Source organism: Pangasianodon hypophthalmus, chromosome 13 (assembly GCF_027358585.1).
Source record: "Pangasianodon hypophthalmus isolate fPanHyp1 chromosome 13, fPanHyp1.pri, whole genome shotgun sequence".
Taxonomy (NCBI): Eukaryota; Metazoa; Chordata; class Actinopteri; order Siluriformes; family Pangasiidae; genus Pangasianodon; species Pangasianodon hypophthalmus.
Window position 1 is genome coordinate 22,036,795 of NC_069722.1, and position 72,089 is coordinate 22,108,883.

The 72,089-nt window shown below is 38.3% G+C and overlaps 2 protein-coding genes and 1 gene segment (V, D, J or C); all 3 read left to right on the forward strand.

The window, feature by feature from the left end:
- The first annotated feature begins 10,089 nt into the window (after positions 1-10,089).
- Positions 10,090-28,899, forward strand: LOC117598816 (uncharacterized). Its single transcript, XM_053239080.1, has 17 exons — positions 10,090-10,219; positions 12,266-12,571; positions 14,570-14,875; positions 15,306-15,614; positions 15,871-16,254; positions 18,156-18,292; positions 21,100-21,424; positions 21,507-21,797; positions 22,095-22,400; positions 23,352-23,639; positions 23,737-24,024; positions 24,321-24,626; positions 25,317-25,604; positions 25,722-26,048; positions 27,026-27,343; positions 28,056-28,343; positions 28,634-28,899. Exons 1-17 carry the CDS (start codon positions 10,108-10,110, stop codon positions 28,786-28,788), a joined length of 4,734 nt encoding a protein of 1,577 aa, XP_053095055.1. The 5' UTR covers positions 10,090-10,107; the 3' UTR covers positions 28,789-28,899.
- Positions 28,900-42,220: 13,321 nt separating this feature from the next.
- LOC113546926 (immunoglobulin heavy variable 1-46-like) lies at positions 42,221-42,973 on the forward strand. The segment is given in 2 exon segments: positions 42,221-42,372; positions 42,492-42,973. Coding segments are annotated over 2 exon segments (495 nt in total).
- A 23,917-nt stretch (positions 42,974-66,890) lies between these two features.
- LOC117598814 (uncharacterized) overlaps positions 66,891-72,089 on the forward strand; it is a 19,018-nt gene continuing 13,819 nt past the window's right edge. Inside the window, exons 1-4 of the mRNA XM_053239081.1 lie at positions 66,891-67,018; positions 69,003-69,308; positions 71,338-71,643; positions 72,074-72,089. The exon at positions 72,074-72,089 is cut by the window's right edge and continues 293 nt beyond it. Coding sequence (XP_053095056.1) covers positions 66,907-67,018; positions 69,003-69,308; positions 71,338-71,643; positions 72,074-72,089 — 740 coding nt within the window. The 5' untranslated portion in view covers positions 66,891-66,906. The remainder of the gene's footprint in view (positions 67,019-69,002; positions 69,309-71,337; positions 71,644-72,073) is intronic.

Consider the following 72,089-nt stretch of genomic DNA (forward strand, 5'->3'; position numbering starts at 1 on the left):
CTAATAATTTTGACAGTGACTGTAAGACATTTGCTCAGTCAACATATGGGAGTTGTTTTTGTCACGGAGTGCATCACTGTGGTGGGTAGCAGCTGGGTGGCACAGTGGTTTATGCCATTACAAAAACCTGAAACTGAAGGCCTTTGAATATCAAACAGTGAATCAACTTTGAACTCTTATGTTTGGTAGTTGAGAATTGCCTGTGATATTTCAGCAAGCCAGATATAGTTTGAGTTCACACCGTATTTTTAATATTTAAAAAAATAAGATTATGTAGTTCATGTTGAACTAATACAGAGGGTGTCTTGCTGCTGAAAGAATGAAATGTCTTAAGGCAGGTTACCAATAATAACTTTATGCAATAGTAAATTATTTTATACAGTTTATTGATAATCCTGTCACAGAAGCTTTAATTTGAATACCATCAACAGATTCTAAACACATTCATAGAAAGGAGACAGAAAGAAGCCAGAAAAGCACAAAAATAAATGTTGTTCCTTCATTCTTCATTCCTTTATTCATTTATTCATTCATGATTGATCCTGGTCCACTTTGCGGAGAATCCGGAGCCTATTCCAGGAATACCGGACGCAAGGCAGGAGTATTCCTGGAATACACCCTAGACAGGCCGCCAGTCCATTTCAGGGCATGACACATATACACAAATTCACAGCTGGGGATCATTTGGAGTCCCAACTTTACCTGTTGTAAGTAGTTGTACCAAATGTTCATGCTTTCAGGAAGAAAACCATGTGACGAGCCTTCAAAATTCTGCACAGACAGTAACTCGAGCTCAGTTAAAGCTTTTTTACTACAGCTTTTTTTTTTTTTTCCCAGAATCAGCTGTCAAGTATTACGTGCACTTTTTTCCAGATACAATTAAGAAAATTAGGGAAGTGAGCCTCTTATTATTCTGCTAGAGGAGGCCCCTGCTAAGGTAGCCAGCAATTGCTCAAAATAAAGGTTAAGATAGGATATAGTAAAGATAGTAGGTTTAAGATACTAAACTTTGAAGTTTGTAGTTTTTTTCTTCTAGTAATCTTTGGTAATGTTTCATAGGAAAACTTCAGCTGCTCATAAATTCTTAAAATACATCTAGCTTTTCACATCACCTACTAACATTTATTGGTTTTATTTTTGCATACAATAATATAATTGCTGATGCTGTATATTTTGCTTCTAGAATTTCTACTGTTTTTAGGGGGGAAAAAATTCAACTAAAGTTTAAAGTAGAATTTGAAGTAGTTACAGTGGTGTTAACTATGAGTTATTCATGTAATACTAAGGAGTGTGCCGGAAATGGAGACACTGCCCTTCATGATGCAGGTGTTTCCTGACGAAGCCTGTGAGCCACTTACACTGAGCACCAACTGGAGCACCAAGGACTATATGTTATACAGAAACAGTGCAGGCCAAATTATTAGCACCCTTACTTTATTGTCATGATGCCAAGCATATTTCCTATGCTGAGACAAGGAAAGACACAAATAACATCTATCACAATTACCAGGACCCCTAGAATGACAGGTACCTTCATTTTATGGTTATGAGGCTAATAATTATTATTTCTCTCACTGTTAGGGTTAAAAAGACATATATGCCTTAGCCATGCTTAAAGAAAGCACAAAGGTGGTAAAGACTGTGTACCTAGTACACAGGGCCTGGATATTGTTTAGGACAGGGGCCTGCAATAAAGAGATAGAAAGTGAGAAACAACACATGAAATGGGGTTGCAGAATGAGAGAAGACCATGGCCATTTTCAGACAGGGTAATGTTCACATCAACCATCAGAATGGGGAAAGAATGTGATTTTGACCGTGGCATGATTTTTGGTGCCACTAAGGGTGGTTTGAGTATTTCCCTAGCTGCTGATCTCCTGGGATTTTCATGCACTACTGTCTCTAACGTTTACTCAAAATGGTGCAATAAAGAAAAAACATCTGGTGGGCAGTAGTTCTGCAGACGGAAACCCCTTGCTGATGAGAGGTCAATGGATAATGGCCAGACTGGTTTGAGTTGACAGGCTACAGAAACTCAGATAATCACTCTGTACAATTGTGGTGAGCAGAAAAGCATCTCAGAATGCACAACACGTCGAACCTTGAGGCAGATGTGCTACAACATCAGAAGACCATGTCAGGTTCCACTTTGGTCAGCCAAGAACAGAAAGCTGAGGGTGCAATGGGCACAGGCTCACCAAAACTAGACAGTTGAAGACTGGAAAAATTTCTGCTGTGGCACACAGATGGTAGAGTCAGTATTTGGCACCAACAGCATGAATCCATGGACCCAACCTGCCTCGTATCAACAGTCAAGGCTGGTGGAGGTGGAATAATGGTGTGGGGATTGTTTTCTTGGGCCCATTTTGGGCCCATTAATACCAATCATAGCTTGCAGGCCACAGCCTATTTGAGTACTGTTGCTGACAATGTGTAATCCCACAATTTACCCATCTTCTAATGCCTACTTCCAGAATGATATTGCACCATGTCACAAAGCAAAATTAATCTCAAACTGGTTTCATGAACAAGACAATGAATTCTGCGTTCTTCAGTGGTCTTCCCAGTCACCGGATCTGAATTCAGTAGAACACCATAGGAATGTGGTAGAAAGAGAGATTTGCAGCATGAAAGTGCACCTGAAAAATCTGTAGGAATTGCGTGTTGCAATCATGTCAACACAGACCAGAATTGCAATGGAATATTTCTAACATCTTGTGGAATCCATGCTACAAAGAATTCTCGTTACAATGGCACCTGTTAAGGGGTGGGATATATTAGGCAGCATGTGAACAGTCAGTTCTCGAAGTTGATGTGCTGGAAGCAGGAAAAATGGGCAAGCATAAAGATCTGAGTGACTTTGACAAGGGCCAAATTGTGATTGCTAGAAGACTGGGTCAGAGCATCACCAAAACAGCAGGTCTGGTGGGGTGTTCCTGGTATGCAGTGGTTAGTACCTACCAAAAACAGGTATAAGGAAGGATAACCGGTGAACCGGAAACAGGGTCATGGGCACCCAAAGCTCATTGATGCGAGTGGAGAGCGAAGGCTAGCCTGTCTGGTCCAATCCCACAGAAGAGCTACTGTAGCACAAATTACTGAAAGGTAATGCTGGCTATGTTAGACAGGTGTCAGAACAAACAGTGCATTGCCTCTTTCTGCATATGGGGCTGCATAGTCGCAGATCGGTCAGAGTTCCCATGCTGACCCCTGTCCACTGCCGAGTGTGCCTATAATCGACCAAAACTGGACCATGGAGCAATGGAAGAAGGTGGCCTGGTTTGATGAATCACATTTTCATTTATATCATGTGGATGGCCGGGTGGGTGTTCGTCGCTTACCTGGGGAAGAGATGGTGCCAGGATGCACTATGGGAAGATGTGATGTTCTGGGTAATGTTCTGCTGGGAAACCTTGGGTTCTGGAATTTATATGGATGTTACTTTGACACATACCACCTACCCAAACATTGTTGCAGACCAAGTACAGACCATCATGTCAACGATATTCTATAATGGCAGTGGCCCCTTTCAGCAGGATAATGCACCCTGTCACACTGCAAAAATTGTACAGGAATGGTTTGAGGAACATGACAAAGAGTTTAAAAAAAAAAGGTGTTGACTTGGCCTCCAAATTCCCCAGATCTCAATCGGGTCGAGCATATGTGGGATGTGCTGGACAAACAAGTGTGATCCATGGAGGCCCCACCTCGCAACTTACAGGACTTAAAGGATCTGTTGCTAACGTCTTGGTGCCAGATACCACGGCATACCTTCAGAGATCTTGTGGAGTACATGCCTTGATGGGTCAGGCAGAATTCATTTTTTGGTGGCACATAGGGGGCCTACACAATATTAGGCATGTAGTTTTAATGTTACACCCCAATTAGTCATTGTGTGTGTGTGTGTAATATATATATATGCACACACACATGCTGTCACTCTCTCCACTGAGTCTCTCTAGGTTGTGGGTATAGGTGTGTATAAAAAAATCTTTCTATCATTGACAGAGCTAAAACTAATGGAAAACCAAAAAAAAAAAACCTTTTATAGACTTATTTGTTTGTTTCAACACTATGCAAATAAATGGACAGTAAAACTGTCCATATGTTTGCATGTGTATATTTGCATGTGAACTGTGTGTACTGCTAAATTTTGTTTCTGGTAACTGTTTACTCATGTTAGGTAAGCAGCTAGCCATAGACGTTGCTTTGTTGTTAGCTAAATGGCACAATAGATAAATATTGCAGGGTCAGCAAAGAAGCAGCATGACCAAGTAGCACAGTTAAAACAATGCAATTGCTCTTCTAATTGCAATGAGCATTTACAGAATAGCAATATGCCTGGCAGCTAGCCACAGAAGTGGCAAACATAGATACCACAGAGGAAAACAGGTATGTAAATGAGTGTTCAGGATGGAAGTGCTGCAACAATACATAGACCCCACTTCTCAAGGGTCAGGTGTCCCAGCAATTGCAACACAAGACAACTAGTCCTATTACGATACAAGGTGAGCCGATCCTCATATACCACTACAGTACTCATCCCTGTTCAACACCTCAGTGAGCCTGCTAATCACTACACAAAGCCCCTCTTAGTCACTCTGAAGTTTGGAGCAGCATCCCTTGTGTTGCTGTGGGGTAAATAGCTACACTCGTTTCCCAAAACACACATGTGGCTCCCCTTGGCACTGAGTGTCATAAGCCTGATATTGGTGGCTGCTTGCCCCTGCTGCTGTCTTGAAATGGAATGTACAGTCTCCATCTAGGCATCTAAGTTTTGTACATAATCCAACAGCATGGGCCATGTGCAGGGTGAACACGGGGACATGGATGAGAAGGTCTTCTAAATACACCATGCAGTAGTCCTTCGGCAGGTTGGACAGAACTCGTTCCATCGGCCTCTTAGAGTACACCATTCACTGTCTTTTCTTTCCCACATTCCAAGATGGCACCGCTAAGGAAGGCTGCCTACATTACTGCTCCCAACCCACACTGCAACTTTTGTGTATTTTGCCTTGTTTTTTATCTTGTTTTTCACACTATTATTGAGCTAACCCATGGACACATGACATACGACCAACAAACTTTAATCAACATTGGAATAGACTTTACTCACCACTATAATTCCTGTTTTCATCCTGTCCCTCCACTGGCCTCTGGAGATCACTCTGAGCCAGGTAAACAATGGACTTACTCTCCTGAGGAGGCAGCGACTATGATGAGGAAAAAGAGCAGACATGAGGAACCGGGTACGAGCCAGTGCATACTCCACACCAATACCCAGCATACTGTTAGCTAATGTCCAGTCCATCGACAACAAACTCGATGACCTTAGAGCCTGAATACAGTTCCAGCGAGACTTCAGGGACTACAACACTCTCTGCCTCACCAAGACATGGCTCACGCCAACCATTCTGGACCACTCTGTACAGCTGCCTGGGTTCTCCCTTCACCTGATGAACAGGATGGAGAACTCTGGAAAAATCCGGGGTGGTGGAGTGTGTGTTATGATCAACGACAAATGGTGCAGATTAGGGAGCACCCACCATCTTATGGAATTATGCACACCGGACGTGGAATACCTCGCGGTCAAATGCCGTTCCTTTTATTTAGCCTGGGAATTCACCTCCGTCATGATCGTGATTGTTTATATTCCACCTCAGGCACACACAGACACTGCTTTACAGATATCGCACAGGGACATTGGACTACTTCAAACACTGCACCCGGACGCAGCGCTGGTGATTACCGGTGACTTTAACAAGGCTAACTTGACAAAGGTCATGCCGGATTTGTACCAGCACATAACCTGCTGTACACGGGGAGAAAGGATGCTCGATCGCCCTTACACACAACACAGGGACTGCTATAAGGCAATAAAAACACTGCCACTCGGTAAGTCAGACAACGCCTCCATTTTACTACTCCCAAAATATAAACAAAGGCTGCGGAGGGAAGATCTGGTGACGCAGGAGGTGCGGTGCTGGTCTGACCAATCGCAAGCCACGCTACAAGATGCGCTGCAGGACGCAGACTGGGACATGTTCTGGCGCAGCTCTGATGATGTCAGCAAGTTTACAGCAGTGGTGCTCGGTTATACAGAGTTTCTGATAGGAGAGATTATTCCCACACGCTCTGTAAAGGTTTTTCCCAATCAGAAGCCATCGGTAGATCGATCCGTGCGGAAGGCTTGGAACGTGCGCACAGCTGCCTACAATGCAGGGCTGCAGACTGGCAACATGTATGAATACAAAGCGGCTTCCTACAACCTGAGGAAAACAGTGAGAGAAGCCAAAAGGCAATACAGAGAGGCAGGCAGATTCCAGGCATCTGTGGCAGAGCCTGCAAACTTTTACAGACTACAAACCCAAGCTCCCCAGAATTAACAATGTCAATGCCTCTCTAGCCAACATCTTCTACTCACGGTTCGAGGTTACCAGCACAGACCAGGAAAACCGTGAATATGAACCATCAGGTCTAGCTGGAGAGGAGGAAAGACTGGTCATTTCAGAAATGGATGTGAGGAAGGTGCAAAACAAAGTTAACACCAGGAAAGCATGCAGTCCGGACAACATCCCTGGACATGTGCTAAAAGTCTAGCACCAGTCTTTACCACCATCAGGTGGTCAGGATGGGAAACAACACCTCCTCCATGCTCACCCTCAGCACTGGGGCTCCTCAGAGCTGCGTCCTCAGCCCCCTGCTGTACTCCCTCTACACCAGTGACTGCACGGCCACACACAGCTCCAACAGGCTGGTGAAGTTCGCCGACGACACAGTGGTTGTAGGCCTCATCACCAACAATGACGAGAGGGCCTACTTAGAGGAAGTGAATATCCTCTCCACATGGAGTCGGAGTAACAATCTCTTCCTGAATGTCACCAAGACTAAGAAGATGATTATTGACTACGGGAAGAAGCAGGTGAGGACCTACAGCCCTCTGTTGATCAATGGGGCCACGGTCGAGAGGGTGAGCAGCTTCAAATACCTTGGGGTCCATCTCTCAGTAGACATTTCATGAACTACACACACACACAGCTCGGCGACAAGAGCGCACCAGTGTCTCTACCATCTCCGACGTCTGGCCAGGTTCAGGATTTCTCACAGGATGCTGAAGGCTTTCTACACTGGGGCTCTGGAGAGTCTTCTCATCGGAAATATCACCACCTGTTTTGGAGGGACCACGGCCAAGGACCAGAATGTACAGTCCAAAGTGGTGAGGGCAGCGGAGAAGAACATCAGGACTTCTCTTCCGTGCATCACATACATCTACAACCAGTGATGCAAGAGCAGGTCCAGGAGGATCATAAAAGCCTCTCACCACCCCGGAAACAGTCTCTTCTCAGTGCTCCCATCAGGGAAGTGCTACCGGAGAGGCTCAGGCGGAGTTTCTACCTTCAGGCAATCCGGCTACTGAATGAGGACACTTGAGAAGTCTGCATATTAACTACCTCACACACAGACACACATACACAAACGGTTGCACTACGGACAAACAAAAACTCTTGCATCTTTTGCACACTACGTTCTCTGCTGCTAAGATTCCTCTTTTCAAGCTACTAAACACATTTTTACATATTTTTATGTATAACATCTATATTTTGTCTAAGAGATTCTATTCTATTTTATTCATTATATTATTTTATTATATTCGGCTTTTATTATATTCTGTTTTATTATGTATCACAGTTGCACTGTGGGACGAGGCACTAAGGAAAAACATTTCACTACATTAATATATCACATGTATGTAATGTATGTGACAAATAAAGAACCTTGAACCCTCTGGATCACCTCTGGAGTGCTAAAGGTGCAGGTCCAAGGAGCTGAACCAGTTGGAACCAGCAGCCCAGTCGAGGACATCATTGATGCGGGACAGCGGGTAAGAGTCCTGCCTGGTGACTCTGTGGAGGCAGTAGTAATCTGTGCAGAACTACACGCCCCCATCCTTCTTCTTGATTAATGTCAGTGTGGTGCGTCCAGGCAAGCCTTGAGCAGTTCGCACAGCTCCTGACTATCTGTCTCTTGGTATCTCTATTTACTTCTCTGCCACAGTTCTTTCAGTAGCCTTGCTTGCTGCTGTTGTTGCTCCTCTGAACTAGGACTGGATGTTGCCTTGAGTCCACCATATACAGTCATGTTTCCCAGCAAAAGACTAGAGTGAAGTTGTCCTCGTACTCTTCCTCATACTCTTCTCCACCTGTCCTGTGGAGTTTCCCCACTTTCCACTGGCACTGCAGGTGTCTTAGCCTAGACATGAAGAACAACGGAGGATTAGGGTGATTCCTCACAGAGAACCAGAGTGAACTTGCCTGACAGCCACTCCTGTGACATTAGCCTTATGCTTCTTTTGCTGCTCAGGATTTCCATAAATGAACTAAATCTTTGGCCCATGCATAGTGTACCATTGCTGCTCTGACTGTGCTGCTCCAAAGGTGCCCCAGACCCACAATACATGGGTCCTAATTGGGAGTGAGCCAGAACTTGTCCTGGTGCAGCCAGCACCCCACTTAAATTACTAGCTGATTTCTTGCCCAGCATGGATATCCTTCTGCCCTTAATAGACTTCATATTGACATCAACAAAAACAAAAATAGGGTGGAACACTGGTGTAGTACATGGCATTGCTGCTTCACTGCTCTGGGGTCCTGGGTTTGAGCCTAAGTTACTGTCTTTGTGGGCTTCTGCATGTTCTCCCCATTTTCACATGGCTTTACTTCAGCTGGTTTCTTCCCACTGCCCAAAAACATGCAGATATGTGGATTGGACAGACTAGATTGCCCCTAGGTGTTAATTTGTGTGAGGATCGTGACCTGTAATGTAGGCACATCCAGGGTGTTGGCCCATCCAGGTTGAATTCTCCCATCTTGTCATGTTGCCAGGATAAATTGACAAGGATAAGTGGTTACTGAAGACCAAAGAATTAATTAACGATCATTATTATTCATTAAAAATTATTCATTATCATTATTTATTAATTAATTAATTAAATAGTAATTTGAATTGCTATTATTATTGCTGTTATAATTCTCAGTGAAGAATTATTCATCATTTGTATGAATTACTTGTAGAGGATTCAAGGAAGTTCATAAGTTAATATTAATTAAATTAACAAACGGGGGGAAAAGCACTTGTTAAATGTTTGGTGGAAAAAATCCATTTTAGGCTTGCAGGCACACATAGTGGTTTTTGCTCTATTGCTCCGAAGTATTAACCAACGTGATGACTACTTCGACTACTGGGGAAAAGGAACACAAGTGACTGTGACCTCTGGTAAGTGTTTTACTTTTACTGTTCTTATTTTTATTTCTGAACAAATACCGACTTAAACAATAATACAAATATTAAAGCGCGTGAACTCTAAGAAAGCGCAAGGCTGCCAAGTATTCCATAATAATGAGAGAGAAAATTATGACAGCGCTGCAAAAATAGCGATTTTGTACGGAGAATCGGCCAATTAATTCACTGTGACTACTACGGCTACTTTGACTACTGGGGAAAAGGAACTCAAGTAACCGTGACTTCAGGTAGGATTAAATTTATACGATGACCGTAAAATTACACAATTTTAGAAAATATATTAGTATGCACATTTGGTCCCCATATTGTACGGGTAGTGCCGTAAAACTTATCACTGTGCTTTTGCTTACTGGGGAAAGGGAACGACGGTGACTGTGACTTCAGGTAAGAAATTAAAGCCAAACCTCTTTAGATTAGCCTTCTCTAACACCAACAGTAATTGGGAAAAAAATGTAACAGTTTAAGCCTGGTGTAGTGGTTTATATTCTTCAGTTAAAATGCTTAGAAAATGTTAAACGAAGATGGCTCTCAGCGACTGCATTTGAAAATGTCGCATTTCATTTAAAAGAGAAAAATCTATCTGATTGTTGAAAAAAATAGCATGTCTAGGGCTTTTTTTTTTTTTTTAATTCATTTTATATTTTTACGATTCGTACTCGTATAAATGAAACCCAGGGTCGATCAGCAATATGCTGTTATGTTTTAATGAAAAATGACACCTGGTGGATCTTTAACGCTGAGAAACGCGAACATCCAACTTTTCGGATATGATTTTTGTGAAGGACTTTTAGACGTTATCAGTAATATATGGATAGATCGGACAGTCAGGTCTTTTTGAACGATGTCAGAGTGGGTTTGTGTCACTGTGACTACGGTTTTGACTACTGGGGAAAGGGAACGACGGTCACCGTTACTTCTGGTAAGAAAAACATTTTATCCCTGCCGTTAAACGAACATTAACCTGATTTTCGTTTTTGAAAATCGCACATTAACATTAGCACGTACTACCGTTTTATAGAAAATAACGGAAAAATAACACGAGGTTCCCTTGAAACTTGATTTTTTTTTAAATTTCAAGAGTTTAAGTTTTCAAACTCAGTTTTTAGTACACATTGGTAACGCTGTTAGTATACTACAAATCGCTACAAATTTTTCTGTTAAAAACAAACACATCATTTTTTTAATAAGCTGTAGGACTATTCAGAGTTCATAAGTTAAAGTTCTCTATTTGGTTGGATTTATTTATTTATTTATTTATTTTAATGATGTGCGTATTAAGCGTCAATAAGCGGGATAATATTACTAATGTAATGTAGTGTAGTGTAGTTGAGTGTAGTGAGGTGTGCTGGAAGTTGAACACTGTGTAACTGGGCTTTTGATTACTGGGGAAGAGGCACAGCTGTCACTGTAACAAGCGGTAAGTAATTCGGCGCTTTTACCCCAAACTTTATTTCTGTGATCATAAAGTGATATTTAATGGTCTAAAATGTAAACCCGAAAAAAATGTTAACGGACGTCAAAAAGTATTTACATAATGTTTTAGTCCTTTTTTATCGTTATCAGATTGCGAGACTATTATGTTTAAAGTAAGTGACTTATTACTACTTCTAATAAATTGTGCATTTAATGTTATCTGTTCCTGCTTTAGACATACTTGTGTAGGCTAAAAATGCACGTTTAAAAAAAAAAAGACCCGTTGTTAATGTTCTGTGTTTTGACGTGTTTTCGCTTATTCTCATCATTTACAAAATCATTTGGTGTGAAAAATATGAACTATTTTAAATGATGTATTTAGCGATTGTTTTGCGCTTCTCTGCTTTATAGGAGTCAGTTGGTTCAAGTAGCGTAAATCTAGAATTAAAATTAAAAAAACACCGATAGATTCTGTGATGGATTCTTTCTGTGAAAGAAAATCCTAACAAATAATTTGAGTGGTTTTACTTATTGTAATTTACAAATGTATTATTATTATTATTATTATTATTATTATTATTATTATTATTATTATTATTATTATATAATAATTTAAAACAGCGCATTTAGCCTTTATTTTGCGGTTATATGTTTAGTATGAGTCAGTTGGTTAAAGTTTATAAAGTAAAAGATTTAGAATTAAAAAAATTTAAGAAAGCACCGTTAGCTTCAAAATACTGTAGTGACGAGTGTAATTCTGCTAAGTTCCGTAATAATAATAATAATAATAATAATAATAATAATAATAATGAATTGGTCGATTTCAGTGTAAAATAAACAATTGTATGTAAAAAAAAATACTCGTTTTTATATAAAGAAGTCAAATTTATTAGTTTTAGCTTTTGGTGACTTGTTTCATGTTTCAAAAAATTCGTACCTTACAATTCGTACCTTACCAGAACGGATTAAATCGTAAGAAAAGGGCGTGTTTAGTGATTGTACCCTTTTTCTTCCCCACAACGTCAATCGTCTGAAATGCAACGAAATCTCAGTTGTAAAACTGCGTACGGAGTTTGTGCGAGAGGTGAGACCGAGTTTATAATGATACCGTTTATGGGTCGTATGTATGTGTTTACAGTGTGTAGGCTATGAATGTATTTACAGTATGTATGTATGTATTTACAGTATGTATCTATGCATTTGTTTGTTTGGAAGTTTATTAAGAAAAATAATGATTATTGCTGTTATACTTCTGAATGAGTAATAATTATTATTAATTATTAAGAATTAGTATTAATGAACTGTAGATTATTAAAGTTGTATGAATTACATACTTAAACGATGAGTAAAATGGAGTACATTAAAAATGTAGGTGTGTTATCTGATTAGAAAGTAGAAGAAAGTCCACTTTGATAAATGTAGCAGAGGAAAAAATGTTGATTTAAAAAAAAAAAAAAAAATCAATTTCATTTTTGGCTTCCAGGCAGAGATTAAATCTAGTGTTGGTTTGTGATCTATCTATCTATCTATCTATCTATCTATCTATCTGCAGCAGTGCAAGGCCCCCCGCAGTCCCTGTTTCCCGTGTGGCAGTGCGGCTCGGCCTCGGACGGTTTAATCACTCTTGGCTGCGTCACGCGCGATTTGGCCTCCGCCGACGGACTGATCTTCAAATGGGCGGATGAGAAAGGAAGCGCGCTGACTGACGTCGTGCAATACCCGGCGGTGCGCGCGAGCGGAGGGTTCACCTCGGTGAGCCAGGTGCGCGTCAAGGCTTCCGACTGGACCCAGAGCAAGAAGTTCACGTGCCGAGTCGAGAATGCCAAAGGATACAAAGAAGCGCTCTTGCAAAAGAAAGGTATGCGACAAAAACCTGGAACACCCTTTTATGTGTCCTTTCCAAACATGCAAACAGTGGCCACTTTAGTAGGTAACTACACCTGCCCCATACACACAGTATCAGACAAACAAAAAATGGTACTAAACTTTCCTTGTCACTGGGGTGGTACCGTCAAGGGTACAGCTTTTTGTACCTTTTAGTCTGTATCTTTTACGAGGAAACGTGAATATAGTGCACCTTTAAAAATAATTTAAGGTACAAAATTGGACCTTAAGGCCCACTGACATTTAAAGCTTTACTCTAAAAGCTAATTAAAGGTACTCCACATGCCCCTTCCCTGGTAAAAATATACATATTAAAGGTATAAAAGACATACCCTTGATATTACCACCCAGTGACAAGAAAAAAGATTGTACCTAGATTACTGATACTGTATATGGTAGGTGTATTTGATGAAATGGTCAATTAAGGAATGCACACATTATATATTATGCCTAGCAAGCAAGCAAACAGTAATAAATATGCTAAAACAAATAAACATATACTGTATAACTATGCTTAAACATTTTATGAACATTTTAACTTCTGTACTACATCTGAAAGTGTTTACTCAACACATCTTTAGCTTATGCTAAAGTGAATTTCCTGTAAAACTGCATCATTAAATAGAAGAGTTGAAACCAACAGCAACCATTTAATCGTGATATATTCAAGTTTCTTTTCTCTACTGGCACCAATCAGAGTTTCTGGTTTATCAATAGCCTTAAAGGTCATATAGATGATTACCACTTTATAATAATTAGTGTTAATATTTCTCTTAGCTACATGTATAATCTAATTTCAGTCTCAGTGTGAGCATTATTCTTTAAGAAAATGATGCAAAGGACATGAAATTAGACTGTAAACAGAATAAATGTCTACAATAGTTTCAATAGTTACTTTTTTTAAAGAGGATGTTGCATGTCTAATCACACTGAGACAGCCTGCTTTGGCCATTTAAAGTGTCTGACTAAAAGTTTATTATTCCTAAAATGTCTATCCAATTTTTCAATTGCAATCAGCACTGGAATATTTCATGTCCAGAGTCAAACATTTTAAATTCCAAAGCTTATGTACACTGTGTTCTCTTTCTCTGCCATTGCTAAACGAAGCCTGTTCCCTTTTTTTTCACCTGTGGCTTATGACTTCTCGCATGCTTGTTGCCACAGTATGTTATCAAAATATATGCAAAAGTTTGCTGTGGCATCAACATTTATAAGAGATAAATTAGATTTAACAGAGTAGTAAACTATAAATTAAGGGTTCTCGGCCTCAGTTCCACAGATCCGATGCTCTGCATAGTGCAGAGTTTTCTCCTAATCCCTCTAAACCATACATGTCATTTGTCAACCCATAATTAGCTTAATATGTGCGGAAGAAAACGTGATGCGTGCTGCTATAGGAAAATGATCAATAATCAAGTTGGTGTAATGTGAAGTGTTTTATTCCACTTATACTACAGCAATTTGCAGATTTACAATGTTTAATCCCTCTTGAAGTTAATAAGAAATATAAGCTATATAGATATATGTTACTGAGAAACCAGAAGTGCAATGTCCTCTGTCTTTCCCCTGGCTGTGAAACTGGAGACTTCTTCCAGAAATGTTAACTAAATATCTCCTTAAACAAACCTTCACAATATCAACGATAGATTTTATTTGATAAATAACACATTTTAAAAAAAAAATGTGTTTTATTAGGCTCATATTATGTAGAGCATCAACTATTCAAGTATCTGCGTAAGTCGTTACTATAGAAATGCTAACATATCGATTGCATTAATACAAAATATAGACAATTTGGTAACATTAATTGAGAATTTGACAGCACTCTGATTTAAGTTTGGATATTATGTAGTATAAAAAATTAGCACTTTTGTGGCCTTCATATACTGTGGCAACACAATCTATTCCTAAACTGCAATACCTGCTGTGCCCATTGCTGCTGCATACGGATCTGTGTGTGTTTGTTTTGCAGTTGTGCCCGAGCTCCCTGCATCTCTGCTTCTAACAACTCCAACCCAAACAGAAATAGACAATGGAACAGCTACCTTCATCTGCTTAGCTACACAATTTTCCCCTAAAACACACACATTTAAGTGGACTCGTGGCAGCACGGAACTCGGTAATAAGGTCAAACACACCATATTAAGCCCGGATAAAGATGCTTACACTGCTGTAAGTATTTTGGAAATCAGCGCCAATGAATGGACGGGTTCATCATCTCCAGTTAAGTGCGAATTCCACCAGAAGAAATGGACTGCGGCCAAAGAGGCGATTTATGGTATGTATTATTTTTTACTTAATTTTTTTATGTACCAGTTTGAAAGATCTGTCCGAACAGCTGAATTATTAACTTCTTCAATCAATTTGAAGCAGTTAGTTCTACTTAATTTAATTAAAACTTCCTCTAACTGGGTTTGAGCTCGATGGTATTCTTACACCATAGTATGAGGAACTGTTTTTGAGGACAGACTACAAAGCACTTGCTCTAAATGCTGGAATTGTAAATTTGCTTTAAAGTAATCATATGCCCTCTACTTCGAATGAAAATGGCAGTTATGTAAACTCTTATAACTTATATATTATATTAAAATACTATAGTAAAACTCTAGATTTTATGGTACATTTTCAGATTATACATTTACTGTGCTTTTTTAATTCAAATACTCATTTGCTTCTTTAAGAACATTTTTTCTACACCTTTTTTACAGTGTCAGTTGACTCAAAACCACCACAGGTGAAAATAATCCCACCTTGCCCCAGGGACATGCTGCTCAAAAGAGCTGGCCAGCTCGAGTGCAGGGCCGAAGGACAGGTGGGCTTCAAGGGCATTAAATGGCTTATTGGCGGTACAGAGATCTCTTCCCTAGCGGAAAAAGACGTATCTACGGAAACCACGGTCACACTCACGACCCCGATCAGTTTCGATGAGTGGAGCGATGGCACCAAATTCACCTGCGAAGTGGAACATTCAGCATTCGCCCTCCAGTATGAAACAGTAGACTACCAAAGAGTAAATGGTAGGAAATGCTTTTACTACTTATACGTAGTCTGGCTCTTTATTTGTATGATAAAGCTATGAGGAATTTTTTTTAAGAAGCAGAAAAGCACATTTTTTAAGGTGATATCTAATTAGATTGAAAATATGTGCAAATTATGATATATGAAAATTGTTTTTTTAGTTTATGCATGACCAATGTTCCCCAACATACGGAAACAATGCAAGAGAAGGAAACTGAGCATGTTTTGACCTGAACTGTGATTTTATATTCTTAGGCAAAAAGGAATGCCCCAAGGTTTACTTGCTCGCTCCACCAGAGAGCTCAGGTGAATCGGTGACCCTGACTTGCTATGTAAAAGACTTCTACCCTAAGGAGGTGGCTGTGTCTTGGCTTGTTAACGATGAACAAGTGGACGATGAGGGCGGCTATGAGCAGAACACCACTAGAGTTATCGAGAGAGGCAACCTCTTTTCAGTGTACAGCCAGCTGATTGTGAAAACTGCAGAATGGAAGAGTGGCGCCGTGTACAGCTGCAGGGTTTATCACGAGTCCATCGAGGACCCTGTGCGCCTCATATCCAGATCCATCACTATCACTTCAAATCCACCCACCTTAGTGAATCTCAGCCTGAACGTTCCACAAACCTGCCATACGTTTTAGAAATTGTGTTGTCTGCTTTTAATGCTTGTTTTATTTTTAGTTTTGCCCTGTCTTCTATGTCTTTTTTTTTTTTTTAATTAATGCAATGTCATTGTCTTGAAGTCTGTCTAATGCTTGTGTGTCCTTGGTTTTTGGAATATGTCTGATGCAATATTACACTGAAACAATGACAATAAAAAAATCCTTCAGCATGTACCCTGTGCAGTACGGAAATATTATAGTATTATATTACACTAACTTTATACATCACTATCTTAGCATATCCTAAATATGGATATCCCAAAATAATGCCATGGCTGCACCTGGATTGGATTTGAGTTAAGACATTTTAGTCACAGCTGCTTTAATGTCCTCCTTCAGCCTTTAAGGGAAATATCTGATTGCATTTTCCCTAAAACTGTACAGTATCTTTCAAAATGCTCACAAATATACAATTAAAAAATAAGCAAATAATTAATATGGGCTTCAAAGATCTATCAAATATCTCTTTAAATTATTTCATAAAATTAAGAAAGACAAATCTATTAATAAACTATTAATTTTGTTAATAGGGATTGATCCAAAGCTTTCCCCCACAATTTCACAATGTGTGTGTGTGTGTGTGTTTGCATTTTTGCAATATTTTTGTCAAGCTTTTTTTGTTGTTCTGTGTTATTTACTAATAGTCACTATATCCTCAATTAGGCCGTAAATAAAAATGTTGCAATGATTTAGTGTAATACCGTTTAATCTGCAGCAAGCCAAGACATTCAGCCCCTCTTGTAATGTGGAGAACTTTTTCTGCCTTTTTCCTTGACAGGTTGGGGGTCACCGGTTTCATGTTTAACTTAGCAAAACTACATACATAGCATTCATATTAAAAATGCATTGACATATTACATATAATGATACGCAATCTGAATTTTAGATAAATACAAACAACGTGTTATGGCATTTTGTTTGTAGAACCTTTTGCTGATTTTGTACAGATACACCACTTTGATAAGTAACCACTTAAACACTAGTTTTCTACCCAATCAAGAGATAAATTAGTAAGACTATAAATCTATAGATCACACTAAATCACACTTAAGCAACCTATTCAAAAAATAAAATGGTTATTTGCCATTATATTTGCTATAATGTTTTGGATGCAGTAATAAAAGTTTTTAAAAGCACAACCCAAAACTACATAGATATGTAAGGAATAAAACACTTCAGAAAGTGCTGTTATAATCAAAGATGTGGTGGTGTGATGCAGACTGGTGTGAAGCACAGTTACAGAAAGTGTAATTTGTCACATTAGCGAGAAACTGCAAAGTGCAATGCCGTCTGTTTTAAAGACATTCCCATGTCACAAAAATTAATTAAAGCTTTACCTCTGACTGTAAGAAAGTGAACACTAAAGACTCCTTCCATAAATATTAAACAAATGTTGTCTTACAGAAAACATTAATGATATTTTTTTAAAAAGTGTTTATGTGCATGTTACTATAGAAACAATAACGTTTTAGAACAAGCACCTTGTAGCCAGAACTACTGTCAGAGCTGATGTTATAGAAAAAAATCAACACCTTCTGACCAGAGTTGAGAATTCATCAGGACTGTGGTATGAAATTAAATAACAGTGACAGAATAATACATTCAAATTTTGTCCAATTTAAACGTAAACATTTCCATTTAATGAGAGCCGGAGCTTATGTAATGTTGTAAAATGTTGCATGAGACTTCGTATTTAGTATGAAGAATCCACTTTTAATTCTTTATACTGTATATGGTGTGTAAGTTGCATTGTACCATACATCATTTATATTTAGTGTGTAAACTGTTACGTGTGTACTTTCTGTTCCTATTCTCATCAGATATAAATGTCCTTATATAAATGTGTGTGTGTGTGTGTGTGTGTGTGTATGCCAACAGATTGCCTGATGTTGACAGAGCTCTTCCACCATGAGGCGGAGATGATGGATGATGATAGCATGGCAAACACTGCCTTAACATTTGTATTTCTCTTCCTCATCACCCTCTTCTACAGCATCGGAGTGACTGTTATCAAGGTGAGACCTGATCAATAAACATAAACGGGGTGAATTCAGGTATACCAGGACAAACAAACAAAAAAAGTATTATGCAGATATTTTAATTTCACAGACTGATGTCAAGGTTTGTTTTTTAAAATCCCATATTACACTGTTGCTGCAAGAAATGAATCATAAAGTGCTGTTGATTTATGAAATCTGATTGGTCAAAAGGTGTTGACCATCTATAACAGCAGCTGACAATAATTCTAGCTGTACTTCAATTAGAGAGGTTGTTTTAAATAGTTAGTAAGTTATTATTTTTTCTATTCAAGGCAGAGAAAAAAAAGAGAGGCAGGTGAAGGAAGTACTGTTTATATCTATTTTTATATTATTATAACATATTGTTCTTTAAAAGAAATTAAAAATTTAGAATCATTTGCAAATTACTGTGCTATAACAGGAATAAAGCACTTCAGGATGTGCTGTTATAGGAAAATAATCCACTTATAAATTTGGAAAATACTGAAGATTTTCTAAACACTGTTATTGTTATCACTCTAAGAATTTAATTATAGAACATTACAAAGAACAGCATACAGTTGCAGTTAGCTTCCAAGTCAAATTTAATTGTCAATTTTACTTACTGTGCTGTGTTCACATAATATGGTATGGTTGACTTGGAAGTATGCTACAAATAAATAAATAAATAAATATTTTTAAAAAATCAGTTTTAATGTGTCATTAAGGATAAAAGTAAATGTCTAATGAAAATCTGAATGAAGAAAAAAAAATTTTAAGCTTCTTTAGAATATGATCAACAAACATTGTCTACACATTGTAAGTAGTCAACACCTTTAAAATGTCAGAAATGTATCGTGTGTTGGGGATTTTGTTTTATTAATGGCAGGAAAACTCTATATCTGAATTCACCCTAAAAGAGAGACAGAGATTTTTTTATTTATAAAATACATGAATATACAGCATATTTCATATATTATTTCATTACATAAGTAACAAAGAGAATATATTTTTATAGCACATGATGAATGGCTACACTTTGTGATCTAATCAGTTTGAAATTGTGATTTCAGGTGAAATGAGTACAGAAACTACGAATGGAAATGAGTTTGGTCTTCTCTCTGTTTCTTCATTATTCTGTTCTGAGTTATACTTTCTGCTATTGCCTACTAGGCTACTTTCCACATATTTTATATCTGTAAATACTTTTGGACATTTAAATGTTGGACCTTTTCATGCTTTTACTCAAATCTCAAATAAATGTCTTACAAAATTATGCAATTAAAAGTCTCACTGTTTTCTACATCTTTATTTGAATTACTGTCGGCTTTAAAGTATGGTGTTTATTTTAATAAGTTTAAATTGAATAAATGTTTCAATGACAGTAGTGTTTCTCTCAGTTTGTATTGTTGAAACATAGTAAAACTATTTTGTTATGATTCTTCTTCTTCTTTTTTTTGGCTAATTTGTCTTTAGTTGTGCATTATAGTAAAGGCTTTATCATGTCACTGAGCAAACAACGAGAATAAAAAACACTCTTTACATAACAGGCAAAACACTGCATGTAAATGGTCTAATAATGGATGCAAATGGAGCACTTCTTCCTGTGCAGGTGTGTTTCACTTCATCTCAGAGATACAGATGATTTTCACTTCTTCTTTTGGAAGATTTTGCCGTTTATCTTTGGCCTGCTTGTTGCCTAACGTTCCAATCTGCTGTTTGCTGTTCTCGCTGAAGTCCTACACTCCTTCCTCTAGCCACACCACAAAACACCAAAAACGTTGAAAAAATGTGCGCACACACACACTGAGCCATTAACCTAAGGTTGTTTGTGTTTTGGTTTAGCTCTAGAATTATACTTACGTTGTTCTTAATAATTATTCATGCAACAAAAAAAAACTAAGAGGAGAACAATATCAAACACATGGTGATAAATACTTCATACTAAGCTCATTAGTTGTTACACTGAGTTCTGTTTTTGAAAACTCCCACAAACAACAGCCAAATAGACATAGATACGTAAGTTTAAAAAAAAAACTCTTTAATGAGTTGTTCTTTAACCAGTCCTGGCTACTACATCTAACAAACTAGTCTAGTTTTTTTTCTGTAGATTAGATTTTTTTATCAAATTAATGCAAATGAAAAAAATGCAAATGAAATAAATACTGATTTAACTTTTATCTCCTGTGATGAGCTTGTTTGGCTTTGCTGTAGCTTTGGAGGCAGAAAATTAAGAGAAAAGATGTTGCGAATTTCCGAGAACATAAAATAGCCAAGTTTTCGTTTTTAGTTCTTTTGCGATGTTGGATTATTGAAATTAAAAATATTTTGCTTTAACATAACTGTACAGCAAATCTGCTTATATTCACTCACCAATAAGGCACTGGCACATTGTGCTCAATGTGTGTTTTTCTTACTTGTCTTTCTCAACCAACTTATGACCTGATTGGCCACGAGTTAAAAAAGGGCCTGATGTCACGACACACTTTTCTGAAAACTTTTGAATGAAAAAAATGATTAAATATAGCTTTAAATTATTTATCGATGCAACATGTAGAAGTGCCATCTTCTCTGATTTGTGCCAGGTATGTTTGAAACAGAGTTCCTTGTCATATATGAGATGCACTCATATTTCTTGTGATGACATCAGCAGCATCATCATCATCATCATCATGTTTATAGTATAACAGTCTAACTGTTTTAGAGTTCCCTGCCCAAGTGTTGTGCCAGTATCTTAATACACATTAAAGGTGTAAGGGAAGAAGCTCAAACGTTAAGGAAGTTCTACTGAGCGCTAAATATATATGCCATGTACTTGAATTGTTTTTATCTCACTGTTTCTAGCTCAGCGTGTGGCTGAGCCCAGAATCACCATCAGTATCAAGACAACAGACAAGGATGTTGATCTGCTTTGTTGGTTGGATGGTTTTCATCCTAAAAAAATTGATGTTCAGTGGTACAAGGGTGATCAGGTGCTCAGACAGGGAGAAACCATCAAGATATTCGAAGATGTCAGCACTGGAGAAAAGGTGTATTCCGCAATGAGCCAAATCAGGATTAATGCACAGCAATGGAATGAAGGCACAGTGTTCGCCTGTAAGGCCACACACAACTCCAAGACCTTCAATGAAACATGGAGCAAGTGCCAAGGTCAGTTCCACACAAAAACAATGGAAAATAAAAATCTTCCATGATGTCCAACTGTAAGTGAACAATCTCTTATATATTGCAGCTGCTCCCACATCCACACCACAGATACGTCTGGAGAAACCCCGTCTCATGTCAGTATTGACAGATTCACAAGTAACAGCCTCCTGTGTTGTTGAAACTGAGTACACCATCACCAAAGTGTCATGGCTTGTAGATGGAAAGCCAAAAACAGGCACAGCCATCTCGACGAGACTGGGCGAGACTGTTAGCAACCTGACTATCTCTACAGAAGAATGGAAAAACTCGGGGACAATAAAATGCACAGCTGAACATCTATGTTTCGGCAAAGTAGAGAAGATGATTGATATTATAGGTAAGTTCTGTATATAATTTAAAATATTGTTATTTAGGGCAACTTAAAAAACACAGTTTACAACTTAGCTCGGTTGTGAAAAAATTCAGCCGCAGTGATAGGTGATGGGATTTTCCAGTTTGCCTCACATATATTAGTTATTTAAACAGTGAATATAAACACAGCATTTAGATGCATGGGGATCATCCTAAATGCCATGTGTGCACACATTGGGTTGCATGTTGAAAAATTAACTTAAAAATATTTCACTTTATCTAAACATTTTAACTTATGAGACTTTATCTTCATGTTCCTCAGAACCTGTGAAGAAAACTCCTACAGTGGAAATCAGGAGGATTCTTGCAGACATACCGAAGGGACACAGTGCAGTGCTGGAGTGTGTCGGAAGAGATCTGCCCTCTGGTGAGCTCTCTGTCACCTTCCAGGCCAATGAAACCATGTTCCCTGACGTTCAGTACGTGGATCTGCCCAAAGGCCTGGACACAGTTACTGTACGCTTCACTGTTCCCAAAACACACCAAACCAAAGACAAACGTTTCACCTGTCAGATTCAGCAAAGCCATTCCATGCAGTGGAAGTCCAATTCTACAGGAAAACTTTTTGGTGAGGAATATTTCAGTTTCAATATCTGTACCATCTGAATACAGGCAATATTAACAACTCAAAATACCCTTCTTTCAATTTGTATTAAAAGAATAATACTTAAAATTTTTTTCCTATCATAAAACTTCGTTACTTGGCAAAATTTATCGAACATACATGGCTTTTAAACATTGCGTTCATAATAGTATTTTAATATTACAATTAAATTTTAAAATATTTAATATTAAACTACAAATATCAAAATATTTATTTCACTGTGAAGACACTCTCAGGGGAAAGACCTTTTCATTAAAGCATGTTTTAAAATAATTGCTTTTTCATTTAATCAAGAAAATACGATGCACTCTCATAAAACATACTGTATTTTAAGCCATTTTCAGTATAAAATCTAACATAAATCCAATGATAATCATCGTTTTGGGAAATTCATCTGTAATATCCTCATAATTAGGGACAGTCATGAAGATGTAAAATTTCATGAATGCAGGTCATCTAGAAACATTGATTTTTGGTTCTGACTATAGATAAAGTGACTTGTATGGGGAAAAAGGTTTTACAAATACAATGTGGTTTAAAGGGTTTATAAAGACAATTTACGAGCATATGATAATGACACATAACTGGATGTCTATTTTAGGACACAAACTTTTCTCAGGGATGACATAACATGATTGTGCCAAGTGGGCAGAGTATATGCCTTCATCAAAGCTGTGAAGATTCAGATAATGTGGTGGTCATAAGTAGACAAAAACATTGACAAACATTTTTCTGTTGAGTTATGATATTTTTATTATTACATTCTAAGAGAAGACATAATATTGAAGCATTCAGTCCAGAATCGATGGATGTGACCAACATTGTTGTAATATCTTGACATGAGGATTTTTAAATCGATTTAGAGAGAAATTTATTTTTCATAGCTCATGTTAAAATATTTGAGCTTCTCTCCAGATGACCCTTCAGTGGAACTTTCAGCTGTTTCCAGCATTGACAAATCCAGATCGATGACAAAAAAACTTATTTGTTTTGGAACTGGATTTAACCCAAAGATCAAGTGGCTCCCTGAATCTTTGAACAATCCTCCCTATGAAGCAACGATGCAAGCAGATGGACGTGTGAAAGTGTCCAGTGAGATATCAGTTCCTCAACAGGAGTGGAGTAATGGAGTGGAATTTAAGTGTGAGGTCAGTGATCAAGATCATCCCAAACCTGTCCAGAAGAGCACCAGTGTTTGTACAGGTATTCTAACAAAGTTCATGATCTTAAAATTTCATTAAACTCCATGAAACAGATGTGTGTACATAACTGTGAGTGAACAATATCTTATATATTGCAGCTCATTCAAATTCCAAACCACAGATACGTCTGGAGAAGCCACATCTCATGTCAGTATTGACAGATTCACAAGTAACAGCCTCCTGTGTTGTTGAAACTGAGTACAACACCAAAGTGTCATGGCTTGTACACGGAAAGCGAAAAACAGGCACAGCCATCTCGACAAGACTGGGCGAGACCGTCAGCAACCTGACTATCTCTACAGAAGAATGGAAAAACTTGCAGACAATAAAATGCACGGCTGAACATCTATGTTTCGACAAAGTAGAGAAGACGTTTAATATTATAGGTAAGTTCTGTATATAATTTAAAATAATATTATTTAGGGGCAACTTAAAACACAGTTTACAACTTAGCTCGGTTGTGAAAAAATTCAGCCACAGTGATAGGTGATGGGATTTTCCAGGTTGCCTCACATATATTAGTTATTTAAACAGTAAATATAAACACAGCATTTAGATGCATGGGGATCATCCTAAATGCCATGTGTGCACACATTGGGTTGCATGTTGAAAAATTAACTTAAAAATATTTCACATTATCTAAACATTTTAACTTATGAGACTTTACCTTCATGTTCCTCAGAACCTGTGAAGAAAACTCCTACAGTGGAGATCAGGCGGATTCTTGCAGACATACTGAAAGGACACAGTGCAGTGCTGGAGTGTGTCGGAAGAGATCTGCCCTCTGGTGAGCTCTCTGTCACCTTCCAGGCCAATGAAGAAACGTTCCCTGACGTTCAGTACGTGGATCTGCCCAAAGGCCTGGACACACTGATTGTACGTGTCACTGTTCCCAAAACACACCAAACCAAAGACAAACATTTCACCTGTCAGATTCAGCAAAGCCATTCCATGCAGTGGAAGTCCAATTCTACAGGAAAACTTTTTGGTAAGGAATATTTCAATCTCAGTCTCTTCATTGTTTGAATATTGGCAATATTTAGAGGTCAAAATGACACACAGCACAGTCAGCAAGGTGTGTGTATTCTAGCTCTCAAATTTCCTCAACCTTAGCTCATCACTCGAGTTCATAATTGGTTTCAACTTGAGATGTACGTGGGAATTTTTTTTATCCTGCTTGTGCAGTTATTTTTGTTTGTATCTGTCCATGATATTTTCTTACAAATTCAATTGGTTATATTTCCAAAGATATAATCAATTGTATAATGCTTTAAATGCATTTTGTTCAGGTTAATGAATGTGGTCTTTGTTTGTCCCACAAGCTTCCTATTTTTTTTATACCTCGCATGAAAGTAAAAACCTCCCATTTTACTTATTGTTACATCCTGCAGGATTGTGATTCCTCTATTCTAGACCTGTAAAGCAGAAACATGTCTCGCTGCAACATTTTGACAATGTGATGTGATTTGCAATGCAAAATGCCCGCTTTTTCTAAATATGAAACTGAAAAGGGTATTTTATTCCCCTCACGAGAGGGCATTTTAAAATATATTTTTGCAATGAAATGTCAAAAGATTACCTGGATCAGCAGTAAAACACAAAATAAATTGGTTTAAATCTGTGTAGCCAGAAAGGAAGTCTTTACATTTCATGCTAAAATATTTGAGCTTCTCTTCAGGTGACCCTTCAGTGGAACTTTCAGTTGTTTCCAGTGTGGCTCAATCTGCATCAACGACACAAAAACTTCTTTGCTCTGGAACTGGACTTAACCCAGAGATCAAGTGGCTCCCTGAATCTGTGGGTAACACTCAGAGGAAAGTAATAGTGGAAGGTGATGGACGTGTGAAAATGTCCAGTGAGCTATCGGTTCCACAGCAAGAGTGGAATAGTGGAGTTAAATTTACCTGTCAAGTCAGCGATCAGGATCCTCTCAAACCTGCCGAGAAGAGCACCGATGTTTGTGCAGGTATTCTAATAATAGCCCACATATCAGAAAAGTTAATGATCTTTATACCAAATCCAAATCTTAGACGCATGTATGTGTCTGTACATCTCTACACTAATGCCATTTCTTTATCTCCAGTGACTCCAGCTTTTGCTCAGACAGCACAGGTTTTCCTGTTAGCTCCCTCCATCAGTGATATGAGAGCAAATGATCAGGTCTCTGTCACCTGTCTGCTGGTGGGCCACAGGCTCAAGGACTTCACGATTATTTGGAAAGTAGGAAAGGACAGTTCCTCTCACGGTGTGACCACACACTCTCCCAAAGCCCACAGTAATGGAACAGAGAGTCTCCAAAGTGTTCAAAAGGTTCCGGCTGCAATGTGGAACGCATACACAAGTGTCTCCTGTGAGGTGAAACACCTCTGCTCCAACAAAACAAAGCAACACATCATCTCTAAAACCAGAGGCAAGTTCTTAGAGAAACGCTGACCTTTAAGGACCCATTTTTTATTCTTTTGTGAAAAGAGAGGAAAACCCTTCATGTGCTTGAATCAGTTTCTTAAATTAATGTTATTTTAATGAATGTGAATAGCCGTAAATATGATTTTAGTCTATGTCACATTGCATTCATTTATTATATCCACACACCTGCCATCGGCCTACCAAAGCATGTTAAGGGGTTTGATGTGTCTTTTTCCATAAACGTAATAAAAGATGTAAGTAATAGAACACTTGGAGGCATGGTCTTATAGGAAAATAATAATTGACAAGATGATGCAGTTACTGTTACCACCCTAGAGTTGATTATTTTCCTATAACAGCATCTCAGAGTGTTTATTCCTCTTATATCACAGCAATTTGCCAACAATTACACTTTTTATTTATTAAAGAATGACCGTGATACTTTTTATCCATTAAAAGTTATATGGAATATTGTGGAATGCCTGCAAAACAAGTTAGTTATCACACACAGCTATAAACAGTCATATTCTCACTTTCTCTTGAGGTTAATAAGACAAAAATGCAGCTTTTTACTTAAAAGCTGACATACAATGTCCATCCTTCAACTTAAAGCAACAGCTTTACCACTGACTGTTACAAAGCACTGATACTGGAGACTCCTTCCAGAAATGTGAAATAAATGTCTCCTTACAGAAGGCTTGACCATATCAATGATTAAGGGCTTTTCTTGTTCTATTCTTCATTATTAGACTTAGATTTTGTGACACATCAAGTCTCTATGAATTAGCTGTTACTTTAGAAACAATCATGTATTAGAACAAGCACATTAATATAAACCTGTGACCTGTGAACAACTGACCAATCAAAATCGAGAATTCGCTAAAGTAACTGTGTTTAATTAGCAATAAGTCTGTGTTTTAAATAACTGTTGAATTCTGGCAATTCTGACCTGATATTTGCTTTTTTTATTTCTATCCTCAGAAGTCAAAAGTCCCACCATCCGAATTTTCATTCCCAGTGACGACGATCTCTCAGGATTTCACAACACATCTCTTCTCTGCTTGATTGACGGGTTCCACCCTGCTGATATCTCTGTGCACTGGGAGCTGAACGGCAAACGGCTGGATGCGTCTCGCTTCACCAACAGTCCAGTCGGCATTCGCTCTGCATGGGGTGGTTATTCCATGCACAGTGCACTGATATTACTAGCATCAAAAAGGGAAGATGGCAATTTTTCCTGTGTGGTCAGCCATGAGTCATCCAAAGAGCCGATCATCAGCACAATAGACAACATATACGGTGAGTAATGTGTCACATCCTGTCTCTAGTGGAAGCAGCTTGTTTCATTTATTTGTAATTTTTATGGGGTTTCTTAATCTGAACTACAAATGACTGTGACTTTCCCGATAATCTAATGTTGACTATTACTTAGTAGTTTTTATTAATCACGCAGTTCATGAAGTGTAGTTACTGTTACCATCCTGAAGATGTTTATTTTCCTATTACAGCATGGCACAGTGTGTCTTACTCTTCTCACACCACAGCAGTTTGTCAACAATTACAATTTTTATTTATTAAAGAATGTAACTTCAAGTCTTACATCCTGTTATAAAAGCACTGAGACTGGAGACTCCTTTCAAAAATGTTAAACATCTCCTTAGAGAAAGCTTCACTATGTTAATGGATGTACTTTTTTTGCTGTTGTTAAATCATAAGATTTTTAATTAAGATTTTTTATAGTATACTTTCAGAGCCTTTGTTATAAATAGAAACACATTCTGACCAGTCAGTTTAGAGTTTAGATATAAGAAATCAGTAGTGCTGTCATATCTATTACATTTAATTATTATATTATACTTGCTTTTTTAATGGATTTAGTGTATCATGTATATTTGATAGAAATGAATCAGAGGATATTTTGATATTATTTTGATTCCAGAAACTGATTTAAATTACCAGTATATACTTCATCTTTTTTTTCCCCACATCTCTCTCCTGGTCCATCATCCAGCCTCTGTGAATGAATGTCCTCCCTCTGTGGAGCTGCTGCAGGGTCAAGATGAGCTGGTGTGTCTGGTGTACGGTTACAGCCCCTCAGCAATTAACATCACCTGGCTCCAAAACAGTGTGAGTGTACAGCATGAGCATAGAACCAGCAGCTCTGCCAAAGGGTCGGATGGGAAATTCAGCATTAAAAGCCACCTGACTGTCAAAGCCTCTGAATGGGCACCTGGAGCCACATACACGTGCCATGTCGAGCATATTACTGGCGTCGTCACTCGCAGCATCTCCAAAACAGGTGATTTTTTTTTTTTTTCTGCTGTTAGTGTCTATCATATATAGGTCTGTTGAAGAATGCTAGCATCTTTAGTGTTTTGTTGTCTTTTCAACAATAATCAAAGTTCAAATTACTCAACAACTACTGACCAATCAGAATCAGTATAAATACATTTAGTTCCTCTGAGAACAAAAAAAAAAAACTCTCCCTTTAATTTCATGAACTAGGGGTACGAAGCAAATCTTTACTGCTTGGTTCTCTTTAGGTTAAAGTACAGTGACAAAATGACTAAAAATTCTTTCTTTTTACAGAATTTATTGAAAAGACGATATACTTTGATGAGAACAAGTCTGATGCTAGCACTCTGGACCAGGCTGAGGAAACCTGGAACATGGCCTGTGCCTTCATCATACTCTTCATCATCTCTCTCCTCTATGGCTGTTCAGTGACTCTGGTCAAAGTGTAAACTGCTTGATCAGCTGTTTAGGGCACCTTTTAGAGTTTAGATTAAGACTTATATAATGCTTTATTGCTGTATTGTATTTGTTTGAATAAAAAAAAATCAATTCTTAATGACTTTTTTAAATTGATAGCTGCAAGTGAGTAAAAAGTCTTATGAGTCTTTTTTGAGTCTTATTCATATGAAGGATATATATTCAAAACCATTCCTTAATTTGAATTACGTTTGAATTATCAATGTTTTTTTAGTCTATTGTTAACAGCAGTGCCAGTGTGGTTTTGATTATTAATTCACTATTTCACCAGAAGATGTTAAAATAATAAGTGAACAAATGAAATAAAATTCATATACAGACTCCCTGAGAATGAGACACAAAATGTTTATTATTCTTTCTTTCAGTTCCTACAACTACATGCATCTAATTTACCAGAAAGATATTTAATGTCTAGTTTGTAAAGGCTTCTGAAATTCAAAATAAAAGATAATTAGAATGTGTTATTAATAGGCTGAGATTATCAGTAATATTCTATGCCTGCCAGTCTGACAAAATATCAAAATTAAAATGTCATTTACATTCAGACAATCCTCTCCGGTCCAGAGGTGACAGCACACACACTCAGGACACACTTAATATTCTTAAGTGCAATTGTCAGCTTGCACCTCACCTGCCTCGCACATTATAAGAGTGTAATATTACACTGTTTTGTTGCCTAAATTTCACACTGCACATGTGGTTCTTTCACACTGTAGATCACCTAAACCAGATTTTCTCAAACTTTCTGCAGTCAGGGAGCCCTTTCCAGAGTGAAAATATTTCTGTGGAACCTTTCTTGATCTTGAATTAACTTTAAGAACAACAGGGCAAATATGCAATATATTCAAGCAATTAGAGCTCTTTTTTTAATTCCCGAACATTCCACTCATCCAGATGTGAGTTTGAAACACTGTGCATGATAATAACACTTCCTAGTTTTTAGTTATGAGTTTTAGCTTTCTTTCAATTTTCTATATAACCATAACAACCTTTAGACTAAATGAAAGTAATCTCCACCACTGTCATGTAATTTAAAAAAAAAAGGCTGTCTATCTTACCTACATCCTTTCCCTATACATCACCCCGCTCTGAGAGGCTAAACTACATTTTAAACAAAAAATAGAAAAGTACCATATGAACAGAGATTTAAAAAGTGTGTTCTCACACACACACACACACACACAGCAAAAAAAAAATGAGAATTTAGCAAGTGAACATATTTTGAATATACTAAAATTGATCTAGTATTTCCTATTATAAGATTGCAGTAAACCAATTACAAGATTATTACACCTATTTTTAAACATATTTTACTAATTCCAAGCTTGAAATAATCTTGTTCTTTTGGCAGATTATTTTATTCTATCTACCAATAGAATAAGAAGATTTAAAGCATGAAATTAGTAGAAATGTCTTGAAATAATCTTATATTTGTTGATTTATACTAGATAAATTTTACTGTATTTAAGATATTTTCACTTGCTTGGTCATTTTTTGGAGTGCACACAGTTTATCAATTTACATTTTAATCTTTCCTCAACCTATCAGCAAGCCCATGATATTTATTTTATAAGTGAAAGCTTGTCCATTCTTGGCCATATATATGGTATATTAGTGTGTAAGAGTGTCATAAACTCATTGTGGCTTGAACCTGAACAGCTTGAACTGATTTGGTTAACAAAGCAGAAACGTTTAATGCCTGAGAGAGCTCACATCTTCACATGTGTGTGTTTCGGTCTGTATCTGTGTGTTGCTTCAAGCTCGGATAGTCACAGCTGGGGTGAGAAAAGATTAGAAACTACGAATAGGGACTTTATGTGGGAAAATTTGCATCTCAAATTACTTACATGTAAATGATCATTAACATGATTTTTAATTCTGTTTTTACTTTACTGATGCGTTTTGTATATAGTTATGTTTCTTTCTTAACATGTGTAGTCCTGTAATTGTATTAAATTGTTGACAAAGTGATCTAAATCATTTTGTTCCTCACAAGGTGACCGTATAGTTGAATTCCATTGTATTGTGCAGTTTGAGAGGAATACTAATAGTTATTGTAAAATAATGCCTATAAAATAACTATATTATGTAGACAAAGATACGTTCACTAACTAAATGCAGCCTAAAGAAATGTGAGACACAACTAAAATACATCAGAATGTATTTGATCATACACATGTAATATACAAAATATAGAAAATATTACATCAATCAAATCTAAATAACCTTATAAATTCATAAATAACAGTGTAATATGTAATTATATCTGTAGGTTACTGCATGAGGTTATTATACGTAATTATAATGAATTTAGAGTTTAACACTATTTTGATATTTTTAAAGCTTCTGTCATGGTTACGGTCACAGGAACAGGATGCATCTGTTCTCTAACCCACTCTGCCACCTGTGCTTTCTTTCTCCAAAAACAACCAAAGATAACCATGTGAAACCTGTTCGTTATTACAATTTCAGAGAATGAACTCTGTGTCTTCATAATATGTGTTTTCTACTATTAAAGTGGCATTTGCCATTTGATTTTGAAACCTGATAACCACAAGAATGAGCTCCATTGTGCAATTCTAAAACTATGATCTTTTTTTTTGTTGTTGTTGTTTTTCTTCCCCATCCTCTATACTGTGTGGGAAACAATGAGCTAATGGATCAAATTCGTCAAATTTCCAGATGTTTCAGACGTTCTGATATCACTTTTTGATATAGCATTTTAATGGCACATTAACTAATTTTACATACATTATCTGAGGACATGGTTAAAATGGTTTACTTTCCTGACTTCCTGGAAAATAATACAAGTTTTATTTATTTAAAACATTTCAATAAATGTGTAAAATAGTACAATAAAAAAAAAAAAAAGCTCTAACGAGGATTATTCTTTTTTGTTAGAAAAAAAGATAAAGAGTTTCTGTTATTGTTTGAGTAAAATATGAATTATCATGTGGAATGTATATGCAAATAATTTTTGTGCATTTTATAAAGGGTGCCAATTATTCTGGAAGGCCCTGTATACAGTGTTGAATGATTAATGATGTGGGGCTTTTTATGACTCGTGATCCACAAGTCTCTTGTGATGATTGTCTTTGTTTTCTTGTTTGATAATTCACTTCAATCAATGTATAGATACTCTGAAAACGTTTAAAAGAAAATAAATATTAATTTACACATTATTGTGTTATAATGATCAATCACTGCTATCATTTGTAAATACTTGAGTATTAGTGAGAAGTTAAGGCTGTTTCAGTGTGTGTGGTGTGTGTGTGTGTGTGTGTGTGTGTGTGTGTGTGTGTGTGTGTGTGAGCTTGCCCACATCTCCTGAGCCCAGCTGCAGTTGTGTTAGAGCTTCTGTGCAACAAATCTGTGCAACATATGCTCAAGCCATGCAGCCGCATTCTGCTTAAATTGCAGGGATCTGCTGCCACACAGTGGAAGACCTGTCAGCAGTGAGTAACCCAATCTCAACATGACAAGGGACTGAACATGCAGCTGAGTGTTCTCCATAGTGAGAAATGGCCAGAGCGTCTTAATGTTATAAAGTAGAAATCTATATGACCGAGTCAGGTTAGAAATACAGTACTGTGCAAAAGTCTTAGGCACCCTATTTTTTTAGTACAAACTTTGTTATAGATTATTATTTTATGACTTCTACATTACTGATTCAGTACAAAAACATTTTAGAATTCCAAACATTAGTTTTGCAGCACAAAATTAAATGTTACAGAAAAAATGTCAGCAAAGAAAGCAAAGAAAGTCAAGCTTTTTGTTAGTTGTTGACTGTTGATGTGTGTGCGCCTCTCTATCGTATCCATACCTCATGATAATGATTCTTGTGTTCACAATTTCATTTGCCTTGTTTGTACTTTAGACAATAAATTATTTCCAGTTGCACCTCTACAACTCCTGACACTTCAATCATCACACCACTTGGTCCTTGATTATTTTCCTATAACAACACACCCCCAAGTGTGTTAATATGGTTATATTCTAGTGTGTTCTTCTCATATAAATTCACCTGAAAATGTGTGTTAAGCTTCTTATTTGTTAAAACTTGAACAAAACAAAAAAAATAAACATGAAACAATATCCAAGCACATACAGTATCAGTCCTGCACAAGTGATAGCTACATAACATGCTACTTAACAAAGTCATTCAACTAAATTTAAGTTACAGCGGTTTATTTATTACATTTGAATAAATGTGTTTTGGCCTGCGAAAATTTTGGCATTGTGTAGTACAGATACTTCTGAAAACTAAAGACTTTCCTTTCCTGAACTATATTTCTCTTTTGAATGTATGTCATCCACAAATAAAGTTCTAGCATTTCAAGATTTCAAGAATTATTTTTTGATATTTTCCATAGACATTCAAATTTACTCAAATGTTTTATTTGTACTGGATATATTTAGCCTCAATAGAAATGTATAAACATTATGTGTTTCATTATGCTTTCTGGCCTGTGAGGGGCGCTCTTTCTCTATTTACTCAAAATCCACCCAACATGTTGAGGTCAAAGGACTGAGAGAGTGTAATAAATATCAGCACATGTCTTCCAAAGTGACAAGATCTGTCTACAACATTGTAATGAAAGTAAGATTTTAAACACTGACAAGAGATCTGTACAAATAATAACCCTGTTATATGCACACAACAATAGATCCACACTATATGTAATTAAAATCATGTTCCACCTAATTTTGTGTCAGTGTCAGTATTGGATTAATTATCTACAAATATTAGTGTAAGTATTATTTTTATGCAAACAATTTCTTAGCAGATTATGAAAAGATTAATTAATTTAATTAATTTCATATTTCATCACACCCACAAGTCTTTTATTCCTTGTATAACATTATTATTAACATGCCCTACTTATCATTTGCACATACACACAGTTCATTTGTTGGTTAATCACCAGAAGAAAAACTCCACTCATTGGTTATGATACTGGTAGCAGCTGAATGTAAAACACCATGTTAGGTGAATTATAGCATGAACATTATGTGAAGGCATGTTTACAACTCCAAAGCGAATGTTCCAAATATAATATCTTGTTTGCTGGGTTTATAATGTTCTTAAAAGGGACTTTTGTCAAGGAAAAGAGAATTAATTTCCCATTATAAAGCCACATATCCTCCATAACTTGAATCTCCACCCCATGATTTAAATATATTTTAAATACATTCTCCTCCCATCATCAGCAGATAAGCAAATACAAGCGTCAGGGCTGGATATCACTCTATTTATGTGATGTGATGGTCTCTGTTAAACTTTGGAGAACAGAGAAGACCCCAGTACAAACAACACACACCATGTTCTCTATATCTCTACTGCTCCTGCTGGCAGCTGCTTCCTGTGAGTGCTTTATCAAATTCACTACAATGTAAAATTTACTACAATAACAATAAATGTGCAGCAGATATTGTGTGAAATATTACCATGTGTTTTCCTCCACAGATGTGCATGGTGAGGAACTGACTGACTGTTGTTTTTTTCTCAAGCAGTTTTGATCCCAGTCATATTTAGCTGTGTTTTGCCCACTACATTTTTTACTCAGCTAATACAATGGATTTTCTTTTCACTAAAAGACTGTTACTGGTACTGTTACCCTGAAGTTGATAATTTTGCCATTACAGCATGCCCCAAAATGTTTTATTCCTCTAATGCCATAGTCCTTTGTCAACAGTAGTATTTTCTTAGTAATTAAAAAATGAAATGTCATTATTTTTTATCTGGATTGTCTGCAAAACAAGCTATTTCTTGTTATCACTTATGTTATAGCAGCTAGAGTCCCACGAGAACTAATGGTTAGACCGCAGTGCTCTCACCTCCGCAGCTGGGGTTCGATTCCCGGCCAGAGAGCAAAGCCCGGACACTGAGGTTGCACATTCAATTCAATTAAATCTTATTTGTGTAACACTTTTAACAATGGACATTGTCACAAAGCAGCTTTACAGAAATAAATAGATTCAAAAAATATATTGTAAATATGTGAATTTATCCCTAATGAGCAAGCCAGAGGTGATGGTGGCAAGGAAAAACTCCCTGAGACAATATGAGGAAGAAACCTTGAGAGGAACCAGGCTCAAAAGGCAACCCATCCTCATTTGGGTGCAACGGATAGTGCAATTATAAATAAATTCCTTCTATTATTGTGTACTTTTTGACAAATAGTGCAAATGTGCAACCAGTACATCCCAAGCTCGGATAAAACTGGGGAGGGTTGTGTCAGGAAGGGCATTTGGCATAAAAATTGTGTCAAGTCAAATATATGCAGACCAATGATCCACTGTGGGGACTCCTAACGGGGGCAGAAAGAAGAAGAACAACAACTTATGTTATACAGTAGCAGCTATAAACAGTCATTCCCTCTCCAGCCTCTCTTTTCTCTTTTCTTGAAGTTAATCAGAAAAAATAAATACACACACCATGTCATGATACTGAGAAATTGGAAAGTCCTGTGTCCTAAAGAGTTTCCCATGGTGGTAAAAAAAAAACATACTGATTGTTACAAAGGGGTGACACTGGAGACTCTATAAATGCTCTATCATTTGGATCAGGCGTGTGTAGAGTAGGGAAAACTTCAAACTGTGCAAGACAGAGAGCAGAGATGAGAAGTCCTCCTCTGTGCATATTTTATTATATTATGTATTTAGTCATGATATATCAATAAATAATAGAGGAAGATGCCTATGTTTAAAACCTAATATGAAGAAAATTTACATGTCAGTCTAAGACTCCTCCCTTTTTCTCATCGAGTCAGGGACAGAGACGTAATAAAAAGCTCTCTCAGCTGTGGAGATGTGAGAGCAGTAGTCGTACCGGTGCCAATCCAAACGCCATGAGCTCCATCTCTCTCCTGCTGTTTCTGACAGCTGCTTCCTGTAAGTGCAATTTTCACTCACTAAAATTACATGTCTATTTCATTGTGCATCTCATATGGAGTTAAAAAGCACTGATTGTATTAAAAATAAAGTATTTATTCTGTGTTGATCTTTTCAGGTGTGAATTCGGTTGAATTTACTCAGTCAGATAATATAGTTCTACGTGCTGGGGAGGCGTTTACCATCTCCTGTAAATTCTCTGGGTTTTCAATATCCAGCTACTGTCCTCACTGGATTCGACAAATGCCATCCAAGACTTTGGAACATACTGGATATGTGTGTAGCAGCAGCTCTAATGTAAAGGACTCACTCAAGAGCAAAATCAGTTTCTCTGCAGACGTCTCCAGCAGCACAGTGTTTTTAAAGGGGCAACATTTTCAGACGGAGGACACAGCTGTGTATTACTGCACACGAGAGTCACAGTTATTCAGATTACTGGTGCAGCTGTACAAAAACCAGGGTTATGCTGTGTTGAGTTAGTTTTAGAGTGTGGTTAGTGATATCCCTCCATGAACATTAGAAAAAGACCTGATTAAACATTGGGTTTCATCTTTTAGACCTTTGTGTGGTTGCTGGGTTTAAAAGAAAATAAATAAATAAAATCTCTGAAATATTGTACATCCAAGCACATACAGTACCATTCCTGCACAAGTGATAGATACATAACACGCTACTTAACAGTCATTCAACCAAATTTAAGTTAAAGCAGTTTATTTATTACATTTGAATAAATGTGCGTTGGCCTGGGAAAATTTTGTCATTGTCTAGTATAGATACTCCCGAAAACTACAGAATTTCCTTTGCTGAAATATATTTCTCTTTTGCATGTACCTCAACCACAAGTAAAGTTCTAGCATTTCAAGAGTTCATTCTGACTGTAGTGCAGGAGCATCGCAGACATTTTGATATTCAGTATCTGATTATAAACTGAACTGATTACTCTTATGTTTCGCTATGACATGTAACTATCCAACAACTTGATCAAATTGTGCCAGTCACTATGTAAGAAAATTACACTGACTGACTGTTTTTACCATATATGATTATACCCAGCGCACTACAGGTGTGATGTTCATGCTGATTTAAAACTTTACAGAAATACTTTATGGAAATCCATCCCATCTTATACACACTCTGAAATATTCAATGATTACAGACAAGTGGAAAGCAAAAAAAATGGATTGATTAAAAAACTGTTTATTTTGACCACAATATTTGGCAATTATATATATATATATATATATATATATATATATATATATATATATATATATATATATATATATATATATTATTATTTTTTTTTCCCATAGACAGACAAATTTACTCAAATGTTTTATTTGTGCTGGATATATTCAGCCTCAATAGAAATGTATAAACATTATGTGTTTCATTATGCTTTCTGGCCTGTGAGGGGCGCTCTTTTTCTATTTACTCAACATCCACCCAACATGTTGAGGTTAAAATGACTGAGAGAGTGTAACAAATATCAGCACATGTCTTTTAAAGTCACAAGACCTATCTGCAACATTGTTATGAAGCTAAGATATTAAACACTGACAAGTGGCCTGTACAAAAATAACCCTGTTATATGCACACAACAATAGATCCACACTATATGTAATTAAAATCATGTTCCACCTAATTTTGTGTCAGTGTCAGTATTGGATTAATTATCTACAAATATTAGTGTAGGTATTATTTTCATGCAAACAATTTTTTAGCAGATTAGGAAAAGATTGTTTTATTTAATTCATTTCATATAACATCACACCCACAAGTGTTTTATTCCTTGCATAACATGACTATTAACATGCCCTACTTATCATTTGTACTTACACACAGTTCATTTGTTGATTAATCAGCAGAAGAAAAACTCCAGTCGTTGTTTGTTACAGGAAGCAGCTGAATGCTGTAAAACTCCATGTTAGGTGAATTATAGCATGAACATTATGGGAAGGCATGGTTACAACTCCAAAGAGAATGTTCCAAATATAATATCTTGTTAGTTGAGATTATAAGGTTCTTAAAAGAGACTTTTGTCAAGGAAAATAGTTTTTTCCCATCAAAAAGCTACATATCCTCAGTAAGATGACCCTCCTGCCCATTTAAAATATATTTTAAATGCATTCTCCTTCCATGACAGTCCAGCCAGGCCAGAGTCTCTCCATCCACTGCAAGGTTTCATATTCAGTTATGAGCCAGCATACAGCTTGGATCCGACAACCTGCAGGAAAAGCTCTGGAGTGGATTGGACACATCAGTAGTGGTGGGACATATTACAGTGACAAACTAAAGAATAAGTTCAGCATCTCCAGAGACACTGCTACTAACACAATAACAATTTGAGGACAGAATCTGCAAACTGAAGACACAGCTGTGTATTACTGCACAAGAGAGTCACTGTGACACAGAATAGTGGATCCCCCTTACAAAAACTTTGAGATATGTTAGAGACATCCTCTCAATGCAACTAATAAACCATCTCACTCACACTTTTACTTTCTTTCATTGAAATGAATTTGTAATAGCTTGTGTCATTTTTAAACACACAAACAGTATTTTTCCAGAATTGCTTCATTGACTTTTTTAATTCCTTCATTTTATGGAAATTTTAACCAATAGCTGAATCATTGCCTTGTCGCTTTGGAGTATCACTCTGATGGATGTATGTCTTTGTAGAAGACTATTCTCACTAGAAACAGTATAAAGAGCTGTTAGAGAAAGACTGTTCTGAAGATGCTTTGTAAGTGTCTATTCTTCCTTTGAGTGATTGACAGTAATGTAAGGTTGCTCATATGGTTTCATCACTTCATCAGTATGGAGGAGAATCCACAGCACAGGCTGAAAAAATTAAAACACTACAAGGATAGATGTGTATTATCTTTATTATGTAAATTGCAGGTTGTCATGTTACTGAGAATCCTCACTCCACAGAAGGATATAAATTCTAACCTGAAAATACTTTATAGTGCATAAACTTACCCATTAACAACTGCATAAAGCTTCATATTAGTTAAAACATAAACTCAGACAGGGTTGATAGGTATACAGTATCTAAAAATAGACATGACACAATGTTCCAAATTGTGTATATGTAAATTGGTGTACATATTTAAAATTTACTGATTAGACATGTTTGAGAGATGGGGAGGTTTAGTCATATAGAAGAAGCCATCAAATGTACCCTAAGAAGAGGAGTGTCTCTATGCAAATGTCCTTCCCTGTTATATATTTAAGCAATGAAGACCGAGAGCTTTTACTTATTCTGCTTCAACACACACTCTCTACATCCCTACTGCTGCTGCTGCTGGCAGCTGTACACTGTAAGTGCTTTTACATTTGACATATAATACAATTTTGGTTACTTATAGCTTTTTGCTTTTACAACATTAAAATAACTTTTCTTTAACAGGTGTTCACTGTGTTGAGTCAGTGATGATTTGTGTCCTGCATTATTTCTGGAACTACATTCAGTTTCTATTGGACAACCTGGATTAGACACACATCTGAAAAATGACAGTTTCTGAAATGTCTGTGTTGTTCAGTGATTATCAGTGATCAGAAAACTTCATGTTCTTCTGGGTGTTACAGTGATACACAGTGATGTACTAAAAGAACATGATATCTAATGAGTAAAGAGCAGTTATGGAGTTGACAGCATGAAACACAGCTGGAGTATTACAGTGAGCTTTTTCTCTTCATGGCTATTCCTCTGGGAATCGTTTTATGTCTCTAGTGGGCGTGCCATGCAAACCAAATCCTGTGTTTAACCATTTATGCTGATATACATTCAGCTCAACAACATACCAGCAGTTTGTGTTCAGTTACAGCAACAGTAATCATTTTAATTCTTTGAGATGGGACTAGGCAGAGTTTTGAGTTACTTTGATCTAGCAAAAGTTCATTCAATCTTAGTATTATTATTTATTTTATAATTTAAAAAAAAAAAAAAAAAAACTTTTTCTTTTTTTTTTACTTTAACACCTGTCTTTGTGTATTCTTGTATTTCAGATTCCTGCAGTCAGACACTGACTGAGTCTGAATCGGTGATCATTAAACCTGATCAGTCTCATAAACTGACCTGCACAGCATCTGGATTTGACTTTAGTAGATATTACATGGCTTGGATCAGACAGGCGTCTGGAAAAGGGCTGGAATTTTTTGCAACTATCTACACTAGCAGTTACATATATTACTCCAGTGCAGTTAATGGCCGCTTCTCCATCTCCAGAGACAACAGTAAGCTGCAGGTGTATCTGCACATGAACAGAGTGAGGACAGAAGACACTGCAGTGTATTACTGCGCTACAGAAGCACAGTGACACATGAGGTTGCAGAGCTGTACACAAACCCCTTTATAATATGGAAGCATATCTTTTTTTTTTTTTTATCCTAGTCACTTTAGAACATATTCATAAGGAAAACCTTTTTCCAAATATTAAAAGTAGAAAGACACTCCACATGACAGCTTTCTCTACAATATTTAACAAAAAACATTTGTGTATTAGTAAAGAATAAAACACTTGGAGGCGTGCTGAAAATAACCAACAACAGGGTGGTGTTCTGAAGCTTTGCTGAGTTCCTCGTACCACTCTGAAGTTGATTGTGTTCCTCTAACTCTAAGAGGACGCGCTACACCGCCGGCAGTCAGCAGAGGGCGGCAGCGGCGCACAGTGAGATCGGCCATGTGGGAGAACTCAGTTACCCAGAATTCTCCAGCCTCATTAACCTGGATTGCCTGCAGCTGCCAGGCAGGTTATTTAAGGCCAGCCTTGAACACAGCCCTTTGTCGCACCTTTGTAGAGGGGTGACTGGTATGGTATGTCAGGGATTTGCTTGAGGTAAAGGAAAAAGAAACATAAGGAAAGGCTAAAAAATAATTACTGAAAAGAAAAGCAGAAAGAAAATGGAGGAATGGAGGGACAAGAGAGATTTAAGGCATGGCTAAGAAAAGAGAATGAAACTAAGACAAAGATATAATGCACAATTGAAAAGTGCACAAAACATCCAGACCCTTCCCTAAACCTTCATCTTATCTATATATAAACTCTGCTTGCCCATTTATTTCTAAGCAAGCAGGGGTTTTTCACTCTGCAATTGGTTCCACACTGAACTGTCCTGTAACAATAACAGCACAGCCCAAAGTGTTTTATTCCTCTAATCACACTGTTTTGGGAATAATTGTTTTTTATTAATTCAAGACAACATTTTGTAGGGTTTTTTTTTCTTTATAGTTACATGTAATACAATGAAACTTCCACAAAACAAGTTAGTTCCTTTTATCACTTATGTTATCAGTAGTTGGTCCCTCACCAGCCTCTCTTTTTTTTTTTTTTTTTTCTTCTCATGAAGTTGCAGCTTATGTTACTGAGAAACCACAAAGCCTTCCATCCTGAAGACTTTTTGAAAACTTAGTTACAGCTTTACCTCTGACTGATACAAAGTCCTGACACTGAAGTCTCCTTCCATGAATGCTAAATAAACATCTCCTAAAAAAATTTTAAAATCCGTTTATGTGGAGTGCCATACAGATATTACTGTGCACGATAGCCGCACTGACGCAGCAAACTCCAGCAACTTACACAAGCATATCCTCATGAGCTGTAGCTATTCTCTGCACCCCAGAGACATTTATTATAAACAACAAATTCATTTTTGTCTTACTCCATTAACAGTCAAAATTCCTCTGTAAAATTCTCAGCCTTTTCTTTTCATTATCTCTGGCTAGTACTTAAGGCTGAACATGAAAGCAAAATTAAGTAAAAGCAAAGACATATTAAATGATAATTTAATTAAATGTTACATTTTTTCTTGAAACATCTTTTTGCCAATTTATTCTTTTCTTCATAAATGACACTGAAAAAATATTCAAATCAAATTTGTTAATTCATTTATTTGTTCAATTGTTCCTTTAAGAACTTGTCTATGCAGTTTTATGAATGAAAATGAAGAGGCGGATCACGGGAACTGCTGGAGGGTTTATTAACATGGAGCATGCGGATGCTGGATGGAATAGAAAGAGAGTACAACAATGGGAAATGATTTAGTTCTGTGATTTTTCCACCTGGACACATTAAACACCAGTTAATTTGTTAGCTAAAATCACCGTATTCTGCTAACACACATACATACACTCACCCCGCTGTACTCGGTAATAAAATGATTAAATCTCATCCATCCACGCATAAAACGATTCCTATTACATTTATAACACACTCAACAATAATATTTTTGCGTGTTAAGTACTTAATAAAACTTCTGGCAACTTTTACAAACTTATATTGAAGGAGCACCGCTAACTGCTTACCTCTCCTCAGCGTGCTCAACGCGGCTGAACAGAAATGACGTCAGGACGTAAAATGAATATAAAACTCTTTTCCCAGAATGACACAAATAAAATACAAAACTAAATTATAACGTTTTCATGCACAAACTAATATAAAGTAAATAGATGAAAATTGAAAGGAAGGATCATTAGTGAAATACATTAATTTAGATCGTGAGTACACACTCTTATTAACATCCGTCACACATGCAAATCTCCCCAACCTCAGACAGATATAAATACACTGCAAGTACACAGCAGTCTCTGTGTTTGGTCGAGTACAGCAGAGGAATCATGAGCTGGCCTCTTCTTCTTCTGATATCCTCTGTGTCCTGTGAGTGAACGCGTCTCTCCACACCTTACTCACCTTTTCATAAGCTCCATATTTCTGTCTGAGTTGAAGTGAAGTGTGTTTAATAGCTTCTGTATGTTTTACCGCTCTCCCCTTCTCAGATGTTCATGGCATCAGTCTGACCTCGTCTCCTGCTGAGGTTAAACCTCCTGGAGCCTCAGTGAAGTTGTCCTGTCAGATTTCTGGCTATGCCCTCACTAGCCACGGCACAGGCTGGATCAGGCAGCCTCCAGGAAAAGGCTTGGAGTGGATCGGGATCATATGGGGTGGTGGAAGCATAGACTATGGAGCTTCCTTTAAAACTCGCTTCAGCATCTCCAGAGACACGAGCAACAATGTGCTTTACTTAGATATCAGCAGCCTGGTGCCAGAAGACACGGCTGTTTATTATTGTGCAAAGACAGGCACAGCTGTACACCTCATTGGGAGGGCTGTACAAAAACTTAAGAAAAAACATTACCCTCAGTAAAAATGCAAGGATGATCAAATTGACAAATAATACATTAGAATGCAAAAAGCTTAAACTCTCCTTCACCAAAACACAGTGAAACACATGGAAAGACTGTAAAGGGCAACACTGCAATATATTATATACACACCTTACATTTTTACTATGTGATTTGTGCTTAATGTGAAGATCACTTATATTTTGTATCTCTTTAAAATAAGGATCAATTATTAAATTGACAAGTTTCACTAAACTTCACTTTCTAAAAATAATATAGTCCAGTCATTGTTGCATATAGTTTGGACGTTCTGCTGAAGCAATACGAGTTTGACTAATATTAAGTCACGTGCATGTATCACTTTTCATCCACTCCAGAACCTAATAATTAAAATATTTTCCATAAAATTAAAAGAAGCACACACCTCTTGACACATCAACATCAGTTAGAACATCCTTAGCTTGTCGCTGAGGATTTATTACATCCATAGTGGTCATGGTTTGCAGACAAACTCTGAGAATGATTTTGGGATACTGTATTTTATTTGTGCTAATTTCATGTATGTTTCAGAGGTTTTCACATGATCCTCACTAGGAAAATTAAATATCTTCTCACTGTTTGGCTCTGAGCATCATAACATTTATTCATAATCTCTCTCTTTTTAAAGATTCTTATGGACAGTCCCTGACATCCTCTGCTTCTGTGGTGAGGAGTACAAGGAAGGCATGCATCGAGACTCTTCACTGTTCTGGCACCAAGGTGGTGGAATGAACTTCCCCTAGATGTCCGAACAGCTGAGTCACTGGCAGTCTTCAAACGACGTCTAAAGACTTACCTCTTCATAAAATACTTAAATTAGCACTTTCACAAAAAAAAAAAAAAAAAAGCACCTCCCCAACAGAGTTTTGGACTGATGGTATTCCTAGTTTGTGACCTAGCGAGCCAATATCAGAATGTATTTTTGATAGACTTCAAAGCACTATTGCAAGTCGCTCTGGATAAGGGCGTCTGCCAAATTCCATAAATGTAAATGTGAATGTAAATGAAGAGACCTGGAGAGTCAGTCACTCTGTCCTGTACCGTGTCTGGACTCTCGCTTAGCTGGTTGCACTGAATCCATCAGAAAACAAGACAAGGGCTGGAGTGGATCGGGCACATTGACAGTGGCACTGGCACTATGTTCTCTCAGTATCTGCAGGGCTAGTTCTCCATCGCTAAAGACACCAATAAAAACATGGTGTACCTAGAAGTGAAGAGTCTGAAAGCTGAAGACACGGCTTATTATTTGCACAGTTTATTACTGTGCATGAGAATCTCACCGACGCAACAGACACCGGAGCTGTACAAAATCTTACGCAAACACGTCCTCGTGAGCTGTAAATATTCCCTCAGCAGGAAACTGCACCACAGAAATATTTATTATAAACAACACATTCACGGGGCCTTGTATGTTGGATGTTTTACATAATTTAAGGCTAAGCAGATCAAAAACATGTTGCTGTTAAACGAGTCACTCATACAGTGAAGTTTTCACTAAATATGTATCAAGAGAGACTGCTTATATTTGCTATAACATGAATGGTAACAGCAACCTGTTTTGTGGATTTTCCACAACATTAAATGTAACTATTAACTGATTAAAATAATGCTGGCAAATTGCTGTGGCATAAGAGTAATAAGGCACTTAAGGATCTGCTGTTGGAGGAAAATCCCAATAACCGATAGCATAACCACTGCTTGCAAATCTCCACACCTCGCACAGATAAACAGTCTGAAAGCACACAGCAAGTACTACAAAGCTGCTATCTGAGACGAATCATGAGCTGGCCTCTTCTGATATCCTCTCTGCCCTGTGAGTGCACACTTTACTCACCATTTTATACGCTCCATATTTCAGTCTAAGTTGAAGTGAAGTGTGTTTAATAGCTTCTTTACAGCTCCTCTCTTTTCTTTTCAGATATGCATGGCATCAGTCTCATCTCATCTCCTGCTGAGGTTAGACCTCCTGGAGGGAAGCTGTCCTGTAATTTTTCTTGCTATGCCCTCTCTCTAGCTACAGCACAGGCTGGATCAGACAGCCTCCAAGAAAAAGGCTTGGAGTGGATCAGGATCATATGGAGTGGTGGAAGGATAAACACTAGCTTCCTCTAAAACTCACTTTGGCATTTCCAGAGACACGAGCAACAATGTGCTTTACCTGGATATCACCACTGATGAATGTGAGACTGTGATCTGCCACTAAGGAAGGTCACACTGAGGAATGTTAAGGAAATTCTCCTAATATTTCAGTTGCATGCAGTAGTTTTTCATATAACTGTGTAAGGAAATTAGCTGTTTAGGTTAAGCTGATGTATTCTCCACCAAAATATGTACGAGATTAGCAGATCAGCTCAGAAGCGGAAATTTGTAAACTTAATATTTTAATAGCTGATCAACTATTCATCCAGCGATTGCGTTTGTGTTCCCAGGGATTCCCTCATTGCATTGTTTGGAAGGAGTTTCTGGCGATGTCGGCGGTATGGTTGGCCTTATGTAGCGTCTTGAAAGACCAATAGGGAAGATAAACAAAGTGCGTAGCGAACCCGGCGGAGTCTCGTAGGCGGGTTGCAAAACTCTGATGAATGGTTCACAACGGTGTGAAGGCGAGAGTTGGAGGCTTTGAAAGAACCAGCAAGCGTGATCTCCTCGTGATGAACTTCTTTGGGGCAGTCGTGGCCTAGTGGATAGAGAGAGTCGGACTTGCAACCCGAAGGTGAACCTGAAGGTCGTGAGTTCTCAGATCCGGCAGGGATTGTAGGTGGGGGGAGTGAATGACCAGCGCTCTCTCCCACCCTCAATACCACGACTGAGGTGAGACCCTTGAGCAAGGCACCGAACCCCCAACTGCTCCCCGGGCACCGCCGCAAAAAAGGCTGCCCACTGCTCTCGGTGAGTGTTCACGGTGTGTGTGTTCACTACTGTGTGTGCGCACTTGGACGGGTTAAATGCAGAGCACAAATTCCAAGTATGGGTCACCATACTTGGCGACAAGTCACTTCACTTCACTAAAGCTCTTGGTTGAAGAGACTTCCTTCAGATGTGGTTGAGCTGTTAGTTGAAGAGAACTCCTTGAAGATGTTGCACAGAGTGTTTTGGATGAGACTCCAAAGAAGTGTTGGACTCTCTCAAAGATGGATTGGATGAGACTCAGAGTTTCCTTTGTGTCAGGGGATTTTAACCCTTTCCAGCTGAGCTGACCCCAAAGTGTTTGCTCCAATCAGCAGGATCTTGGGGCAGGGTGTAAACTGTATTCTCCTCCTCTGACATTAATCAACATTTTGGTCACTGAGTGATGTGCTTTGCAAACTTTGCACAAGTAACGTGCATGTAATACATTGTACTCAACTTCACATTATACCAACCCTTAGGAAATTCAATAGCGATCACACCAAACATGACATACCTGCTGTTATTGATACACACATGAACACTATGATCCCTGTTAAACGATCAAAAAGCATCATAATGTCCTGGTGGCTATAAGCATGATACATATCACAAACATACGGAATGACATTAAAAGATGCAACGAGTTTCCAAACTATGGTGCATCATCTTGAAAGTCATTGTCCTTACAGGAGATGTAAAGTTGCCTTATGTAGTCTGTTAAAGCTGGGTTCTGTGGAATGTGTGAAGGGTGGTGAACTTTGTGTTCCTGGGGGTCCTTGGGTGAGGTGTCCCATGGATTTAAATTATTTCAGCTACATTCATATGTTCATTGCCTGCTTACTGCAGTCTTTCGAGAGGAAATGCTTTAAAAATGTATTTAATCATTACACAACCGAAATACTCGTACATTTCTGACCAATTTGCAAAATCTTATTTTCTCAGCAAAAATAAATATTTGACAAATATAAATTCATATTTATTAATAAATTTAAATAAATCTTTAGCACAATAAATGGATAAAATGGAGCCATATGTATATAGCCTACATGCAGTCGAAGCTTTGCCAAACGAATACAAGAAAATGAACCAAAAAATGTTCAATATTTTAGGTGGTTCAAATAACTGTATGAAGGCAAAATTAAACATTCTTAATCTTCCAAAAGTGCATCCATATTTAAACTTTCCTCACCTGAATTCCGTGCAGGCCAGAAGTGAATTTGTTCCGGTGGTTTTTGTCCAGCAGTATATCGTGGTGATAACTACGACCACGCTGATTCGCACAGGCACAAAAACCTCCAGTCACGAGCAGTTTCACCTCGGGGGGAAAAATTCACATGAACTACTGCAAGCCTGCTAAATGTTTAAGAGGCTAATTTCCAGGTCCTCTAACTGTACACATGGCTCACTACGTAGTGTGTAGAAAGCATGTTCATATCTGATCATGTAGAGCACTAATACAGGGAGCATCAGCCCTTAGGGAAAAACGCGTTTCACATGTCATCATGTTTTTAACGTGTGATGTAATTCCATGTGAAAAACAAAGTAAAGTTCATTTCAACACGTTATTCTGTAAAGTAAACACATGCGTCAATTCATGGGAATAATATGAGATCACGAGAAAACGAAAAATAAAACCCCAGTGCAAAATTAAACATGTGAAAATAAATGAATGGGGTTCGTCACATGCTCAAAAATAAAAACCCATCCTTTACATGTGATTAAAACTGTGAAACGCATAATGTGCAGTGCCTAAAGTGAACCATGCGAAGTTCGTGGTTTTTCTGTAAGGGAAACGCAGAAGAAGAGTTACCGGTGTATTGGTGTTTCTGCGTTTGGTGTATTTCTAAGATCTAATGATGAAAAGGTATTCATCAAATAAATGTCGGTCGGTAATTGTTTTAGCGTGTATCTGCCCGATTTAAAGGTTTTTACACGTCCCAGTACAGAAGGAACTTTGACACACGGCGACAGATAAATGCAAGAATTTAAAAGTCCAAACAGACTGAAAATGTTGAGATAAGAATTATTTAATATCACAAAATAAAGTGTAGCCCATTCAGAGGCTTTTTGTCGAATTGCTGTGCTGAGCCCTGTGGATTTAAGGTATTTGTTATAGTATGAATCACTGTGCAATATAGTGGCTCACAGTGATAACAAGCATGACAAAATCCTCTTTGCCATAGAAGCAACATGCAGTACAAGTCTCATCATACTGCAAACTGTCAGATAGACTGAAAACTCTCACCAAAAGTAGTATTTATAGATTAACACAGTAAACATTTCACCAAGTCAAGTCTCCAAAATATTGTTCTAATGTCTCTCAAACCTTTCAGAAAATCCTTTTAGTGAAAAATGTCTCCATGCAGCATTGCTGCCTCACAGCTCCTGAACTCAGGTTTCAATCCTGAACTCAGGTTTCTGTCTGTGCAGAGTTTGTGTTTTTTTTTTTTTTTTTTTTTTCCCCACATGGGTTTCCTCTGGGTTCTCTGGTTTCCTTCCACCTTCCACCTTCCAAAAACTTGCCAGTGGACTGGACAAAATATATTTCCTGTAGACATTAATGAGTGTGTGAAATGTATGTATGCATGGTTCCCTGCATTGGATTTGTTTCCCATTCAGGGTGTATTCTGAGCTAATTCTCAGAGTTCCTTGGATAAGCTCTGGAGCCACTGCAGCCCTGGACCAGGATAAAGCAGTTACTGTGAGTGACTGAGTGAGTGTATATCTAGTATTGTCATACACAGTATTATACAGTATATTTATAACCTAATGAGATCACATTTGTCAGAAGGTATTTCTAGCTGAACAATCCTAGGACAGTTTTCAAATAAATAAATAAATGCACAGTGCTAGGAGAATTTTCACAAAAAATGCACACAGATGCAAACTGACCATAAAATAATTTGATGATGCACAGTATTTTCTTAATTTACTGCTAACTTTGAAAAAGATTTTATATATATATATAGAAGAATGAATTTAAAGCCACATTTAATGTATTAATGTAGATGTTTTTGTAGTGGGGCGTATCACTGTGTATAGCTGGGGTAGCAGCACAGTGTTTTAAGCCATTACAAAAACCTGCTCCTGAGACTGAACTACTGTGGACTAATAAAATATGTTTAGATAACAATGATTAATAGTGCATACTTATTATAAGTAACCATAAGCTTTGATGAGTTCATAAAAGTTAGTTAATATTAAAGTGGTTAGTGAAGATGAATGAATGAATTAATTAAACGATTTCTATCTATATACTTTATCAATGTGTTTTCATAAAGTATTGTCTGAAACACTTTTGTTTAATTAAACACCGTTTCAACACATTTCAAGCACCATTTTGTTAGTATAGTATGTACAAAACACTTTGTGTTCTTGCAACTATTTCTGTCTTGATATGTATGCATGTTTGGAGTCTTGTGGAAAGATCAATCTACCACCAAGTCTTAACCTCCTGGCAGAGGCAACCAGGGTTTCAGCCTAAATATATTGATACTCAGCAGAATTCATGCTATCAGTTTCACAAGATCCCCTAACCCACTAGCTGAAAAACAGCCCACAGCATCTTAATATTTTACAGCAGTTACCAGGTGTAGTGCTCTTTTAATCGCCTACATCCCAAAAGTGTGCGTGGCCAAAAAGTTTGAGTTTTTTTCCATCTGGCCATAACATATGATTCTTATTGTATTTCCAGTGATGCTTGGTGAATTATATGCAATACATTTTGCGTGTTACAATGACTATTTGTCTTTGTATCGAAAACTCTGTTTTTTCACATGGTGTTGGATGGCAAAAGGATTTTACAGATGTGCAACTTTACATTACAAAAACCCACAGGCCTGTGCAGAACATGCTTTAAGTCCCTTTTAGTGTTTAAAATACTAATAACTAACTAATGTTTTAAAAGAAAAGAGAATTACTTCAGTTTTGAATAACGTTCAATCTAATATTTTATTTAAGTAACATCATGGAGACAGCCATAGCCATCACGGCGGGAAAATCCATCCTGGATGGGACACCAGTCCATTGCAGATTGTTCAGTTGCATTAATATAATGCCTCAATATACTGTAGTTTTTAACATTGTCTTATAGTTTATTAAAAGTTATTATTGGTTTTTCAAAATGTTTTATACAGTGAATAATTGAAGAATTACTCGTATGCTTAGAGCATACACATTGTTTTCAGGGGGAAAAAAAGTTGAATAAATCTTTCACTAAATGTCTGACTTCCAAATGTAAATGACAAAACCCTGCTGCTAAAATGGTCAGTTAACTACGAGTTACTTATGTAACATTAGGGAGCCTGCCGGAAATTTAAAATTCTGCTCTCCATGATGCAGGTGTTTCCTGATGTGGCCTTTAAGCCACTTGCACCAACTGGAAAGTACCATAAAGTATACACCAACTGTGCCCTGCAGCTCTGCACCCTCATTTTCTGGTCATGATGCCAAGAATGGTATTTTTTTTTTCATGTGGGGTTTAAAAAAAAAAAAGATATCATTCAGGTGTAAAGGAGGCAAATACAAAAACCAAGGATCTGAAGACAACAGGGGCTTAGCACAGACCTTGCCTTTAGGGGGCAATGAACTCACTGGGAGAGTGTTTCTTTTTTTTTTTTTTAATCAACAGTTTTGCTATAATTAATTATCAGTTAGTCAGTATGTTTAAATATGGTTTAATTACTTATTAAGATAGCTTGTGTACACTGTATGTGGAGATGTGACCATCACACCCATACGTGCTTGTTGATCATTAAAAGACATGGCCACTAATATGGATTTGGATACTGCTTTGCTACTATTACATCCTCCAGTCTTCTGGCAATTTTGGAACATGGCTGTGGGGATTCATGCCTATTCATCACCAAGAGCATTAGTGAGGTCGGGCACTGATGTTGGGCGAGTTAGTATTCCAATTCATCCCAAAGGTGTTCAGTGGGGTTGAGGTCAGGGTTCTGTGCAGGCCACTTGAGTTCTTCCACACCAACCTTGACAAATCATGTCTAATATTAATATTAATCTAGCATAGATTTCTATTTCTGTATGCATCTAGGGTCTGAGAGTAACATAATTTCAATTCTCTGTATGTGCTGAACATGTGGCAGAATTGTCAATAAAGTTGACTTTGACTATTTTAACTACTATTTGCCATTTTTCTCTTCTGAAATAGTTATTAGAGACATCAGAGAACATTATAGTCTTTTATCCAGTTGTTGCAATATAATTATCTAATGCCAGGAAATTTCTATGAATGTCACAACTTATTTTCACAAAACTATTTAAACCGATGTAGGTTACCTCACCAGCACCACCTTTTCTTGCCCAAGTGTTCATCACAGCTTCTTTTTCTGCTGCTGTGCTAATTACAGGTTCAGTTTTCCCATGGTGTTAGTTACAGCCTCAGTTCAGAGACTGTACTTCTGCTACATAAACTGTCAGTCGCTATTTTTTTTTTTTTTTATAAAATAAAAATAGATGGATGTTTGTCAGCATTTCCAGATGACTTAAAAAAAAGATTTTACAAAATTCACGTGAAGTGGTGCCTTGAAAACAACATTCCAAAATATTTAATCTCATCTGACCACCACACAATTCCAATTACACTTTTACTGATTACTGAATACTTGTAGTGAATTCAATCACAATGAATACTTTGTCTTGCTCTTTCGTGCAACAGCTTGCTGTTCAATGCAAATTTATTTATATAGTGCTTTGTGACAATGTCAACTCTTAAAAGTACCCTTCAGATCTGTACCTTTACCCAAGAGAAAAGCTCTTAACAAAAAGCTTGACTAAACAAATAGGTTTTCAACCTAGATTTAAGGACTAAGACTGTGGAGGAAGTTACTCAGCAGCCATTATCTAAGGTCCTTTGCACGTGCCTTAACTATTAAGCTGGTGTCTCTCATCTGGCTTTCCTTGAAACATATAGCTGTGTGTCATCAGAATAACAGTGGAAGTTAATACCATGTTTAAGAATAATTGTACCCAGAGGTAGCGTATATAGAGAAAACAGCAGTGGGCAGAACACAAAACTTTACTTTAGTGTGCATAGAGATGTCACCATTTACTTGTACCAACTGATAATGATCAGTCAAATAAGACCTGACCCAGGAGAGGGCTGTTCCACTAACCCCAACGATCTAGGAGAATATGATCAGTAGTATCAAAAGCTACATTAAGTCAAGCAACACAAGCAAGGAGACACAATGATGATGATCTGGGGCCAGTAGTAGGTCATTTACCACTTTAAAAGTGCTATCTCAGTACTGTCATGAGGCCTAAATCCTGACTGATAGATCTCACGAATATTATAGAAGTGCTCTCTAACAGTGGACTTGACAACTTCATGAATCAGTTAAACTGTGCAATTCTGAAACTGTGCTTTGGAGGTCATGTGGAGGTCAATCACATTTTTTGAAAGCTCTTTCATTTTCCACATCATGCTGTATGACAGTGTTTTTACAGGTGTGCAACTTTGCATTTATACTTCATAGATACAGGAAATGGCAACATTATAGTTACTGGAAACAGAGGGCAATAAAAAAAATTATATTTATATATCCTTTTGGGTGCCAATCACTTTTCCATGTGTTTTCTTTTTTTTTTTGGATCAAAAATGTAAAAAATGAAATTAATTTAATTTAACTAATAATTTTGGCAGTGACTGTAAGACATTTGCTCAGTCAACATATGGGAGTTGTTTTTGTAATGGAGTGTATCACTGTGGTGTATAGCGGCTGGGTGGCACAGTGGTTTATGCCATTACAAAAACCTGTTCCTGAAACTGAATGCCTTTGAATATCAAACAGTGAATCAACTTTGAACTCTTATGTTTGGTAGTTGAGGATTGATACAGATATAGTTTGAGTTCACACCGTATTTTTAATATTTAAAAAAATAAGATTATGTAGTTCGTGTTGAATTAATACAAGGGGTGTCTTGCTGCTGAAAGAATGAAATGTCTTAAGGCAGGTTACCAATAATAACTTTATGCAATAGTAAATTATTTTATGTAGTTTATTGATCAGAAGCTTTAATTTGAATACCATCAACAGATTCTAAATACATTCATAGAAAGGAGACAGAAAGAAGCCAGGAACGCACAAAAATAAATGTTATTCCTTCATTCTTCATTCCTTTATTCATTTTTTTCATTCTTGATTTGATCCTGGTCCACGTTGCGGAGAATCCAGAGCCTATTCCAGGAATACTGGACGCAAAGCAGGAGTATTCCTGGAATACACCCTAGACAGGCCACCAGTCCATTTCAGGGCATCACACATGTACACAAATTCACACCTAGGGATGATCTGGAGTCCCAAATTTACCTATGTTCATGTTTTCAGGAAGAAAACCATGTGACGAGCCTTCAAAATTCTGCACAGACAGTAACTCGAGCTCAGGCTTGAACTCAAGACTCTGGTTAGTTAGATGTTAATTTGCACCTAGTTGTGAATGAATGTGTGTGAATACAATTTTTGCTCAATTCAGTCTATGAGGAACACCACAAAAATAATTGAACACTGGAGATTTCTTTGCAGCTTTTTTTTTTATTTTCCCAGAATCAGCTGTTACAAGTATTACGTGCACTTTTTTTCCAGATACAATTAAGAAAATTAGGGAAGTGAGCCACTTATTATTCTGCTAGAGGAGGCCCCTGCTAAGGTAGCCAGCAATTGCTCAAAAATTATAGTAAAGATAGTAGGTTTAAGATACTAAACTGTGAAGTTTGTAGTTTTTTTCTTCTGGTAATCTTTGGTAATGTTTCATAGGAAAACTTCATAAACCTTTATGAAACCGCTCATAAATTTTTAAAATACATCTAGCTTTTAACATCACTTACTTTTATTAACATTTATTGGTTTTATTTTTGCGTACAATAAAATAATTGCTGTTGCTGTATATTTTGCTTCTAGAATTTCTACTGTTTTTAGGAAAAAAAAATTTCAATTAAAGTTGAAAGTAAAATTTGAAGTAGTTACAGTGGTGTTAACTATGGGTTATTCACGTAATACTAAGGAGTGTGCCGGAAATGGAGACACTGCCCTTCATGATGCAGGTGTTTCCTGACGAAGCCTGTGAGCCACTTACACTGAGCACCAACTGGAGCACCAAGGACCATATATTATACAGAAACAGTGCAGGCCAAATTATTAGCACCCTTACTTTATTGTCATGATGCCAAGCATATTTCCTATGCTGAGATGAGGAAAGACATAAATAACATCTACCACAATTACCAGCACCCCTAGAATGACAGGTACCTTCATTTTATGGTTATGAGGCTAATAAGTATTATTTCTCTCACTGTTAGGGGAAAAAAGACATATACCTTAGCCATGGTTAAAGAAAGCACAAAGGTGGTAAAGACTGTGTACCTAGTACACAGGGCCTGGTTATTGTTTAGGACAGGCGCCTGCAATAAAGAGATAGAAAGTGAGAAACAACACATGAATTGGGGTTGCAGAATGAGAGAAGACCATGGCCATTTTGAGACAAGCTTCATGTGCAAGATGTGTAACAAATAAAATATCTACATGTATTAGGAGCACCTGTACACCTACTCATTCTTGTACTTATCTAATCAGCCAATCATGTGGCAGTAGTGCAATGCATAAGATCATGCAGATACAGGCCATCAGATCCAGTTAATTTTCAAATCAACCATCAGAATGGGGAAAGAATGTGATTTTGACCGTGGCCTGATTGTTGGTGCCAGAAAGGCTGGTTTGAGTATTTCTGTAGCTGCTGATCTCCTGAGATTTTCATGGACTACAGTCTCTAACGTTTACTCAAAATGGTGCAATAAAGAAAAAACATCTGGTGGGCAGTAGTTCTGCAGACGGAAACCCCTTGCTGATGAGAGGTCAATGGATAATGGCCAGACTGGTTCGAGTTGACAGGCTACAGAAACTCAGATAATCACTCTGTACAATTGTGGTGAGCAGAAAAGCATCTCAGAATGCACAACACGTCAAACCTTGAGGCAGATGGGCTACAACATGAGAAGACCACGTCAGGTTCCACTTCTGTCAGCCAAGAACAGAAAGCTGAGGCTGCAATCGGCACAGGCTCACCAAAACTAGACAGTTGAAGACTGGAAAAATTTCAGAATTTCTCAATTTCTGCTGTGGCACACAGATGGTAGAGTCAGAATTTGGCACCAACAGCATGAATCCATGGACCCAACCTGCCTGGTATCAACAGTCAAGGCTGGTGGAGGTGGAGTAATGGTGTGGGGAATGTTTTCTTGGCAAATTTGGGCCCATTAATACCAATCATAGCTTGAAGGCCACAGTCTATTTGAGTACTGTTGCTGATCATGTGTAATCCCACAATTTACCCATCTTCTATTGCCTACTTCCAGAATAATATTGCACCATGTCACAAAGCAAAATTAATCTCAAACTGGTTTCATGAACATGACAATGAGTTCAGTGTTCTTCAGTGGCCTTCCCAGTCACCGGATCTGAATTCAGGAGAACACCTTAGGAATGTGGTAGAAAGAGAGATTTGCAGAATGAAAGTGCACCTGAAAAATCTGTAGGAATTGCGTGTTGCCATCACGTCAACATAGACCAGAATTGCAAAGGAATATTTCTAACATCTTGTGGAATCCATCCTAGAATTCTCGTTACAATGGCACCTGTCAAGGGGTGGGATATATTAGGCAGCATGTGAACAGTCAGTTCTCAAAGTTGATGTGCTGGAAGCAGGAAAAATGGGCAAGCATAAAGATCTGAGTGACTTTGACAAGGGCCAAGTTGTGATTGCTAGACGACTGGGTCAGAGCATCTCCAAAACGGCAGGTCTGGTGGGGTGTTCCTGGTATGCAGTGGCTAGTACCTACCAAAAAGAGGTATAAGGAAGGATAACCGGTGAACCAGAAACAGGGTCATGGGCACCCAAAGCTCATTGATGCGAGTGGAGAGCGAAGGCTAGCCTGTCTGGTCCAATCCCACAGAAGAGCCACTGTAGCACAAATTATTGAAAGTTAATGCTGGCTATGATAGACAGGTGTCAGAACAAACAGTGCATTGCCTCTTTCTGCATATGGGGCTGCATAGTCGCAGATCGGTCAGAGTTCCCCTGCTGACCCCTGTCCACTGCCGAGTGTGCCTATAATCGACCAAAACTGGACCATGGAGCAATGGAAGAAGGTGGCCTGGTTTGATGAATCACATTTTCATTTATATCATGTGGATGGCCGGGTGGGTGTTCGTCGCTTACCTGGGGAAGAGATGGTGCCAGGATGCATATGGGAAGATGGCGAGCCAGCAGAGGAGGTGTGATGTTCTGGGTAATGTTCTGCTGGGAAACCTTGGGTCCTGGAATTTATATGGATGTTACTTTGACACATACCACCTACCCAAACATTGTTGCAGACCAAGTACAGACCATCATGTCAACGATATTCTATAATGGCAGTGGCCTCTTTCAGCAGGATAATGCACCCTATCACACTGCAAAAATTGTACAGGAATGGTTTGAGGAACATGACAAAGAGTTTAAGGTGTTGACTTGGACTCCAAATTCCCCAGATCTTCATAGGATCGAGCATCTGTGGGATGTGCTGGACAAACAAGTGTGATCCATGGAGGCCCCACCTCTCAACGTACAGGACTTGAAGGATCTGTTGCTAACATCTTGGTGCCAGATACCACGGCATACCTTCAGAGATCTTGTGGAGTACATGCCTTGATGGGTCAGGCAGAATTCATTTTTTTGGTGGCACATAGGGGACCTACACAATATTAGGCATGTAGTTTTAATGTTACACCCCAATTAGCCATTGTGTGTGTGTGTGTGTGTGTGTGTATAATATATATATATATATATATATATATATATATATATATATATATATATATATATATATATATATATATATACAGGTACATGTACACACACACATGCTGTCACTCTCTCCGCTGAGTCTCTCTAGGTTGTGGGTATAGGTGTGTATAAAAAAATCTTTCTATCATTGACAAAGCTAAAACTGATGGAAAACCAAAAAAAAAAAAAACCTTTTATAGACTTATTTGTTTGTTTCAACACTATGCAAATATATGCACAGTAAAACTGTGTGTACTGCTAAATTTTGTTTCTGGTAACTGTTATACTTATGTTAGGTAAGCAGCTAGCCATAGACGTTGCTTTTTTGATAGCTAGATGGCACAATAGATAAATATTGCAGGGTCAGCAAAGAAGAAGCATGACCAGGTAGCACAGTTAAAACAATGCAATTGCTCTTCTAATTTCAATGAGCATTTACAGAATAGCAATATGCCTGGCACCTAGCCACAGAAGTGGCAAACATGGATACCACAGAAGAAAACAGGTATGTAAGTGAGTGTTCAGGATGGAAGTGCTGCAACAATACATAGACCCCACTTCTCAAGGGTCAGGTGTCCCAGCAATTGCAACACAAGACAGCTAGTCCTATTACGATACAAGGTGAGCCGATCCTCGTATACCACTACAGTACTCATCCCTGTTCAACACCTCAGTGAGCCTGCTAATCACTACACAGAGCCCCTATTAGTCACTCTGAAGTTTGGAGCAGCATCCCTTGTGTTGCTGTGGGGTAAACAGCTACACTCATTTCCCAAAACAAACATGTGGCTCCCCTTGGCACTAAGTGTCATAAGCCTGATACTGGTGGCTGCTTGCCCCTGCTGCTGTCTTGAAATGGAGTGTACAGTCTCCATCTAGGCATCTAAGTTTTGAGAAAAAAGAGCCGGCGTGAGGAACCGGGTATGAGCCAGTGCATACTCCACACCAATACCCAGCATACTGTTAGCTAATGTCCAGTCCATCGACAACAAACTGGATGACCTTAGAGCCCGAATACAGTTCCAGCAAGACTTCAGGGACTGCAACGCTCTCTGCCTCACCAAGACATGGCTCACGCCAACCACGCTGTACAGCTGCCTGGGTTCTCCTTTCATCTCATGAACAGGATGGAGAACTCTGGAAAAATCCAGGGTGGTGGAGTGTCTGTTCGATAAATGGTGCAGATTAGGGAGCACCCATCGTCTTATGGAATTATGCACACTGGACCTGGAATACCTTGCAGTCAAATGCCGTTCCTTTTATTTAGCTCGGGAATTCACCTCCGTCATGATCGTGACTGTTTATATTCCACCTCAGGCACACACAGACACTGCTTTACAGACATTGCACAGGGACATTGGACTACTTCAAACACTGCACCCGGACGCAGCGCTGGTGATTACCGGTGACTTTAACAAGGCTAACTTGACAAAAGTCTTGCCGGATTTCTACCAGCACATAACCTGCAGTACACGGGGAGAAAGGATGCTGGATCGCCCTTACACAACACATAGGGACTGCTATAAGGCAATAAAAACACCGCCTCTCGGTAAGTCAGACCACGCCTCCATTTTACTACTTCCAAAGTATAAACAAAGGCTGCAGAGGGAAGATCCGGTGACGCGGGAGGTGCGGTGCTGGTCTGACCAATCGCAAGCCACACTACAAGACGCGCTGAAGGACGCAGACTGGGACATGTTCTGGCGCAGCTCTGATGATGTCAGCAAGTTTACAGCAGCGGTGCTCGGTTATACAGAGTTTCTGATAGGAGAGACTATTCCCACACGCTCTGTAAAGGTTTTTCCCAATCAGAAGTCATGGGTAGATCGATCCGTGCGGAAGGCTCTAAACGTGTGCACAGCTGCCTACAACGCAGGGCTGCAGACTGGCAACATGTATGAATACAAAGCGGCTTCCTACAGCCTGATGAAAACAGTGAGAGAAGCCAAAAGGAAATACAGAGAGGCAGGCAGATTCCAGGCATCTGTGGCAGAGCCTGCAAACTGTTACAGACTACAAACCCAAGCTCTCCAGAATTAATAATGCCAATGCCTCCCTAGCCAATGAACTGAACATCTACTCACGGTTCGAGGTTACCAGCACAGACCAGGAAAACCATGAATATGAACCATCAGGTCTAGCTGGAGAGGAGGAAAGACTGGTCATTTCAGAAATGGATGTGAGGATGTGCTAAACAAAGTTAACACCAGGAAAGCATGCGGTCCGGGCAACATCCCTGGACGTGTGCTAAAAGTCTAGCACCAGTCTTTACCACACCATTTTTAACCTCTCCCTCAGCCAGAGTGTTGTCCCCACTTGTTTCAAGTCCTCCACCATCATTCCTGTCCCCAAAACTGTCCATCCTGCCTCCCTGAATGACTACTGTCCTGTAGCACTCGCTTCTATAGTGATGAAGTGCTTTGAAAAGATGGTTAGAAACTACTTCTGCTCCATCCTGCCCAGCTGCCTAGACCCATTACAGTTTGCATACCGGTCCAACAGGTCCACAGATGACACCATCAACTACACCCTACACACTGCCCTCTCTCACCTGGACCAGAGGAAAGAGAACTAAGTGCGAATGCTGTTTGTGGATTACGGCTCCGCCTTAGTCCCCTCACACCTCTGCAAAAAGAGCTGGGACTAAACTCCTCCATCTGCCACAGGATCCTGGACTTCCTGCCCGGACGCCCCCAGGTGGTCAGGATGGGAAACCACACCTCCTCCATGCTCACCCTCAGCACTGGGGCTCCTCAGAGCTGCGTCCTCAGCCCCCTGCTGTACTCCCTCTACACCAGTGACTGCACGGCCACGCACAGCTCCAACAGGCTGGTGAAGTTCGCCGATGACACAGTGGTTGTAGGCCTCATCACCGACAATGACGAGAAGGCCTACTTAGAGGAAGTGAATATCCTCTCCACATGGTGTCAGAATAACAATCTCTTCCTGAATGTCACCAAGACTAAGATGATTATTGACTACGGGAAGAAGCAGGGAAGCGCTACCGGAGAGGCTCAGGAGGAGTTTCTACCTTCAGGCAATCCGGCTACTGAATGAGGACACTTGAGAAGTCTGCATATTAACTACCTCACACACAGACACACACACACAAACGGTTGCACTACGGACAAACAAAAACTCTTGCATCTTTTGCACACTACGTTCTCTGCTGCTAAGATTCCTCTTTTCTAGCTACTAAACACATTTTTACATATTTTTACATATAACATCTATATTTTGTCTAATAGATTCTCTTCTATTGTGTTCTATTCTATTCTATTTTATTCATTATGTTCTTTTATTATATTCTGTTTTATTATGTATCACAGTTGCACTGTGGGACGAGGCACTAAGGAAAAACTACATTAATATATCACATGTATGTAATGTATGTGACAAATAAAGAACCTTGAACCCTCTGGATCACCTCTGGAGTGCCAACGGTGCAGGTCCAAGGAGCTGAACCTGTTGGAACCAGCAGCCCAGTCGAGGACATCATTGATGCGGGACAGCGGGTAAGAGTCCTGCCTGGTGACTCAAGTCAAGTCAAGAGGCTTTTATTGTCATTTTAACTATATATAGCTGATGCAGTACACAGTGAAATGAGACAACGTTTCTCCAGAACCTTGGTGCTACATAAAACATCATCGTCACCTCACACAACATAGAGTTGCAAAACACAGAGCTGAGGACTAGACTAAGTTGTCCTAGCCACATAAAGTGCATCGTGTGCAACCTAGTGCAAACACTGCAAAACAAAACAGTGCAGAACAGACAACACGAGACAGTGCAGGACAAGTACTGTACAGGACAAATACACAAACACAAAATAGCAGCAACCCATAACCTACTGTATATATATCTATATATAGTGCAATGTGCAAATTTACAAGTATTAAAGTGCAGTGCCAGTGATGTGCAAAAAGAACCGAGCAGAGCAGCGGTAGCAGTGGTGGAATGTACAATGTAAACAGTAGAAAAAGCCAACTTGTTTGTAATAACTTAATGAATGTATGAAGTTGAGTGTGTGTGTGTGTGTGTGTGTGTGTGTGAGTTTAGTTCCAGTTCAGTTGTGTGTGTTGAGAAGCCTGATGGCTTGAGGGAAAAAACTATTGCACAGTCTGGTTGTGAGAGCCCAAATGCTTCGGAACCTCTTCCCTGATGGCAGTAGTGTGAAGAGTGTGTGAGAGGGGTGTGTGGGGTCATCCACAATGCTGTTGGCCTTTCGGATGCAGTGTGTGGTGTAAATGTCCATGACAGAGGGGAGAGAGAATCCGATGATCTTCTCAGCTGTCCTCACTATCCGCTGTAGGGTCTTGCGATCCGAGACGGTGCAATTCCCAAACCTGGCAGTGATGCAGCTGCTCAGGATGCTCTCGATGGTCCCTCTGTAGAATATGGTCAGGATGGGCTTTCCTCAGCCTTCTTAGGAAGTAGAGACGCTGCTGGGCTCTCTTGCTGATGGAGCTGGTGTTGAGTGACCAATTGAGATTCTCCGTCAGTTGAACACCAAGGAATTTGATGTTCTTCACGATCTCCACGGAGGATCCATTGATGTTCAGTGGAGAATAGTCGCTCTGTGCTCTCCTAAAGTCAACAACCATCTCTTTAGTTTTGTCCATGTTCAGAGATAGGTTTTTGGCTTTACACCAGGCTGATAGATGTTTCACCTCTTCTCTTTATGCTGACTCGTTGTTCTTGCTGATGAGACCCACCACGGTCGTGTCGTTGGCAAACTTTATGATGTGATTTGTGCTGTGCATTGCTGCGCAGTCGTGAGTCAGCAGAGTGAACAGCAGCGGGCTAAGTACGCAGCCCTGAGGGGCTCCAGTGCTCAATGTGGTGGAGCTGGAGATGCTGTTTCCGGACCGGACTGACTGAGGTCTCCCAGTCAGGAAATCCAGGATCCAGTTACAGAGGGAGGTGTTCAAACCCAGTAGGCTCAGCTTCTCGATCAGGTGCTGAGGAATGATTGTGTTGAATGCTGAACTGAAGTCAATGAACAGCATTCGAACGTATGTGTCTTTGTTGTTCAAGTGGGTGAGAGCCAGATGGAGAGTAGTGGTGATGGCATCGTCTGTTAAATGGTTAGAATGATACGCAAATGGATGATATGCATGGGTGTGAGTGCAACGGGACGGTAGTCATCGAGGCAGGAGACTGAAGACTTCTTAGGCACTGGGTCGTTGTCTTTTGGATTTTCTTGGCATGTGCGCGTTTTGCCTCTCTGATGGCTCGGGACAGTTCGGCCCTTGCTGTTCTTAAGGCCGCCTTGTCCCTTGCTCTGAAGGATGGAGTCTCTGGAATTTAACAGTGCACGCACCTTTGCAGTCATCCACGGTTTCTGGTTGGAGCGTGTGATGGACTTGGAGATGGTCACGTCATCAATGCACTTTCCAATGTAGCTGGTCACTGATGATGTGTACTCCTCCAAGTTAATAGAATCAACGTTGGTTGCAGCCTCCCTGAACATATCCCAGTCAGTGCACTCAAAACAGTCCTGAAGAGCAGAGATGGCTCCTTCTGGCCAGGTTTTTACCTGTTTCAGAACCGGTTTCGAGCGTCTGATGAGTGGTCTGTATGCTGGAATTAGCATAACAGAGATGTGGTCTGAGTATCCGAGGTGGGGGCGGGGCTCCGGCTATGTTTGTTTAAACAAGATCCAGCGTGTTTACCCCTCTTGTAGCAAAGTCCACATGTTGATGAAATTTAGGGAGCACTGTTTTGAGATTCACATGGTTGAAATCTCCGGCGATAATAAATAATCCGTCAGGGTGAGCATTCTGCAGGTCGCTAATAGCCCCATAGAGTTCACATAGCACCTCCTTAGCATTAACGCTAGGCGGAATGTACACTCCGACAATGAAAACGGTGGTGAATTCCCGTGGTAAATAAAATGGTCTACACCTTACAGTCACAAACTCCATTAGCAATGAGCAGACGCTGGAAACCAGCAAAGAGTTCTTGCACCATTCCGTGTTGATATAAACACACACACCACCACCGCGAGTCTTACCGCACAGAGCTGCATTTCTGTCGGCTCGAAACATGGCTAGTCCGTCTAGCTGGATGGCAGCATCCGGAACTCTGTCGCTGAGCCACGTCTCCGTGAAAACAAGGACACAGCAGTCTCTGAGCTCTCGCCGTGTAGTCCGCTGGAGTCGGATGTAGTCCAGTTTATTGTCCCGGGAGCAGACATTTGATAGAAAAATGGACGGGAGAGCCGGCCGGCTAGGGTTAGCATTTAGCCTAGCGTGGACACCCACCCGCTTACCGCGCTTCTGCTTCCTCGAGCACCGCTTCCGATGTCCTCTCTCCCGGTCACCGGCATCAGGCGACGCCGAGGACTGGGGGCCTGGTCTATGTAGCCGGGATTGCAGTAAGCCGAGGTCGCGAAGTTTGTTAAATACATCATCATGCAGACTGGTTGCTGCATGATTTCTGTACTGTACTAGTGTCTGGCTGTCGTATACATGAACACAGTTGTTTTTGGTGTTCATGTACATCTAAGGGTCCTGCTAAAAACACTAAAAGCACCATTTTGGATCCGGAGAGGCCGCTGCGAGCTACTGCGGCGCTGCCATCTTTCACTCTGTGGAGGCAGTAATAATCTCTGCAGAACTACACACCCTCATCCTTCTCCTTGATTAGTATGGGACCACCCAGGTGCTATTTGGTGGCTCAGTAACCCCTGCTGAAGCTATCCTATCTCCTGTACCTTTTCCTCTACTACTTGCATACTTGTCAATATTGGGATTTGAAAATAAAGGAAATCCGACCGCGACCATTTTGAACGACTCTTTAATGTGACTCGGGAAGAACGAGTCGTCTCGGGGAGTGATTTGTTCAGTCGCACATACGCAACATCTTATAGGTTCTGTATTGGAATTAGTTCACCTGTTTCGAGTCTTCAGGTCTGAGTCGTTCGTTCGTCACGTGACAGCCCCTAAGCTTAACCAATGCAGTCTGAGCCAGAAAGAGAATTGATTAGTTCATCTCTCGAGTCTTTCGAGTCGTTCATTCTTTTGTCAAGTGACATGACAGCATTGGATAGAGAAATTAGTTAATTTACAACCTACCTTACAAACACGTAGTAATTATTATTATTATTATTATTATTATTATTGTTATTATTATTATTATTATTATTATTATAACATAACACCACAGATCTTCGAGAAACAGTAACAAAAACATAGTGACCGAAATGGACAGACCTTTTTTTATTTCTAGGAAAATGCTTATTACACATCTTTTGATAATTTTATGATAATTCCTAAATATGATCCAACATACAAAAAATACAGTTTTATGTTATAGTATTACTGACTGAGGTAGTGATCTGGGAAGTGGTCATGTGACAAAAGAACGAATGACTCAAAAGACTCGAAAGACTGGAGAGATGAACTAATCAATTCTCTTTCCAGCTCAGACTGCATTGGTTAAGCTTATGGGGCTGTCACGTGATGAACGAACGACTCAGACCTGAAGACTTGTCAGGTAAGAGGTGAGGTGAGCTAATCATAGACTAAAGATCCAGGTAAACAATGAATTAATGTTTTCTGTTTCTTATAGCATTATAGTTTTGTCTTGTTTGTAGTGTGATTAACGTTTGCGTAAGTAGTAGATGTGTTAGGGAAGTAACACCTAACATTTTAATTATATTTTGCTAAAATGAACGAAATGAACGAAATGACTCTAAAAAAGATGCGTTCATTTTGCTGAACGAGACTCAACGGTCCGAGTCGGTAAAATGATCCGAACTTCCCATCACTAATCTCTCACGTTCTTCCATCCTCGGGATGCTGTTCATCTTCTTCGACCACTATTCTTCTTCTACTTGTTTTATTGGCGGATGCCGTTTGAGTGAGTTCTGTAGATGTTACAGCTAATGTTCTGTATACTGCCACCTGCTTTACCGGAGGCAAATGTAGCAAACATATCAATTACACCCAGTGGGATTTCTTTTATAGAAAGATTAAAAATACGGGAGAAATACGGGAAAATCTTTAAACGGGATGATAGCGGGATAGAATGGTAAAATACGGGAGAATCCCGGGAAAAACGGGAGGGTTGACAGGTTTGACTACTTGTCAGGTAGAGAGAATGAGGGCGGAGGTGATTTGGGGCTGCTGTACCAGTGTCGGTGTGGTGCTGGACCAAGTCAGTCCAGGCAGGCCTTGAGCAGTTCGCACAGCTCCTGACTATCTGTCTCTTGGTATCTCTATTTACTTCTCTGCCACAGTTCTTTCAGCAGCCTTGCTTGCTGCTGTTGTTGCTCCTCTGAACTAGGACTGGATGTTGCCTTGAGTCCACCATATACAGTCATGTTTCCCAGCAGAAGACTGGAGAGAAGTTGTCCTTGTACTCTTACTCATACTCTTCTCCACCTGTCCTGTCAAGTTTCCCCACTTTCCCCGAGCATTGCATGTATCTTAGCCTAGACATGAAGCTTAAACATCGGAGGATTAGGGTGGTTCCTCACAGAGAACCAGAGTGAACTTGCCTGACAGCCACTACTGTGACATTAGCCTTATGCTTCTTTTGCTGCTCAGGATTTCCATAAGTGAACTAAATCTTTGGCCCATGCATAGTGTACCATTGCTGAGGTGCATTGCTGCTCTTACTGTGCTGCTCCAAAGGTGCCCCAGCCCCACAATACATGGGTCCTAATTGGGACTGAGCCAGAACTTGTCCTGGGTATCCTTCTGCCCTTAATAGACTTCACGTTGACATCAACAACAACAAAAATAGGGTGGCACACTGGTGTAGTACATGGCATTGCTGCTTCACTGCTCTGGGGTCCTGGGTTTGAGCCTAAGTTACTGTCTTTGTGGGATTCTCCATGTTCTCCCCATTTTCACATGGCTTTACTACAGCTGGTTTCTTCCCACTGCCCAAAAACATGCAGATATGTGGATTGGACAGACTAGATTGCCCCTAGGTGTTAATTTGTGTGAGGATGGTGACCTGTAATGTAGTCATATCCAGGATGTTGGCCCATCCAGGTTGAATTCTCCCATCTTGTCATGTTGCCAGGATAAATTGACAAGGATAAGTGGTTACTGAAGACCAAAGAATTAATTAACTGTCATTATTATTCATTAAAAATTATTCATAATTATTCATTATTATTATTATTATTATTATTATTATTATTATTACTAATTAAGTCATTAATTTTATTTAATAGTAATTTGATTTGCTATTATTATTGCTGTTATAATTCTCAGTGAAGAATTATTCGTCATTTGTATGAATTACTTGTAGAGGATTCAAGGAAGTTCATAAGTTAATATTAATTAAATTAACAAACGGGGGGAAAAACACTTGTTAAATGTTTGGTGGAAAAAATCAATTTTAGGCTTGCAGGCACACAGTGGTTTTTGCTCTATTGCTCCGAAGTATTAACCAACGTGATAACTACTTCGACTACTGGGGAAAAGGAACACAAGTGACTGTGACCTCTGGTAAGTGTTTTACTTTTACTGTTCTTATTTTTATTTTAAAACAAATACCGACTTAAACAACAATACAAATATTAAAGCGCACGAACTCTAAGAAAGCGCAAGGCTGCCAAGTAGTCCATAATAATGAGAGAGAAAATTATAACCGCGCTGCAAAAATAGCGATTTTGTACGGAGAATCGGCCAATTAATTCACTGTGACTACTACAGCTACTTTGACTACTGGGGAAAAGGAACTCAAGTAACCGTGACTTCAGGTAGGATTAAATTTATATCATGACCTTAACATTACACAATTTTAGAAAATATATTAGTATGCACATTTGGTCCCCATATTGTACGGGTAGTGCCGTAAAACTTATCACTGTGCTTTTGCTTACTGGGGAAAGGGAACGACGGTGACTGTGACTTCAGGTAAGAAATTAAAGCCAAACCTCTTTAGATTAGCCTTCTCTAACACCAACAGTAATTGGGAAAAAATGTAACAGTTTAAGCCTGGTGTAGTGGTTTATATTCTTCAGTTAAAATGCTTAGAAAATGTTAAACGAAGATGGCTCTCAGCGACTGCATTTGAAAATGTCGCATTTCATTTAAAAGAGAAAAATCCATTTGATTGTTGAAAAAAATAGCATGTCTAGGGCTTTTTTTTTTTTTTTAATTCGTTTTATATTTTTACGATTCGTACTCGTATAAATGAAACCCAGGGTCGATCAGCAATATGCTGTTATGTTTTAATGAAAAATGACACCTGGTGGATCTTTAACGCTGAGAAACGCGAACATCCAACTTTTCGGATATGATTTTTGTGAAGGACTTTTAGACATTATCAGTAATATATGGATAGATCGGACAGTCAGGTCTTTTTGAACGATGTCAGAGTGGATTTGTGTCACTGTGACGACGCTTTTGACTACTGGGGAAAGGGAACGACGGTCACCGTTACTTCTGGTAAGAAAAACATTTTATCCCTGCCGTTAAACGAACATTAACCTGATTTTCGTTTTTGAAAATCGCACATTAACATTAGCACGTACTACCGTTTTATAGAAAATAACGGAAAAATAACACGAGGTTCCCTTGAAACTTGATTTTTTTTTAAATTTCAAGAGTTTAAGTTTTCAAACTCAGTTTTTAGTACACATTGGTAACGCTGTTAGTATACTACAAATCGCGTTTTTTTCTGTTAAAAACAAACACATCATTTTTTTAATAAGCTGTAGGACTATTCAGAGTTTATAAGTTAAAGTTCTCTATTTGGTTGGATTTATTTATTTATTTATTTATTTATTTATTTTAATGATGTGCGTATTAAGCGTCAATAAGCGGGATAATATTACTAATGTAGTGTAGTGTAGTTGAGTGTAGTGAGGTGGAAGTTGAACACTGTGTAACTGGGCTTTTGATTACTGGGGAAGAGGCACAGCTGTCACTGTAACAAGCGGTAAGTAATTCGGCGCTTTTACCCCAAACTTAATTTCTGTGATCATAAAGTGATATTTAATGGTCTAAAATGTAAACCTGAAAAAAATGTTAACGGACGTTAAAAAGTATTTACATAATGTTTTAGTCCTTTTTATCGTTATCAGATTGCGAGACTATTATGTTTAAAGTAAGTGACTTATTACTACTTCTAATAAATTGTGCATTTAATGTTATCTGTTCCTGCTTTAGACATACTTGTGTAGGCTAAAAATGTACGTTTAAAAAAAAAAAGACCCATTGTTAATGTTGTATGTTTGACGTGTTTTCGCTTATTCTCATCATTTACAAAATCATTTGGTGTGAAAAGTATTTAGCGTTTGTTTTGCGCTTCTCTGCTTTATAGGAGTCAGTTGGTTCAAGTAGCGTAAATCTAGAATTAAAATAAAAAAAACACCGATAGATTCTGTGATGGATTCTTTCTGTGAAATAAAATGACAAATAACTTGAGTGGTTTTACTTATTCTAATTTACAAATGTATTATTATTATTATTATTATTATTAATAATAATAATAATAATTTAAAACAGCGCATTTAGCCTTTATTTTGCGGTTATGTGCTTAGTATGAGTCAGTTGGTTAAAGTTTATATAGTAAATGATTTAGAATTAAAAATTTTTAAGAAAGCACTGTTAGCTTCACAATACTGTAGTGATGAGTGTAATTCTGCTAAGTTATTAATAATAATAATAATAATAATAATAATAAATTGGTCGATTTCAATGTAAAATAAACAATTGTATGTAAAAAAAAAAACTCGTTTTTATATAAATAAGTCAAATTTATTAGTTTAAGTTTTTGTTGACTTGTCTCATGTTTCAAAAAAATTCGTACCTTACAATTCGTACCTTACCAGAACGGATTAAATCGTAAGAAAAGGGCGTGTTTAGTGATCGTACCCTTTTTCTTCCTCACAATGTCAATCGTCTGAAATGCAACGAAATCTCATTCAGTTGTAAAACTGCGTACGGAGTTTGTGCGAGAGGTGAGACCGAGTTTATAATGATACCGTTTATGGGTCGTATGTATGTGTTTACAGTGTGTAGGCTATGAATGTATTTACAGTATGTATGTATGTATTTACAGTATGTATCTATGCATTTGTTTGGAAGTTTATTAAGAAAAATAATGATTATTGCTGTTATACTTCTGAATGAATAATAATTATTATTAATTATTAAGAATTAGTATTAATGAACTGTAGATTATTAAAGTTGTATGAATTACATACTTAAACGATGAGTAAAATGGAGTACATTAAAAATGTAGGTGTGTTATCTGATTAGAAAGTAGAAGAAAGTCCACTTTGATAAATGTAGCAGAGAAAAAAATGTTGATTTAAAAAAAAAAAAAAAATCAATTTCATTTTTGGCTTCCAGGCAGAGATTAAATCTAGTGTTGGTTTGTGCTCTATCTATCTATCTATCTATCTATCTATCTATCTATCTGCAGCAGTGCAAGGCCCCCCGCAGTCCCTGTTTCCCGTGTGGCAGTGCGGCTCGGCCTCAGACGGTTTAATCACTCTTGGCTGCGTCACGCGCGATTTGGCCTCCGCCGACGGACTGATCTTCAAATGGGCGGATGAGAAAGGAAGCGCGCTGACTGACGTCGTGCAATACCCGGCGGTGCGCGGGAGCGGAGGGTTCACCTCGGTGAGCCAGGTGCGCGTCAAGGCTTCCGACTGGACCCAGAGCAAGAAGTTCACGTGCCGAGTCGAGAATGCCAAAGGATACAAAGAAGCGCTCTTGCAAAAGAAAGGTATGCGACAAAAACCTGGAACACCCTTTATGTGTCCTTTCCAAACATGCAAACAGTGGCCACTTTAGTAGGTAACTACACCTGCCCCATACACACAGTATCAGACAAACAAAAAATGGTACTAAACTTTCCTTGTCACTGGGGTGGTACCGTCAAGGGTACAGCTTTTTGTACCTTTTAGTCTGTATCTTTTACGAGGAAACGTGAATATAGTGCACCTTTAAAAATAATTTAAGGTACAAAATTGGACCTTAAGGCCCACTGACATGACATTTAAAGCTTTACTCTAAAAGCTAATTAAAGGTACTCCACATGCACCTTCCCTGGTAAAAATATACATATTAAAGGTATAAAAGACATACCCTTGATATTACCACCCAGTGATAAGAAAAAAGATTGTACCTAGATTACTGATACTGTATATGGTAGGTGTATTTGATGAAATGGTCAATTAAGGAATACACACATTATATATTATGCCTAGCAAGCAAGCAAACAGTAATAAATATGCTAAAACAAATAATGTATAACTAATGTATAACTACATATACTGTATAACTATGCTTAAACATTTTATGAACATTTTAACTTCTGTACTACATCTGAAAGTGTTTACTCAACACATCTTTAGCTTATGCTAAAGTGAATTTCCTGTAAAACTGCATCATTAAATAGAAGAGTTGAAACCAACAGCAACCATTTAATCGTGATATATTCAAGTTTCTTTTCTCTACTGGCACCAATCAGAGTTTCTGGTTTATCAATAGCCTTAAAGGTCATATAGATGATTACCACTTTATAATAATTAGTGTTAATATTTCTCTTAGCTACATGTATAATCTAATTTCAGTCTCAGTGTGAGCATTATTCTTTAAGAAAATGATGCAAAGGACATGAAATTAGACTGTAAACAGAATAAATGTCTACAATAGTTTCAATTTCTTCAAGTCTTTTTTTTTAAAGAGGATGTTGCATGTCTAATCACACTGAGACAGCCTGCTTTGGCCATTTAAAGTGTCTGACTAAAAGTTTATTATTCCTAAAATGTCTATCCAATTTTTCAATTGCAATCAGCACTGGAATATTTCATGTCCAGAGTCAAACATTTTAAATTCCAAAGCTTATGTACACTGTGTTCTCTTTCTCTGCCATTGCTAAACGAAGCCTGTTCCCTTTTTTTTCACCTGTGGCTTATGACTTCTCGCATGCTTGTTGCCACAGTATGTTATCAAAATATATGCAAAAGTTTGCTGTGGCATCAACATTTATAAGAGATAAATTAGATTTAACAGAGTAGTAAACTATAAATTAAGGGTTCTCGGCCTCAGTTCCACAGATCCGATGCTCTGCATAGTGCAGAGTTTTCTCCTAATCCCTCTAAACCATACATGTCATTTGTCAACCCATAATTAGCTTAATATGTGCGGAAGAAAACGTGATGCGTGCTGCTATAGGAAAATGATCAATAATCAAGTTGGTGTAATGTGAAGTGTTTTATTCCACTTATACTACAGCAATTTGCAGATTTACAATGTTTAATCCCTCTTGAAGTTAATAAGAAATATAAGCTATATAGATATATGTTACTGAGAAACCAGAAGTGCAATGTCCTCTGTCTTTCCCCTGGCTGTGAAACTGGAGACTTCTTCCAGAAATGTTAACTAAATATCTCCTTAAACAAACCTTCACAATATCAACGATAGATTTTATTTGATAAATAACACATTTTAAAAAAAAAATGTGTTTTATTAGGCTCATATTATGTAGAGCATCAACTATTCAAGTATCTGCGTAAGTCGTTACTATAGAAATGCTAACATATCGATTGCATTAATACAAAATATAGACAATTTGGTAACATTAATTGAGAATTTGACAGCACTCTGATTTAAGTTTGGATATTATGTAGTATAAAAAATTAGCACTTTTGTGGCCTTCATATACTGTGGCAACACAATCTATTCCTAAACTGCAATACCTGCTGTGCCCATTGCTGCTGCATACGGATCTGTGTGTGTTTGTTTTGCAGTTGTGCCCGAGCTCCCTGCATCTCTGCTTCTAACAACTCCAACCCAAACAGAAATAGACAATGGAACAGCTACCTTCATCTGCTTAGCTACACAATTTTCCCCTAAAACACACACATTTAAGTGGACTCGTGGCAGCACGGAACTCGGTAATAAGGTCAAACACACCATATTAAGCCCGGATAAAGATGCTTACACTGCTGTAAGTATTTTGGAAATCAGCGCCAATGAATGGACGGGTTCATCATCTCCAGTTAAGTGCGAATTCCACCAGAAGAAATGGACTGCGGCCAAAGAGGCGATTTATGGTATGTATTATTTTTTTCTTCATTTTTTTATGTACCAGTTTGAAAGATCTGTCCGAACAGCTGAATTATTAACTTCTTCAATCAATTTGAAGCAGTTAGTTCTACTTAATTTAATTAAAACTTCCTCTAACTGGGTTTGAGCTCGATGGTATTCTTACACCATAGTATGAGGAACTGTTTTTGAGGACAGACTACAAAGCACTTGCTCTAAATGCTGGAATTGTAAATTTGCTTTAAAGTAATCATATGCCCTCTACTTTGAATGAAAATGGCAGTTATGTAAACTCTTATAACTTATATATTATATTAAAATACTATAGTAAAACTCTAGATTTTATGGTACATTTTCAGGTTATACATTTACTGTGCTTTTTTAATTCAAATACTCATTTGCTTCTTTAAAAACATTTTTTCTACACCTTTTTTACAGTGTCAGTTGACTCAAA

Coding starts and splice junctions, on each gene's coding strand:
- LOC117598816 (XM_053239080.1), top strand. CDS start 10,108: ATGGATAGATCGGACAGTCAGGTCTTTTTGAACGATGTCAGAGTGGGT. Junction 21,425..21,506: donor AACATGGAGCAAGTGCCAAG/GTCAGTTCCACA, acceptor TATATATTGCAG/CTGCTCCCACATCCACACCA. Junction 26,049..27,025: donor CATCATCTCTAAAACCAGAG/GCAAGTTCTTAG, acceptor TTCTATCCTCAG/AAGTCAAAAGTCCCACCATC.